The sequence below is a fragment of the Arvicanthis niloticus genome, chromosome 13, assembly GCF_011762505.2.
Source record: "Arvicanthis niloticus isolate mArvNil1 chromosome 13, mArvNil1.pat.X, whole genome shotgun sequence".
NCBI lineage: Eukaryota > Metazoa > Chordata > Mammalia > Rodentia > Muridae > Arvicanthis > Arvicanthis niloticus.
The window spans coordinates 65,386,220-65,458,308 of NC_047670.1; positions in this window are offsets into that span (position 1 = coordinate 65,386,220).

The window sequence follows — 72,089 nt, forward strand, 5'->3', positions numbered from 1 at the left end:
TTCACCTCCAAGACCCTCCTTTCTCTTTTCTGGGCTTTCTTATGTTCACTCCCTCTCCTTTGGTTACTTGCTTTGCCTCCTGACCTAAAGTTGACTTTACTTGACTCTTGGATTAAAGGTGCGTGCTTGGGCTGAGCCACACCATAACTACTTGTTTACAGTAAACAGAAAGTTCTTGGGTGAGGGGTGTGCGCTAGGGTTGAGCTACATTACAGGCTTTTTCCAGTTCACAGTCTTGGGGTTCACAGTATGATCAAATATCCTGCAAGACCTCACATTTTTTTTTTTTACTTCTACCCAGGACTGGCTCCCACTTCTCACGCTGTACCCCAAATACAACAGGTGGTTTTGCAGGTTCCCAAGGATTTGATGCTTTCCCTTGTCTTTACTCAGTGCTCTTGTTTCTACTTTATCAGTACTGGAGACCCCTATTCCTCTATAAAGTCCTATGTGAATTACCTCACCTTCCAAGCAGGGTCACAGTGTGTCCTTTGGGGGAGGCACCTCATGCTTGCTGTATGTGAGATATTCAGTACTGCATAGTAAATGATTGCTCACAGGACTGGGTTTCTTTGGTTCCATCCTCCAATACCTTGAGGCCTAGACTCACAGCACCGAGCCAGCCACAGGCTTGGCACAAGTTTACTGACAGACCGAATTAAATGGGTTCCGTTTGTGGACTTTATAAACTTTCTCTTCTGATGTTTTTAAATTTTTATTTGGGCAATTTGTATTTCTGCTATACTGAGAATTGAAAATAACATTCAGAGGAATTATCACTGTTCTTCATTTAGTTGCTGATTTCAAGGTCTTTATATAAAACTCTCACAGAGCTGCTGAACATCCAATTAAAATCTAAATGATCTTTTTCTAACGTCCAGCTGAGTGAGTTTTCAAATGATCGTTCTAGCATGGAAAAGAAAGTATCTAGTGACCCTGGGAAGATGCCCAGGAAAACCTGCAAATGCTGATGATCTCAGAGGAATCATTTGCTCATCTGAGCAAGTATTACCTCTTATGCATTATGCCAAGCATGTGATCCTAAATGTGCATACTATTTTGAACTTAATATACAAATTACAGAGCTTATTAAAAATAATGAGCTTGAGATTGCTGTGTGTTCTCAGGCTAGAAATATGGGTGTCATTATGCATTTATTCAGTCATCCTTTTTTTAAAAATGTGAAAAGAATTAAACTGTGAAAATATAGATTAAAGAAAGCTTTGAGGAGAGATAACAGAGAACTGCACTAACACATATACTAAAGCAATTAAGAGAGTGTGGATGAGCTGAAGGCATGGAGTGACACAGAGGTGGGACCAACGCTGTATGTCAATCAGATGGAGTTAAGCCGTTGGACCAAAATGATTAACTGATATGTAAGCCTGGAATTTATGTGTTACAATGGAGAACACCTAGTGACCTGCCACATAGCCCCAGGCCACAATCACATTCCTTCAAATGTGCTTTGATGTTAGAAGGAAACTTTAATTCTTAGTATTAGCCTTTCTACATGTAAAGTCAGACATGCTGATGACTAGCCAGGACAGAGTTTGGCTAAGACTTTTAAATTAATAAGAAGAAGTCAGTTGTAAACAAAGTCAGCAGAAGGGGGAAGAGACACTCAGCTATGAGACCTCAATGCTTTAATGGGGGGAGAGACATTTAACTGGGGAGGGAGAAGAGAGTACAGAAGGAGAGGCAGGAAAGAAGGACAAATAATACTCAGGATGTTTGAAAAGCCTCAAAGAATTACATTCTCTCTAATTAGGTAGGTAGATAGATACATACATAGTGATAGATAGATAGATAGATAGATAGATAGATAGATAGATAGATAGATGCATGCATACATACACAGTGATATATAGATACATATATACATACATAGAAGATAGATGCATGCATACATACATACATAGTGATACATAGATAAATACATACATACATGTACACATAAATATATAGCTACATAGATGATAGATATATAGGTAGATAGGTAGGTAAATAGATATGTGATAGATATGTGATCTATGTACTATGATATGTATATTATGTGATCTATGTCATATAAATGAAGTTATGCCACTTCAGCTGACAATCCACCAAGAATCATAGACTGTTTATCAGAAGCCTCAGTCCCAGTTTATGAGAAATCTTTCAGGTTGTTGGTCAGCTTTTCCAAGAGACTCCCAGAGTAGATTATAGGCTATTGTTGTTGCCCTTGTTGACCTCCCCGAGGTTAATCACTCTTGCTGAAGAGACCACATTCTCATACACAGAACTTGGGAAATCTGAGCTGGATCTGGCCTGAAAGCCCCTGAGGCCCAGATGATGCCTATGAACCACAACAGTAACCAGCACGGCAAGATAACCCCAAGTATGCAGAAGTGATGCTTGTACGTTGGCAGTAACCAACAGCTGTCTCATTGGACTTTACATCTGTTCAACAGGAAGGAAATCATTTCTGATACTAAGAACCTAGCCAACTACTCAGGCTTAGTGAGGTTATGGGTCTTAGAGCAGAACCTACTACTACCACTTTACTAGATCAGCGTTGTTGGGGTTCGGGAGTTGCCCCACAACTGAACCACATGAACACCCATCTCTGTCAGACAGGGATGGTTTATTGAACACACACCTAAAGACTTATAGTACATGGCTGTAGCTCATAATTCAGGACTGAGGCTACGACCCAGAACATCTTTCTCTGTCAGCTTATAAAAGCTGAAACTTCAAAAACTACAATGAGCTCATATGCAGGTGCTAGAAGTACTGCACGGTGGTCAAACTCGACTAAAGCCATTTTAGATACAACATTTCATATTGATCTTTGATTTAACGCATCCTACGTGCAGCTTACAGGCGTGGAATTTCTTAAGATTAACAAACCTCATAACATACAGAACATAACAGGGTATGTGGTCAGACAACCCTGCTCTGAGTAAAGTTATTTTTCTGTATCAGTGACTGGCAGGCATCTTACAGCAACAGTGTGAAATAGCTGGCAGGCATGGAACAAAATAGCTACAGCTATGCTAGGTGGGCAGGACTCAACAAGCATAACTCCTGGTTACATTCTAAATACTTATCTTTATACCTCCAGATAAGTGTAGCTGTCACTTATCACTAAAGAAACTCATTTGCGGCAGAAAAAGACCACTATTAGATATATCTACAATACAACTCCAGAACATAAGGCTCAGGGAACATCACAGAAAAGGCAGGAGATAGGCTGTAAAAACCATATGACCAGTAAGTCTGCTAGGAGACTGTGTCTAAAAATAACAAGCAAGCTACACCTATAACATCTGGAAAACATGGCTGCCTAAATAAGTCACAAACAATGACAAACACCCATAGACATACTAACCTAGAAGGGGGCAATATCATGGGCTCTATCCCAAGACCAAGAACTAAATCCAACTAATGACTGTCAATAGGGAGAAAATTATTCTTTCCCATGAATGAGACCCCTAATTAATTATCCAATACAAAATGGTCAATTCTGAAGTCACATACTCACACCCAACACTAACTGGAATGTGTGAATGAGCCAGTGCTGCAGAAACAGATCCAGAAACAAATCATTGCCACCTAGGATAAAAACCTGAAGCATCATGGCTGTGACAGAAGCCAACACCCATGCCTCAGAGAAGCTCAGAGGAGCATGAGAGACCCATGGAGGCTCCAAGGGAAGACAAAGTGGCTGCAGCAGAGGAGTCTGCAGAGGTTACAGTGTCTCTGGAAAAACTAGAGAAGGGCAGGTCCATGGGAAGATGCTTTCAAAAAGGGGACTCAAGAAACTGGAAGGAAAGATGGAAGAACAGAGCCAGGTGCACTGGGGACAGAGGTAAAACTACAGACAGCTATGCTGTGGCCCATGCTGTAGCCAAAAAGCATGTGGAAATCCGTGATCTGTGCTACCACCGACTATAAAATGCAAGGAAGCTTCATTTGCTGTCATATGAATGACTACAGACTCACAGTTGAGAATGGGAGATGTTGAAAGTTTCTGTGACAATCTCTCTCCCCCACATTACCAAGAGTATAGACAGGAACCTATTGAAGAGAACTCTTAACAGTTGGGATAAGGATACTAACATATCACTCTTCACTGTTGATGGCTTCTGGTGGGGGTGGGGTAGGGCAAGGAACCAGTTATCTCTAAGTTCAGGATAAGCTGCTGAGGTGCATAGTTAACATACCAAAGTGGACCTGGCCTGCAGGTCCTCCCAGAATCCCTCAGTCCCTACCTGCTACAGGGCACAGCTGGCATACTCCACCCCTCTGTGCTAAACTTTCCAACCTAGGAACTGGGCTTCCTCTCACCCAGCATCTCCTCACTATATAAATCCAGACATTTTGGTTCTCTCCTCTGTCTGTCTCACTGTCTCTGTCTCTGTCTCTGTCTCTCTCTCTCTCTCTCTCTCTCTCTCTCTCCATCTTTCCTCTCTCTGTGTGCATGTTTTTCTCTTTTTCTTCCCCTTCCCTCTGCCTCCTTCCGCATGACAACTTTACTGAGCCCCTCCTGTGTGGTGATGAACTTGCCCCGACAGCTGCACCCCCAATAAACCTGCTTTTATACTTTAATTTGGATTGAATTGGCTCATTTTGTTAGCATAGAATACTTAACAGTAATCATCTAACATAGCCTGTTTCTGTATGTAAGAGTTGATTCTTGTCAAGACAGACTTGGAGCATAATGCAAATTTTCGTTAGCTATGGTTCTTACTTTCCTTCCAACTCTTAATCTTACTTGCTTCGCATTTGCCTTCTGTCCTGACGGTGTCTATGTGAAGGGTTCTGTTAATTCTGTCTTCAGTTGCTGGTTCCCAAAGCCAAAAGAAACAGTATCCGGCACTGCCTTCCTAATCGGGTGAAGGAAAATTAAGCAGAAAAGAGGCACATGTGAATTTGACTTTGAGGGAACATACTAAGGGCTGGGAAAAGGGCAGGCTTGATGTCCAGACTGAGTCACTGGACACTGGGGACATGGATGACCACAAGACAGAATGAAAACAGTAAAAAAGAGAAATGGGGTGACAGGAAGACTGAGACAGATTCTATCACAATTTCTATGGCAAATGGTATCACTGAGAAATCATCGCAGCTAGAAACTGCGTGTGTCCCTGTGTGCACTGATGTTGTATTATTGTTGATGGTTAGATGGACAGCCACAATAGTGTAGGGCCAGTTTGCCGGTAGACAGTGGAAACTAGAAAAGTAGAATGAGCTCTGAGCTCTGGCTTCCTTACTGTACTGGCTGGTTTTGTGTGTCAACTTGACACAAGCTGGAGTTATCATAGAGAAAGGTGCCTCCCTTGAGGAAATGCCTCCATGAGATCCAGCTGTAAGGCATTTTCTCAATTAGTGAGCAAGCAGAGAGATCCCAGACCATTGTGGGTGGTGCCATCACTGGACTGGTAGTCCTGGGTTCTATAAGAAAGCAAGCTGAGCAAGCCAGGGGAAGCAATCCAGTAAGCAACATTCCTCCATGGCCTCTGCATCAGCTCCTCCCTTCAAGTCCCTGCCCTGTGTGAATTCCTGCCCTGACTTCCTTTGGTGATGAACAGCAATGTGAAGAGTAAGCTGAATAAACCCTTTCCTCCCCAACTTGCTTCTTGGTCATGATGTTTCGTGCAGGAATAGAAACTCTGACTAAGACACTAACATTCCAGCTTCAGAATGCTGTCCTCAACTCCCCTGTCTCACAACCTATTCACATAATGAATTGGTCACCAGGGTAACATGTGTCATTCTTTCAATAATGTAAACCTGCTCTGTAGAAAACTTATAGTATGGTGCTGCTGCCCGAGCTGCCCCACACTTGGGGAACAAAAATGTTGCAAACTGCACTACCCCATATTTGAGGGCCAAAATGTCTTGGACCATTACTGCCAAAAGCCTTGGGGACTAACTTGTTAGCCTACACTGCCCCAAGCAGCTCTGGTCTGTGGGTCAGGGTTCAGCAAGAGAGAGAGTGAGGATGGACGTGAAGAATGGAGAGCAGACAGAGTGTGATTAGATCCCGTTTATTCTTCAATCTCTCTTCCTAGTCCAAGTCCCAAGTCTTGAGTTCCTAGTCCCTAGTTCCTAGTCCCTAGTACCTCCAAGTTCCAAGTTCTTTCTTCCAAGTGCTAAGTGCCTAATGTGTAATGCCTAATTCTCTGTTCTTCCTCCAAGTGCCTAATAACTAATAAGTCTTCTTCCTCAATGCCTAATTCCTACTCCAAGTTGTACTGTAAGTTGTACTCTCTAACCTAATTCCTAGTTCCAAGTTGTACTGAACTCTTCTGTCTGCCTCTTGCCTTTTATATATCTCACTTCTAAGCCATGCCTCTCAGTCACGCCTTAAGTCATGCCCTTAGGCCTTGTCTCTAAATCTGATCTCTAAATCACAGCTTTAAGTCTCACACACCCAAGGGAAGATCCTGGGTATCTAAAACAAGATGTTATCAGAGTGTGCTCAGCTGTTGTAGGCTATTGTAATCAAATCTCTTATCAGGGTGTATGGCTCAAGATGGCTGCAAGGAAGATAGCCGCCTTCAGTCGGCTCCCCACAGTATGGCTTCATTGGAAGAGAGGACATTCAGAATAGCTGAGAGGGAGTCCCCCTTACAACTTTATATGAAACTTCCAAACAGAGTTTATCTATGTAAATAAAAACAAATCCATTTAGAGCACTTCAAGAATTCTACCATCCCTTCCTGTGGTAACTTACCTACATGTGGCAGAGATGTATAAAAAGACCGAACAGCCTGCTCCAGCATTTTGAGGGACAATGCTTACCCAGACCTACCAGCCAAATGAGTCCAGCTTTGCCAGAGCAACATCACAGTTCAGCTTCATCTCTGTCTAGATTTGATTTCTTCAGCTTCCTGCCACAGGATTTGACTACTCATTACCTTTGTGCACCCCTGATTTCACATTCTGCAATAGCTGAATAAGAGATCTGTGCAGTCAAGACAAGAGATCCACTCTGTTGCACCAGACATTTAGACATTTGAGCTCCTAACAAAATGTCACCCTATTACTGTTTTGAGGAGGATATGAGCTGAACATTTATGTTCACTTTCATTACACACACACACACACACACACACACACACACACACACACACACTATAGCATGATTGTGGAGCTCAAAAGACAACTTGTGAGAGTCAGGGACCAAAATTCAGGTTATCAGAATTGGTAGCAAGCACCTTTACACACTGAGCCATTTCACTGGTTTTGAATTCCACACATTTTAACAACTACATTATTCTTTTAATTTTAAGTTAAATTAAAGGCCTTTGACATGTACATTTGTTTTGACACTTCATCTCAAATTGGGCTTGGTACCTTAACAACTCTATACTTTTAAAGTTGCAAGTATTCAAGGAGACAATATGTAGCATTTAAGTACTGTTTATTAAATGCTGGTAAACTACCTTATAATTAATGTTGTTATGCTGATTAGTTAGCTTGTTATTACTGTTACCTATTGTCTACAGACTAGGCACCCCACTCCCTTACCGCTCATCCTACTTTCAGCATTCACAAAGAGATAGGAGAGAGCATTACTGCCCTCTGGTGGAAATACTGGGTGGTCCCAAGAACATTTCCAAAAGAATGACTCTTACAAGTCTTAACACAATTTCCTCTAAGTTTAGAAAATTCGTTTCATTTGTTGGCTGTGTAGCTGCTCATGGCATGACTTCATTTTGACTGCCTCTGTATTTTCTCAGTTCCTGTTATCTTCCTTCACACTGTATGCAAGCATGTAATTCTCTAAGAATAAGTAAAAATATATTTAAGTATCATGGCACATCCTTACTATGATTATAATACATTTAAAATTTTTATAATCTTAATTCCATTGTAATAATTATTTTAAAAGTATTTCTTCTGTCTGGAATCTGATACATTGTTATTGAAGCACTCCTGTGTAGGATGAGTATAGATAAGTACAACGTGAGCAAACTTATGAGAGTTGAGATGCAACACCACAGCTTCTTCCCTTAATGCTATGAGGCAACACAATTTCTGAGCATGGAATTTCCAGCTGCCTTAAGCTCTCATTGCATTGTTTCTGGCCTAGGTTGATGATACTGCACTTTCATTTTTGGACACTATCATGCCATTCATAGATCTCTTTTGTGGAGAGAGGCAACTTAGTAACAGAGACAAACAACAAACAAACAAACAAACAACAAAACCAAAAGACAGCAACAATAACAAAAACCACCAAAGGAGTTCTGACAAGCTGATAGAGCACTGACTACTTACTATTCAGTTACAAGCTCAAAGTTTTAAATTTCCTTTGCTTGTCTTCTAGTCACATATGAAAACTGAAAAAAAAAAAAAAAACAGTTCATGCTTTTTAACCTATGCGCAATGAAAAAGCTAAAGTCATAGCTTGCACAACGATTTGAAGGTGTGAGTCTATTCCAGTTGGTTTACAAACACCTGTTAGCTGATTTTTCTACAATGTGGATTTTAGTACAGATTATAAATAGTTTATCTTTGTTTTAAACTAAAAAGTGTATGTAAAATCCGAGGTGTCAAGGGAGTCATAAGATTGGATTTACCCCTCACAGGTCAAGTGGACTCCAGATAAGTATAGTGTTGGACCTAAAGATCTGAAACCAGGGGACGCACTCCCCCAGAAACACTCACAGGACGGGATTCACTGCAATAACATGAGGTTTATTGATGATAAGATGAAAGCCAGTATACTGGGGTTCCTCTGTATGCAGACAAGAGGAATCCTGAGCTGGAGCTGAAAGCAGCTTTTATACCATTTTTTACAGAGTTCACAAGGACAGTTACTTACTTCTTAAAAGATAACCATAAAGGCCAAACTCCAACAGCCATTCCCAGGCCTGGTTTCCGTTCCCAGGCTTGGTTTCTAAGTAACATGAATTTGTACCTTATCTTTTACAACAAAGAAGGTCAGATTAAGTGGCTTCTGTTTACTCTGGTGTACTGTGTTAAGAGCTCATCTCCTTGATAAACTGTTTATCTTGGGCCCTTCTTGGAATGTTTGTTTGAGTCTTTGGGATATGCTCTTCCCGGGATGTGCTTTGGGGGCAGCTAATATTTGATTCAAACTTAAGGATCTTTTAATTTTAAGTTCAAGCTGAGACCTGAAATTACATTCTTACAATAGCTGTACAGCTTAAGTTTCCCCAACTGCCTATGCTCCCTGGGAATAGGATTCTCTCTCTCTCTCTCTCTCTCTCTATATATATATATATATATATATATATATATATATATATATGAATATATATACATATATATTCATATATGAAAACTGAAAAAAAGTTCATGCTTTTTTATTGGATATTTTATTTACATTTCAGATGCCATCCCCTTTCCCCATTTCCCCTCCCTAGAAAACCCCTATCCCATACCCCCTTCTCCTTTTTGCTTTTTTACAATTTTTTAAATGTTAACCAATGGCTTTATAAATTTGGTAATGTTCAATATCAATCAGAAGTGTAACCTAATACCCAACCTAGATATATCAACTATCTTTGACTGGTGGAGACATGTGAACATCTGCCTCCATGTCTGCCCCCCCTCTCTCTTTCTCTCTCATCACCTAGCTCCTCCTCTTCTTCTACTCCTCCTCTCCTTACTCTTCCTCTCCTTACTCCTCCCACCTTAGCTCCTCCTACATATCACCCTTCCTGTTAAAATAAAACTTTTTTCTCAAAATACAGTTAGAGTATAACTATACCAATGTATGTCAGTAAGGTGCAAGATAGACCTAATACCCAGTCCATCATTTTGTTGACTAAGCAGAACCTCTGTCATCTCTCCTAAACAAAAGACTTACTTCTGAACCTGGCTTTTTTTTCTTGGCTTTAGAATGAATGTCAGCTGAAAACCATCCTCTCAAATCTTTTCTCTCAAAGTAAATAGCAAGGATTGGCTATGAGACTATAAGTTTTCAACCCCGTCAGAAATCCAGAATGACTGAGTTAACTGGAATTATGGGAAGCACAAAGCATAGCTTCTAAAACATAGACGATTTATAGAGACCACTGAACACCTGGATAGTCCCTATACTACAGAACATTGGAGCATCCGATCTTCAGCCTTCTGGCCCAGGATCATCTGACAGACCTAGTGATGCAGAATTATTAAGGGCTGAATACTCTGTCTTGGCAGATAAAACCAGTCAACTATTCTGCAAGTGTGTCCTTTTCTGGACAGTAATTTGTCTGTAGATGGAAAGAGGCAATTCTTGCCTAGTGGCTGTCTCACCACAATTGGAATAACTCCAAAGATGCTCAATTTCTTCTTAGAATCCAAGTTAGGAAGCTGTCAGGGGCAGACAGGTCTCTAATCAAAATGAACATTAATACAGAAACGTTTGTAATGTCAGTTCTATGGATTTCTGATGTTTTGAAAACCAACTATTTATGTAAGGCAATTTGGACTGTTGTCTGTTAACTCCTCTCAGCCATTTCTAAATAAAATATAAAAAACACCCTAACAATAAACTCAAAACCATGAATTTGCTATAGGCCCTTAACTCACAGGCTAATCATCTCAAATCAGTTAAAAAAGGTAAAGAAGGACTGGGTCTAAGCCTTGTATTCCTAAATGTGTTATATAGGTGCAATGCCTATGATAGTAACAATATTCATCTCACTTTTATATTAATAAGAAGCTCATACCAATGAAAACCTTAAATTTGAAATCAAAGTAAATTTTGTACCATTTAAGAAATTATAACTTCATCTTAATAACAATTATACATATTTCTACCAGTAGGTTATGGCTATGCAATAAGTCCTAGCTAATCCTCCCTGTTCCACCAAAACCACTACTTTTCCCTAGAAAGACAGCCCAATATTAACCACCTCAGTCCCCAAGCCCAGGGAATAGGGGCACCGACTCTTCATTAACTTCTTCAAGCTGATTATGGGTGTTGAGATATTAGAAGAGGGGTTGAGGGAAGAGTAAATTGATAAGCCTCTGATACTGTGTCTTCACTGCATTCAGCTGGAATTCCAGGACATCAGAGGTTCAAGCAGGTCTGCTCAGCTTGCCTGATGAGTAGATACACCAAGGCTATGTATTCTGCAATATACAATTCTCAAAACAAATTTTAGTATCAAGATAATTGTTTGTTTGAATTCTGGAATCTAGTCTTCTGGCGGTCTGCCTCTGTCATGTCTAATCCATATAATTCTGGACGTTTCTATGAGGGTGTGCTCCCACCATCCTCTCATTTTCGCCTCCCTGCTCTTGCATTTCCCCAACACTAGGGAATCCAAACTTTCAGGTACCAAGGCTGTCCACTTCCACTGATTCCTGGCAAGGCCACCCTCAACTACCTATACAGGTGGAACTATCAGTCCCTCCCTTTGTCTTCTTGAGCTGGAGAGTTTAGAATGGCAACTCCAGCTTGTTTCTTAGAACCATTTGCTTGAAAAATTGTTTTCTAGCCTTTTACTCTAAGGTAGAGTCTGTCTTTGCATTGAGGTGGGTTTCCTGTATGCAGCAAAATGCTGGCTCCCTTTTATGTATCCAGTCCATTAGCCTATGTCTTTTAATTGGGGAACTGAGTCCATTGATATTAAGAGATATTAAGGAACAGTGACTGTTGTCTCCTGATGTTTTTGTTACTAGAGGTAAAGTTATCTTTGTATGGCTATCTTCTTTTGGATTTGTTGGAAGAGGGTTACTTTCTTATTCATTCTAGGGTATAATTTCCCTCCTTGTATTGGAGCTTTCCTGCTATTATCCTTTGTAATAATGGGTTTGTGGAAATATATTGTGTAAATTTGGTTTTGTCATGGAATATCTTGGTTTCTCCATCTATGGTAATTGAGAGTTTTGCTGGGTATAGTAGCCTGGGCTGGCATTTGTGTTCTCTTAGGGTCTGTATGACATCTGTCCAGCATCATCTAGCTTTTATAGTATCTGATGAGAAGTCTGGTGTAATTCTGATAGGTCTGCCTCCATATGTTACTTGGCCTTTCTCCCTACTGCATTTAATATTTTTTCTTTGCTTTGTGCACTTGGTGTTTTGATTATTATGTGATGGGAGATATTTCTTTTCTGGTCTAGTCTATTTGGCGTTCTATAGGCTTCTTGTATGTTTATGGGCATCTCTTTCTTTAGATTAGGGAAGTTTTCTTCTATAATTTTGTTGAAGATATTTATTGGCCCTTTAAGTTGGGAATCTTCACTCTCATTAATATCTATTATCCTTAGGTTTGGTCTCCTCATTGTGTCCTGGATTTCCTGGATTTTTTGTGTTAAGAACTTTTTGAATTTTGCATTTTCTTTGACAGTTGTGTTGATATTTTCTATGTTATCTTCTGCACCTGAGATTCTCTCTTCTATCTCTTGTATTCTGTTGGTGATGCTTGTGTCTATGACTCCTGATTTCTTTCCTAGGTTTTCTATCTCCAGTGTAGTCTCCCTTTGTGATTTCTTGACTGTTTCTACTTCCATTTTTATGTCCTGGATGGTTTTGTTCAATTCCTTCACCTGTTTGGTTGTGTTCTCTTGTAATTCTTTAAGGGATTTTTGTGTTTCCTCTTTAAGGGCTTCTACCTGTTTACCTGTGTTCTCCTCAAATTCTTTGAGGATGTTATTTATGTCCTTCTTAAAGTCCTCTATCATCATCATTAGAAGTGATTTTAAATCTGAATCTTGCTTTCCTGGTATTATGGGGAATTCAGGACTTTTTAGTGTGGGAGAACTAGGTTCTAATGATGCCAAGTACCCTGGGTTACTGATGCTTATGTTCTTGTGCTTGCCTTTTTGCCATCTGTATCTCTTTAGTGCTACCTGCCCTGTCCCTGACTGGAGTCTATCTTTCCTATTATTTTGGTTGTATCAGAACTTTGTGGGGTGGGTGTAACTATTGGGGTAAGTGCTGGAGCCCAAAATCTGCTCAGTGCTCAAGCACAGACAGGATGCTGCCCAGGGCCCAGGTTAGAGCTCTGGGAGCCCCGTTTCCTCTGGGTTCTTAGAGATTGGGGGCAGAGCTGCTGCCCAAGATCTGCTCAGTGCTCTGGCCCAGACCAAAGGCCCAGAACCAAAGTGCTCTGGGCTGGGAGTAACTTCCTGGGTCCTTGTGGGTCCCAGTTACTCCTTGTTTGGGGCGGGCCTTGCTGTCTGCTTACCTAAGATACTGCCTGGGTTAGAGTTCCTGGGAGCCCCGCTTCCTCTGGGTTCTGTGTGATTGGAGGCAGAGCTGCCGTCTTGGATCTGCTCAGTTCCTGGGCCCAGACCCAAGTTCATGCTTTTTAACCTATGTTAAATATATATATATATATATATATATATATATATATATATATATATATATATCCTTCTCTCTCTGGTCTTGGAACTTCTCCCCTCCCACAACTATCAGGACAATAGGCCTAAAGGTTCCAAATGTAATATTTTCTTATAAGTTCTTGAACTTTAGCTTTTGTTCCTAGTCTATATATTTGTCCCAGCAGATTTCCAATCAACTAAAGCAAACTGCTCCAAGCACACCAACCTCAGGTAGTCTGCCATGAACTAGCAAGCCATGAGCTAGAAGTCAAACTAGGTGCTTCAGACAAAATGTCCTTCCGGCTTGAGCCCCAGCTTTGGACCAGCATTCCAGACTGCTCCAAAGCTACCCACACTTCACTGGCCTCAGACAGTCCAAGAAAACCTGAACAGCAAGCCAGATGTACCATGACCTCTCCACAGCCTTTGACCAGTATTTCAGCCTTCCTGGGCCTGCCAACAACAATCTATTTCAGTTGAGAAGCAGTTACAGAAGAAGCAACCTCTCCTCTTATCATTAACAAAAGCCTGGAGTGTTAGGTCCAAAGGAAACCAGTTTCCCTCTAAAGATACACAGCTATTTCTGGTGCTTAATAGCATAGCAAACCTCATGTTGACCTCTAGGCTCCTTCTGTATTAGAAACACCTGTTAATATCAGAATTAGAAAAAAAGGGTTATTCAAGATATGGGCTGGGATTTGATTGAATGACCTAATTAAAATATCAAAATTCTCCCCTACTTAAACGTGAATCAATGATTTGATTCATATAGTCTACAGCCAGTGGAAAATGTTATAGCAAAAGAAGCTCTATTTTATGCTATGCATTCATCTTGGTACCCACCAGGCATTTGTCCCTGACTCCAGTCCCTATAAGTTCCCTATAACCTAACTCAGTTACCCTACCCACCTACCCAAAAATGTACAACCATGACTATCTACTTATTATAGCATCACCAACTGCTTTTCTTGCTTCTATAAGTTGATTACACAGATACCCAAAGGTGGTTTCCAGTTGTCATAGCCACTAACAGAACAGTTTTTACTTGCTTGCATAGATATTGAAGATCTTTTTGTGGTTTTTTTTCCCCCTCTGTGGCTCTGAGATTGTTTATTCTGCTAGACCTTAATCAATAAATCTTTTAATTGGATTGAACCTGCAGTCTTTTCCCAATGGTTACAAACTCCATAACTCAACCTTCCGGTGCCTGCAGCTTCTTGGCTAAGGGTGGGGCTTCTTGAACTTCTCACTCACGAATTCTAGAGTGTTGACTGGTTGATCTTGGGCAGGGGCTAACAACCACAATTTCTGTGAGGTCATTTGTGAACCACCTTGTTTTGGCCAGAAGACAGTTTCCTGGCCCCCAACTTCTTCCCCCAACTTCTGCCATTCTTGCAGCATAACGTTCCTTGAGCCTTGGAGGTAAGAAGCATGATTTGTCTGACATAGATGTCTCATTTATAGCTGAGCACTCCAGAATTGCTCATTCTTTGTACTTTGGACAATTTTGAGTCTCTGTTTTAACCACTATCCATTCCAAAATTCTACTATCTCGTTCTCTGGTGAGGTTTGAAGGCTATACTGATCTGTAGTTATAGAGACAAGTACTTAGAAGAAAGTTTGAAACTGTCTGTTTAGCAAAATAATAGTAGGTTGTCTAAGAGGACAAATGACCTTCCCGCTTACTTGTTGGTAGTCAGGTTTCATCCTGTGAAATGGACCCTGATTCCAATCAGGAAGTGATGGGTTACTCCATAACATTCAGGATATTTTTACACCAATGGGCACAGTTAGCCAGGCCAGCTGTTACTATAGCTTGCAGGTTCACAGCTGGATACGACTGTTAATGACTTCTCTGCTGACAGCATGGAGAGCATCTTCTGACACTATAAAAACAAACCAGTAGGGGGAAAACTTTCAGTCAGTACCAGCCTGGCTTCTCCCTGTTCTGCATGACCCACGTTTGTAGTAACTTAAGCTACACAGTCTTGACCTGTCACCAAGAGCGATGACAATAGTCTCTATTGTTTTGAGAGAAACTATCAACAGAATGAAAAGGCAGATTACAGAATGGAAAATTTTTCTTTTTTAGCTACATATCTGACAGAGGATTAGTTTCTAGAATATAAAAGAAACAAAAACAAACAAACAACAACACAAAAGCAAAACCAAAACAAAAAGACCATAGATGCTGAGGGAAAAAAGTAATCCCAAATTTTTTAAATGGGCTATGGAACTGAGCAGTGAGTTCTCAAGAGAAGAAATAAAAATCACTAAGAAATATCTTTCAAAGTGTTCAACATCTGGAACTCTCGGGGAAATGATAATTAAAAACATTTCAAGATTTCATCTTACCCCACTCAGAATTCTAACAGTAAGACAACGAATAGCAACAAATGTTAGCTTGGGCTTGGGGTGGGGAGGAAGAGAACTCATAGTTACTGTTGGTGGGAATACAAACCGGTACATCGGTATGGTGGTCCCTTAAATGCCAGTACCAGACCAGCCATGTGACCTGACCATACTACTCTTAGGCATATGCCCATGGAACTTTGTATCCACTCCAGAAGCACTTCCTCACTTATGTTTACTGATGCTCAATTTACAACAGATAGAAAACAACCTAGATCTTCATAAACTGATGAGTGGATAATAATAATAGGTAATAATAATAATAATAATAATAATAATAAACTATTGTAGGTTACTACAATAGTTTAGGTAAAAATTTTTATGGCCCACAGAACAGAGTGGGGAATAACATTTTAATGGGAGGGTAGAGGGAAACATACAAGTAAAATATCTTCCCTCCCTTTAGAAAAAAAATGCCTTCCTTATCCCTATTTCTCAATTTAATTTATCTAAGAAACGAATGTTTTGCCCTTAAGGATTTTAATAGACCTTAAGTATTTTTAAAGGACATAAATACTCTCACCTTATTATAAAATACTATGGCTTGAAAAGCTACGAAAGATGTGCTTCCTTTTGTGGTATCTTCACATGTGTCCGGCATCTTCATGTTGACAACAGGATTATTGCTACAATATTCATACACAGTGTTAAAGAGCTAACAATGTCCTCACGCTCATCGGGGTCTGTGCAGCTGGACTCAACTCTGTCTTCTTTTAAATGTCAGTGTGACTTACTAACATAGAGCCTCCCTGAACCCAAATTGTCAGGCAGTCTACAAATTACCGGCAACCCACATCCCAGTATCCTTCCACCTCCAGCCCCCTTCTAATTGCCCTGAGTCATTCTTCCCAAGTAACTGAAGCTTGGCTTTCCTAGATGTATAAAGACCTGGATAGGTTTTTGGTTTGGTTTGGTTTGGTTTGGTTTGGTTTAGCTTTTAGAGGCTTTGAATCTCAGTTCAAAATTATTTCTTGAAGTGTTCCCTTAGAATCACTACTTTTAAAAGACAACATTCACAGCTCGGATTCAACTGAAGTACAAACTTCCCATGTTCCTCAGCTCCACATTTTATGACCAAAAATAAAGGATGTACAGTTTAAACTGAGCCTCACATAAATGGGTCATTAATTTTAGTATGTGTATGCATGCATTACGAAATACACTTAATCTAAAACAAATGAAAACATTTACTTACCTAAAATTGCAAAAACAAACAAACAAAACACCCCCTATTTTTGTCTGGCAGCCCTTTTAGCCCATCCTTTCCTAGAGCTTCATCCAGCCTCTCGTAAAATCACTCGGCAGAATCTCACATAATGCTTTGTTGTCTTTCCCCTGCCGGTGAAAAAGCAGACAGTCTGAGTAATGTCTACAATTATACTTATGCTATCTTAGTAGGCTTACACAGCAGGATTCATTCATGGAGAGGTGAAATCCACATGCCTCTTTTAAGATGGAGTCACTAAATAAAACACCTTTTGTGTTCTGGGAATGGTGGCCCATGCTTAACTCCATTGGGATGTGGCAATAACTTGACAGCTGCAAACTAAAGAGTACTTTGATCTGTATAGAGTTCCAGGCCAGCCAGGGCTATTAATGGTGAGTCCCTGTTAAGAGAAAGGAGGAGAGAGAAAATTTTGCAGTATTCAAAATTGAACGAGTGTCCTCTCGTGTTTCATAATAATGCAATAAAATAAATCCAATTTCTTTTCTTACTTTGGATCAAACTTTAAACATAGTTGTCGCTGGGAGGTGCAAACATAGTCATCTGCCATATTGCCCTTGGCTGAGAGAAGTCATTTATCTATGACAGGGAAATGAGCGTTGCCTCTGGCTTTGCTGACTCATAGCATGAAAGCATCGTCTATTCTCAATTCTTAAAAATGGCCAAAAAGTGACATGATTCGTTTATTGGGAAAATTTGAGTTTTGGAAGAGAACATTAATATGAATTTATAGGTATCGCTGAGTGGAAAATAACTCCCAAAGGACTCATATTTCATAGATAAATGTCAAGTATGCTCTCTGAAGCACGATCAATCAAATTAAGCAGCTAAGTATATATGCTGTAGCCTGGGCATATTGAATTTTAGAGCCTTTTACAAGCCAAAGCTCTATGCTGGTAGCATATGAATGAGCACCAGTGCTAATACAAAGTGCCAAGGCCATTTTAGTTCAGTTTGAAGTAATGTTATTGCTTTAAATGGGACACTTACAACATATCTCTTTTCATTCTATGTATGGTTCTTGCTGCCCAGCTGATGGGATATACCAAAAAAAATATGTATGGTCTCAGTGGGGATTCTTGCAAGTAATGTCGGCTGGTAATCACAGGGGTGTGATGAGTGTTGTAATTGAAAACTTCAGCAGAGACACTGTGGCATTGCTCATGAATTAGTTTAAGTGACTCTCAGGGGAGTCTGTGGCCCTAATCAGGAAGTCACACTGTGGGCTTCATCAACAGCATTCAGTCAGAAACCGGGATAGCTTATGTCTCACTGCCAGGATCAGCTTGGATCAATATGGAGACCAGGAAGTCAGCACAGGGAACGCTAGGCAAGCATCTGCTTGAAACGTGTGGGCTGTTAGATAATGCTGTTCAAATACAGTTCTCAATAATCAAGAGCAAATAAATGGATTGAGTATACTTAAATCCCCAGTAAACTGTGAGATTTTAGTAAGACTCTCACATAATTATTTTAACATTTATTTAATGTGTGTATGAGAGAGAGACAGAGACATCGACAGAGAAAGAGGGAACTGGGGTTGTCAGGTTTCATGGGAAGCACTTTACCCCTGTCAACCTGGCTCAAACGTCATGTTTGAGAAAGACTGTCAGACTGACCTAGTCTAATAGACCCAGGTCTGACTGTTTCGTTAAAAATTCTGGTTGTCTGACACTAATTAAAACTCTGACTTCTTCCTCTAGAACAGTGCCACATTTTTTCGAGTAAATATTTCATGCCAGGGCTTGGTAAAAGATAGTGAAAACCTGAGAGCTCTGAATTCATTGCATTTACAGAAGGAAGAGAAGGTGTGTGCTCTTTGGGGTGTGCCTGTTAGCAATTGCTTGATTACAGTCTGTGGGGCTGACAGCTACTGCCCTGATGATGATTGCCCTCTGTCTACTGGCTGGTAGCAAGGTGGCAAGTGGCTGCTTTCTGATTAGCAGCTGAAGAACTTAGGTCACGATATAGCAATGAGCACATCACACACAGGGGCTGGCCATTAGGTTTATTCTAGAACCCAAAAATAGCCTACTCTTAATATTAACTTCTCCAAGAAAATCTGGCTATCTGTCCTAGGACTATAACCAAAATGCTACCTACCACCCCTTTGATGAACGTTCCTAATGGCTTATAACAAATAAAACTGCCTAAACAAGATTAAACTTTAAAGTCAATGTGGGTTCAGTTTGCCCTGAGGTGATAGCAAGTGAGACAGCAGAACAAGACTGTGATAGGTCTCCGTGAAAGATCAGTCACTTTTTTGGTCTAGAATCTTCTGCTACATGTTCCATAGAGCTCAGGGCTTTTGTTTCATTTACTTGGTTTGTAAACCCTTTTTATTATTAAGTCTATCCATTCTGTATACTATATTTCTCTACTTGATGAAAGAACAGAAGAGAAAGCCTTCATTTGATGGCACAGTAAAGCTCTATTTAGTGCTGTGGTTTGAGCCTGGGTGTGTCCCTGGAGGTTTCCCCTCGATGTGATGCTGATGTTGAGGTTGTATAAAACCTTACCCTGAGGGCCACAGATGGGTACTATGCATGGCAAGAATGATTCACTAAGGTCCTCAATATGGAGCCTCTAACACTCTTTGAGGAATATATACCCAATTAAAATATTGTGTTATTTGAAAGTTGGGCAGTTAGAAATAAATATTTCTAGAAATCGTGGGGGGAGGGGATTTGGTAGGAAGAGAAGGTTGTTATTCTAAACAATCTTGGCAACAAGAGTTTTCATCATAGATTATATGATCTCTGCTTCTAAAAGCATTTACATCAGCTTTAGAAACAGAAACTAAAGTCAAGGTTAAGTTAGAGAAGGTCTTGGTACCCAAGAGGCCTCATCAGAAGACCTGTTGTTATTTCAAGGAATGAGATTTAAATATTCAAGGTCTTTACATGGCAATGAGCTTTTCCCAATATTCCCAGTGCCCAGACAACCCCTCACTCTAACATAAAGAACCTGTTTCCAGATGCTCTTGACCACAGTAGGTTTCCCTGTTTTGGAAATAAGCTTGCTCATTTCCGTTAGAATGTGTAATTGTTACTCTGCTAAGGCCAAAGTCTACCATTGTCTTTGTCCAGATAGCCTTCTGAGCTAGGCCCAAAATGAAGGACTCCTTTTATTAGCAGGACTTCTCCTTCTCTGACCTTAACCTCCACACACATCTACCAGCAGATTGTCACATAGCTATGGAATGTCACATAGCTTTAGGTAAGGTATAGGGTGAACTTCCTTTCTCCCGATAAGAACCATTTCAACTAGCATCTGAGATTCCTGGAATGACTCCCTATACTAATGAGGCACCTTGGTATCTTAAACCAATGACCTTTACCTATCCTGAACATCACTACCCTGCCCCCTCCCCCAAATTATATAATCTTTTAATCACCCCAAGTAAAGTTATCTGTCCCTCTGTAGCTGGTCCCAGTATCCTCATTACCATAGGTACTCACAGGGCTTCTGTACCCCGTCCATCATCTCTGCTCCATTTGCCTTCATGGACCAATATTGAGCAATGATCCTTGGGGCCAGGGAGAGTCACATGTAATATATCAAGTAAATGCTCTTCATGGTTGTGTGTACGTGCACAAGAGCACACTCACATAGAAGCCACTACAAATGTATGGCATTCCTCATGAATGAAAATTATAACAGTGGTATATTGAGAGATTTCTAGAACGAGTCCTTCAAGAAGGATGTGGTAATCTACTCAGGGCTTTTGGGGTCCTTACCTGGTCCACTCAGGAACTTGTCACAGGCTCTGCCTGTGCACAGCAGCCAACCCCAAGAACAGTGAGTTCTGTTTTGTGATGGTCTTTCTTACCATTCTGTTCTTTCCACTGCCTCTCCCCTTAGTCACACTCAGAACACACACGGGCAACTGCAGCATGACGTTCCATTAGGTCCTGGAAATGCCTCACCAAACCTTTGTTGTGCATTAGGATTATCAGAAACTGCTCGACTTTGGTCAACATTTTATTTGTCAGCTACAACAATCCACAATCCACTACCCAGTGAGTGATTCTTCAAAGAATGAACCCATGAGGGGAATATGTGAGAGCCTTGCCAGGATTCTTCCCCTTTACCTATTATGGTTATGTTGCAATATTCATTAGGGATTTTATAGTCTTTACAAAGTTATTGGTATTTTTATGTTATATTATTTTTATAAAAATAATACATGTTATTAAATATTCCAACCCAAAAATTAATTAATTAATTAATTAATTAAGAACATTTAACATAACAGGAAACTTTACTTCAGTAAAATCACCAATTTCCCAAACATTTCCTTATGGGAAATCCAAATTTATAAAATTTTACACACATACATATTTATACATATGTTCACTGCTCACACTGAGTATTTCTCTAAATTTTTCTCTGAAGATATATAAATGTATGAGATATTAAATATATGCTTTTACCTGGATATCGCTTCATAGAATATGAGTGTGTACATGCAGGGTGCTATTTTTACATCGAAGTGATTCTTCCTCTTTAAATTTGGTACCTACCGTCCCAACAGGATGAATTGATACATTTCCATGTCAGTAAATATGACATGCTAAACATCACATTTTATAGTGTGCTCTTACTATGAGGACTTACTTGTCAAATTTAACTGAAGGGACCAACCTCACTAAGAAATGAATACAGGATGACATGCACATGTCTTTTAATTGTTATTAAGATCAAATGAGGTAACCATTTTTTTTAAGTTTCTAGTGATTAGAATTGGCATGAAAAAACTGTGGACTTGTTAGTGTTTAAAGAAATTGATGGCATTGTAACAATCTTCCAGACTGATTGATTCATAGCAATTTTTTTATTTCTACAGATTTGAAATCCAAGGCATGGCTTAAGGTATGATTACATCACTAACAAGAAAATTAAACTGCAGGAAGCACAGTAAAACATATAAAAGGTATTTTCCATGTATCTGACATTTCGCTAAGAGTTTACCTAAAGTAAATCACTTACATTTTTAACAAAGGTAAGTTTCTATTATCAGATGGGAAAATTGAAGCAAAAAAAAAAAAAAAAAAAAGAGATTTCTAAGTGGCAAAATGAGAATTTTAAATCCAGACAGTCTTATTGAGATTGTCTCTGTGGTGGTGTACTATAATGCTAAATCCTGTATCCCAAGATCTAGTTGTCTCAAGATGAGTGAATTCCCACATAAGCCAGCTTTTAGACAAACCTTGCTCCTTAATTTAAAACTATTGGTTAAATAAAGATGCCTATAGCCTGCAGTTGGGCAGAAGAGAGGTAGGCTGGGTTTCAGTTCCTGGGCTTAATGTCTGAGACAGAGACCATGAGGAGGAAGAGGAGGAAGAAGGAAGAAGGTGTTTGGGGGTGTGTGGATCATGAGGGCCAGCCTGTTGGAGTAACCCAGGCAGAATTTACAAGTGATATCTCAGGATTATTAACAGAGAAGTACATAAAAAAGCTTTGAGGGTTGATATCTGCCCAGCTCTAGTGCTTTAAGGCTTATTATAAATGTAAAGGTTTTGTGTATTTTATTTGGGAACTAAATGATCTAAAATGGGGTGGAAATCGCCCAAATAATATTTACCACAACACACTCTGGTTCTAGACCATATGGTTACCCTCCTATTCGCTACTGCTTACCCATGGGGACAGGAAACAAGTGAAGCCACTAGGAATGTGTAACTAACACCCTGCCTCCAGGTGGTGGCCTCTGGGTGTTGATCACTCTCTCTGTCATCTTCCAGCTGCTCTGTTCTTCTCCAAACCTTCAGTCCTCACCAGTCCTGACCTCAAGGTATCTCTCCTTACCTTGTGTACTTAAGTTTGTCCCAGAACTTTCTAAAATCCCTTTATTGAACTCCCTAATGTCAAGCTTAATGCTATCATCTTTTTCTTGTTTATTTTTGTCTTATATAAGAGGCACAATTCTGTGGTGACTTATTAAATTTGAAGTATTATATGCATTACAAAAGTCGAGCAGATTTCTATGTGTGTGTGAAGCTGAAAATATATATATGTGTATATATATATACATGTATATGTATATATATATGTATAAATATAATATATATATATATATATATATATATATATATATATATATATATACCTTTGGATGATCCCTCTGGGACTAGTAAACATAATTGACAACATGAAGCACTAATTTTTTTAGTTGCTACATCTCCAACTCAGTTCACACCATGTGAACCATGACTCAGATACTAATATTTCATTATCATAAAAAGGAATAAAACAGACTCCTGCTTCTAAAATGTTGTGTTTTTAGTAAATGACCAAAAAAAAAATGTTTCTAAGGGCAATTTGGAGAACTGACTTAAAGCAGCTGGTTTTAAATACTCAAGTTCAGTAGCAGAGAACCTATCTGTTCCCAGGTTCACTAGTAGAGAGCCTATTTATTTATTCTCAGGTTCACTAGTGGAGAACCTATCTATTCAACAAACTTTTCACTCTTTTCCATAAGTATCCTTGCTGTTGGAGGAGCTATAAGCAGGATTTTCTTTGACAGAGAATGTTATATTTTAGCTCACGAATATCTGAGTAGGACTATGTAACTGACTAACCTTTGGCCAATGAAAAATCCAGAGATAATGTTTGCACATCTGGGCCAAGTCCTGAAGGCTTCCCACTTAACTTCGCTTTCTAATCACTGAATACTAAGACTAACAGAATCCTGAAAATATTTCCTAACACCTTAGATGTCTGGTTGACTGTAGAGCTTGGAGCCTATCTCTCTCCCACAGCTACCACTCATACTTTATGTGTGTGCAAGGGAAACATGGATGGTGTTAAGCCACTCACACCTCTGACTTGATCTGTTAACATCAGCTAGTCACACTTCCTGTTTAGAAAATAACAGCACTTATCTAAGAACAAACTACTACCATACTAAAACTCCAACTCAGTCACAGGGACAGCCATCCTCAGACCAAATCCTGCCACACTAAATAAAGACCAAATTCTGCCACGTTTATTAAAACAAAATTCCTTAGCAAGAAGGAACAAAAACAAAATCTGTTTAGTAAATAGCAATATTATTCTAGATTCTTTATGTTGTACATATTTAAATTATTACTTTTATTGAAAATTTTATACATCACAGTCCCGAAAAGTCCCCCTCTCTCCGCACATGAGGTAGGCATCTGTAGCCAAGAAATCTCCACTACATTCATTGGATACAGGACCATTTAGAGTGTAAATCTCCTGAAAGTCTAGGTTACAAGTCTGTTTGTGCTGTATGTACGCATAAGTGTTTCTAAAAGATTTGGCCAACATTCATATCTTAAGAATACTCAACATTCACAATTTAGGCTAATTAAATAGCTAATTAAATGTTCAACTTAACCAATACAAAATTCTGAAATTAATGTGCTAATTAGCAAACCTTAAAAAGCATTTGGTCAATTTAGCAACCATAATCTCCATACAATCTGATCTAGGCCTGAAATGTTTTCAGCCTGAGACTTACTTCTGACTAAGCTCCCTCTTTCTAGTTCTTTCTGAGCTGTGACTGGCTAGTTCAACTTGGCTTTTCTGGCGCAAACTCCTCTCCTAGCCAATTTATTCAATCTGGCTTCTCTCTTTTGGCCTCTCTTGAATGGCTCTGCTTGACCTCATACAAACTTTGGCAGTGGCTAACCTTCTGGCTCCTTCTTATTCTCTGGCTCATCTGTCTTCACCTGTGACTAGCTTGTTCTCTCTTCAAGTTATCTTCATAAAACTCTCCCAGTAAAATTGTCTCCTCATCTCTCTGTGCTGCTCTACTCTCCCTCTCAACTCCACTGTTCTGTTCTCCAAAAACTCTACTGTATTCCTATACTGTACTCTGTTCCTCCTGTACTGTCTGTCTCTCCCTTAAATAGCTTCCTTTTCCTCTCTCTTCTCCTGAGAGTTGGGCATATCCTATTCTGTCAAATCTTTCCCTGATTTGTCACTTTGTCATTTAATTATACATCACTTTCAAACATGGCTGCTTCCTTCTACAAATTAGCTTAATCTTCTTTGGGATTAAAGGAGAGTACTATGGGTGTGTCTATATTTCAGACAGACAGATTAAAGGTGTGTGTGCTAAGGGTCAAGCCACACCTAACTAGAAACAAGTTCAAATATCCTGTAACAAGACAGGGATAGGGGCGACTGATAAATGAGAAAGATGGCCAATTTCTAGCTTCTTCAGACTACTTTTGACTGGACAATGAAGCCTGGCAAGCCTTTACTCCCATCAGTATGGAGGAACCCACTTCCAACTGACAAGTTCAGGCTGGTCAGATGTGTTTAAGGCCTGCACATGTTGTTAAGGCCTGCTCCCCTAGCATTTTGTTCCATGCCTGCCAACCATTTCATACTACTGCTGACAGAAAATAGTTTGACTCAGAGTGGGTTTGAGTTGACCATATATCCTGTTATGAGGTTTGTTATTCTTAAGAAATTCCACAACCACAGGCTCAACTTAGGACCAATCAAGTTAAAGGTCAATTTGAACAATTCTGTCTAAACTGTCAAAAATAGCTTGAGTAAGAGCAAACCATCCTACAGCCCTTGCTACACCCGCAAATGAACTCATTGTGGTTTTTGCCTGTATAAACTTGCCCAGGGAAACATTCAGGTTGCAGTCTTAGCTCCCAAGTCTATGTTGTGCCCTTGATCAATCAGTTCTGTGGTGCACGTTCAATAAATTCTTTGTTCTTAACTGAGATGGGAGTTCAAGTTATTTGTGCTGTTATTCCTTGACCATAACAAACAAACTGATCAATCTGAAATGAGGGGAAAGGGAATAATCTGGACCACGCAAAACACTTAAAACCCCAGCCATATATATGTGTGTGTGTGTGTGTGTGTGTGTGTGTGTGTGTGTGTGTGTGTGTAGTATGTAGGTGGGTGGGTGGGTGTGTTTCTTAATTTTACAAAGTTTAATAAAACAGACTATTCCTATTTGACATATCTAAGAGTTTTCCTGCCTTTTAATTCTATAATCAGGAGAAGAAAAACATCAAGACGCCTATATGGTAACTATTTAGGAACCTGTCCAAGGTTTGTCTGAGGTTTGCTAACTCATTAAGGTCAGGATAAACAGAGCCAATCCAAGAAAAGATAGAAGAGTGGATGTGTCCAGTGAGATGATCCTGTTCCTCTCTCATCCTGGAATGGAAGCCACTTCCCAGACAGATTAGTGGGGTAAAGGTCCCAGGCTGGTAATTTTCTTTCTTTAACAAAGAAGTTCCCCTTAGATGCCTCTCTAATTCTAATGTTTATACATCATAGGATAATCTTATTTAAGTTCTTGGGGACTGAGATTGATGGCTTTTTAAGAGTTAATATTGGCAGCTGGCTCAAGGGAGACTTTATAAACATTGCTTCTGATGAGATTGAATTTCTCATTTTTATCTAATTATTCTTCCTTAACTATTAGCTTACTTCTTCAGTGTCTTATCTTCTTATCTTTCCTTTAATGTACAGATATTCCTTGGTGAAGTTAAACCACACAGTGACCAAAGACTTTTGACTAGAGAGTGAAACTGTCTAATTGGCTTAAGGACTAAGGCTCTGCACCAAGTTTTTTAGAGATATCTTATAGTTTCTGATTTTGCTTTTATGGGTTTCTGTGCGTGCAAATGTGTATGTCCCTGCACTAGGTGTTTCTTGTGCTTTTTCTTTGGCTCTGTTTTGTGTGTTTGTTATTTGTTTTGTCATATTCTGGTTTCCTTGTATTTCATCGTTAGTATTTTTTAGATGCCTATATGTTTTTCAGTGAGAGAGAGAAGGAAAGGGTATGGATTCAGGTAGGTGTAGAGGTGACAAAGATCTAAGCAGACATGTAGAAGGGGATTCCTTAATAAAAAATATATTGTATGAAAAAATATTTTCAAAACAAAATTTCTAAATTCAAAGTCTAATACTCTTAAACTAATACTTCTCAAACCTCTACTTAAATCAATGGAGTGTTCAAAAGAACCCCATTTTAGTACCAGTGAAAACTACCTACTTTAAAACATGTCTAAACAAGACGAAGCTTTGTCTAAATATCATGCAGTAGTTAAAAGTGCCCGACTAGTCACCTTCTGTGTGTTCAATGACCGTGTTTACAGGCTTATATTAATATAGAGATGTTAAAAGTCCAATATTTTGTTCCTTGCCCTCCAAGGTCAATCAGGTCACAGAGGACTGTGGGACATCCTCAAGATGTTTTTATCCCTACTAAGTTACTCATTCTCTTGTTCAGGAAGGACATGGATTCCACTTGTTCATGGAAGGACACTAGGATTCCACCTAGTTAACTCTAACTGGTGTACAGTCTATAAAGAAGAGGATCACCACAGAAAACAAAATTTCTTCTGGTTAAAGGAATGTCATGAGATTCACACTCTCCTTCCAACTGCAAGTAACCCCTGAGAACCAGATCCTCAACTGGCTTTGTCAATAACAAAGGTAATTATTATTTATTTATTTTTTTTTTTGCTATGTGCATGGTCTTAAATGCCCAACAGAAAAGTAAAATAAGTATTTAAATTATTGATATATTTTCTAACAGTTGAAGGAAGTGAACTCCTAACCCCTAGACATTAAGCCTAACCATATGAGATGCTACCTAGTTAGCTATTTCTCACTAATGATTTTCTTCTTGATAAGAAAAATGCTGCACAGATATAGGACATCACAACCTCAATTCAATTTAATGTTATAGTATTTACATGTATCCAAGCAAAACTACCAACCTAAAATGCTGAGGCCATATTGAAGTATGCTTTTATGAAATATGGAAATACTCTTTGTGTGTAAGATTGTGTCTCACAGGTGTAATGTGTCCTTCTGTACCCTAGCCATCAATGTCCCATGATTGGAGGAGACTGCCTGATACCTTGGTGTCAAACTCATGGGATTGGGGGAAATTATTCAGGACACCTGAGTATCCTGTGTCTATGGGACAACCTTACAAGACAAAGCCCAAAAGGATTGTATCCAGATTTCACTTGGCCTTGGCTCCCTCCAAGCATTATATTGGTACATGGATGGTATCATCTGTTGCTAGGAGGACTCTGCCAATGAGTAAGTTATGAACAGCTATTCCACAGTTATGCTTCAAGCAAACAAAACATGTCTACTTTGATGTAGAAAAGAACATTTCTCTGAACTTCTCCTTCTACAGGGCCCTGATGCAGGTTCCATCCAGTGGCACAATTACGTTTAACCATACAAATAAAACACACCAGTCATGATATCAAGAAATATTCTTTATTCCCTTTCACTCCCAAGCTTTTCCGCACAGCTTAAATAGAAGAAACACAGTGGCTGACTTTTGAACTTTAGCTGGCCAATGAAGAACTCCTTGAGTTCTTAAAGTAATACAATGGCATTGAAGAAGATAACATACTCTTCTGGTAGACAGTAGTGGCAAGGATGTCATCCACCTCATTAAGAACATGCAAAGTATGCAAGGACCCTTTGGGTGGCTTTTAGTTAGTTGTGATTTGTTTGTTCGCATGTTCTCTTTAGTAAGGGCAAAACTACCCTGCTGTATTATTAAGGTATTCACATACACAACCACACACTAAATAATCCACAATGAATGTCTTCAAGCTGCAGAGCTAGGCGTAGCAGTAGCTTCTCCGTGCATGCAGCTGGAAGCCTCAGAACAAGAGAAAGCAGTGACACAACCACAGTGGGTTATAAAAGCTTACAAACCCCTCAAGAGTCACTAGTATGAGTCCATGCTCAAGGGACAAAGAACCTGGAATCTGATGGTTGCACAATGACATCAGCATGGAAAAATAAAAGGCACTGGATCAAGAAGAGTACAACTTGAGTACTAGGCCTCTTGCCTGTGCACTTAGCTTCTTGCTTCTGGGTGTACATACTACTGGACAGTGATGCTCACATTCAGGGTGGGTCTTCCCTATCAACCTGCTGACCTGTGAGCCAGTCATCTGTGGAAACACCTTCACAGACATACCCTGATGAGGGTCATCGTCTAGATTTCCCTCAATGCAGTCAAGTTGCAATGAAGCTCAACCATCACAGAAAGAAAGGAGATGACTGTGAACATGTAATTCCCTAAAATGTACCTTCGTTATAATTTTGGTTCTAAGAGAAAATAAAGTAAGGAGATCAGCCCTTATCAGCATAGCCAGGGTAAGTGTCTAGCAAGTTCTAGATAGAACAGGAGCACACATGTGCAGGCGTGATTATCCCTCTCTTAAGATAGCATGCTGCCACTGCCCACATCCTCTAGCATTCCTGCATCTTCGATGGTGTGGAAAGAACCGTCAGCTCTTTTTCAACCTTTGCCTTTCACAGGTCCCAGGGAGCCAGGAGCATAGCCTCAGGCCTGCAAATTTAGTCATTTTTTTTTCTCAAAGATTTTTAGTCTACTCTCTCCATCAATGTCAGATGCAAGTGCTTGGACAAATAGGTCAATTCTCCTGTAGGCCTGCAGTCTCCCCGAGGCTATGCCTGGGGGAAATATACCCTTATTTTTAGTCTTCTTGCTCTCTTAGTACCTACTTGAAGTTTCCATATAAACTGTATAAAGTCCTGTATAAAACCAACTCTAATTTGGAGCTGTGAAAAGAAAGACCCCGACAAAGAATCTGCCCCTGTGTCCCTGGTGTCTTCTATTCTCACCAGAGTGGATGGAGTTCTTTGCCACTTATCCCTTTATGAATGTACTTTTCCTCCCGGATACATTTTTATTCTCACACTATTGCAGAGAAAACTTTTGAAAACTCAAAGCGAGGAGAAATTAATGAGACCCTTTGGGTTCAACTCCAGGAGAGGGGGTTTCCTTGTGCTCCAATCTCTGGCTCTTCCACAGCTCCATAACCTGAAGAAAACTGAGAATCTCACTCTCAGTCACACAACTTATAAATACTTTTGAGAAGCTAGATTTTTCAATCTTTAGAGTTAATTATTCCTGTCACTGCATTTATTGCCCTTTGGAATGATTGATCATCTTGGTATTTCTGATTACTCCAGCCTTCAGTTTATCCCTTGGACCTGTTAAAACATCTTACTGTTTACATAGGTTATAAGTTAAATGAGTTAATGTTATTAAAACTTTTGGCAAGCATTTGTTACACATCTATATAAGAATTGTAATTTTATGCTTTGAAACAGCATTTTAGTATTGCTACCTACCTTTTGGCATATAAATCAGTAGATTTGGTGTTTGAGTTTCTTTTCTTCTACTCCCAGACTCGGTGAATGACCAAAATCAGTGTGAGTATGCTGAACCTTAAAAATCTGCTCAGGGTGTTAATGTTAGTTCTGGTCCCCAACCTCTCTACTGACTTACATCTGTCTCAGCTCTCCACTTTCTTTTAAATCTAAATTTCATATCAAAACATTGTATTAAAAATAGACATCTAATTTATAAATTAAATCTAAACACACAACTATTGGAATGTCTGTGTGATATGCAAATCACCTTTGCCTACTAAGCTGTTTCCTGTCTTAGTTCTTTTGCCTGTTGCTATGATGAAACCCTCTGACAAAACTAAGTTCAGGGGAAAAGGTTTACTCTGGCTACAGTCCATCATGGTGGGGGAATCAACACGACAGGAGCTTGAAGCAACTGTCCACATTACATCCACAGGCAAGATTCAGAGTGATGATTGCATGCTCTTCCAGGGGCTCTTCAGGTCTCTCTCTCTAAACAGTCCAGGATTTCCAGCAGGAAACAGTACTGCCCACTGTAGGAGGAGCTTAGGTGGGAGGAGTAAGGAGAGGAAAAGGAAGAGGAGGAGCTAGAGAGAGCAGAGATGTAGGAGCAATGGAGAGCCATGCAGTTATGGAGAGCAGTCATGGGTAACAACTTATATTTAGGTTAGCTAATTGGGAAACAACTCTCTTTGTATGGGCACATTGTTATTGAGCATTACTAAACATATAAAGCCTTTGTTAATCTTTAAGCATTAGGGTCTCATTTTCTTACTGGGCCCGCATGGATGGTGGGATGGTCTGAGCAATGTCCAGCCTTACAGAGACAGTGTGGAAGATTGGCAGAGCCATCTCCCATGCTGTCGTCTCATGGGTGGCAGGGCTGGTGTTTCTGGCTGGTCGTTTCTAGCTGCAGCGCACACGTGGCCTCTGGTCACAGAACATGGCAGCTGAGCTAGGTAGAGCTGTCGCTGCTTAGATAGTCGGCATGACCGATGGCCGTTTTAAAATAATTACTACAACAACCCACAATGCTGTATTCTTCCTTTTTCTGACTAGTTTTATGTCAACTTGAGACAAGCTAGAGTCATTTAGAAAAAGGTACTCTTGATGAGAAAAATGCCTCCATCAGATTGGCCTGTAAGCAAGACTGCATTTCCTTAATTACTGATTGATTTGGGAGGGCTCAGCCCATTGTGGGTGGTGCCATTCCTGCCAAGTGGACCTGGGTGCTCTAAGAAAGCATGTTGGGAAAGCCAGGAAGCAGCAGTCATCCACGGCCTCTGCTCTAGTTCCTGCCTCCAGGCTCATGTCTTGAGTCCCTGCTCTGACTTCTCTGAATGATAGACTGACTACAGCCCATAAACTGAAATAAACTCTTTCTTCCCCAAACTGCTTTTGATCATGGTGTTTTATCACAGCAATAGAAACCCTAACCAAGCCACTTTTAATCTCAATTAATATACTCAGCACAATCCTTCCCAGACATCTCCAGAGAGCCATCACTTGCATGATTATGGATCCTGTCAAACTAACACCATATGTCATTCTTTCCTTTTGCCTCAGAAAAGTTTCTGAGCAAGGATCAGGGTGCATTCCCTGCTCTCTGAGATTTTTTCTTACTTGGATCCAACAAGCTAATATTACCCTCCTTCTCTTGAAAACCATCTCTCAGTTTCTTTGCCCGACTTTTACCACTCTCTACCTAAAATAGCTTTTATTTCTCTAAATCTCTCAGTGTTTTCTGTAAATGTTGACAATCACTAATGGTATCCACATGTGTATTAGGTTTCTATTGTTCCACACACACTTCAGCATAAAACAACACAATTTACTATTTCATCATTGCTACAGGTGAAACTCCAGGTTTGTTTGTGACTGGCTCCTCAGCACAGAATCTTACAGGGACACATCAAGGAATCAGGTGGCTATCTGGAAAAGGCCAACTTCCAAGCTCCCTCAAGTCACTTCTATGAACAACAGAATTCACACTGGATGACTTTCTTAACCCCAGCTGAGCAAACCTGTAGGCCATGCCTTCCAGCATCACAGAGTTCCACATAGTCCAATTGCATTAGTACACCCTACCATCATATTCGATTTCACTAAGGTTTTCAGTCAGGCCTTATCATAGGCCAGTGTTTTACTAAGTCTGTCTGAGGGAAGGTGACAGCAGGAGGGTGAGTGGGACAGTGATTTGGATGTTTGCTTGTTTTTAAGCAGTGTCTTCAAATACTCTCATTTAGCACATAGCTCACACTCTCTCTGGTTGTAAGAGAAGAACCTTCTTTATGAGAAGTGTGTGTGTGTGTGTGTGTGTGTGTGTGTGTGTGTGTGTGTGTGTGTACTTTGATTTCACAGTTGGCTACCATCCCCAGCTGTATCACCCCCTCACTCTTTCTGCTCTAGTCTATTTTACAAAGAGTTCAATTTGAGGAGGAAAGGGGGCTTCTCTTTGTACTTTCCCATTCCCACTTACCTGTCTTGTCTGTGCATGTCTGTGGGATACATATAGAGTTCAGAGATATTTTTATAAACCCCCACATTCCAGAGCTTGGCTGTTTCAAACAAAGCTGTTGATGTATTCCCTAAGGAGATACAAAGAATTATCTGACAACATACAATTTTCACACTCAGAATAGATGTTAGAAATCCCTTCTTAGAGGGTTATAATGGAATTAATTCACTTATTAGAACAAGGTTCGGATGCTTTTACTTAGCTTTTTAAACCACAGGTAAACTATGGGGTTTTTTGAAATGCATACAGCTACCAAGCCCCATCTTCAATCACCAGGCTTCTACTGTCTCACAGAGCTGTTTGAAGATCTAACCATCACCTATATCTATTACCTCCTCTGGTCTAAACCATCAATGCTAGCTGAAGCATACAGTGTATTTTAATTTATAGGGTTACACTCTATCTGTATTTTTAATGCTTTTAAAATATTTTATTTATTCTTTGATTATGTCCTATAATATATTTTGATTATATTCTTTTCCCCTTCCCCAACTCTGCCCAGAACCTCTCCCTCCTCAATACCCACCCAACTTCATCTTTCTCTCCCTCTCTCAATCTCTCTCACAAAAAAAAAAAATTACCACAATAACAAATAAACGGAGTTTAATTTGTATTGGCTGACTATACCTGGGCACGGGAACTCTTCTGGAGTGTGGTTGATATACCCAGTGTCACTGCAATGGGTTTTTTTTTTCCTCTCCCAGCATCTATCAGTTGTAAACAGCTTCTTGTTTAGATGGATTTTGTGCCTGGTTCACCTTCTGCATTCGTTCTGTTTGGCTTGATCTTGTGCATGTTGTCACAGTCTCTGTGAGTTTATATGCACATCTGCCCTGTTATGTCTGGAAAACACTTTTTCTTCAAGTTGTCCACTACCTCTGGATTTTAAAATCTTTCCAGATATTTAACTACATAACTCCTTGCAGATCCTAAGCATCCAGTGTTTTTCCTAGTCTGTGGCTCAAGCCCATACTTCTGCCTGGAATGTGTTTCTCCTGCCTTTCACTCTATTTTTAGAGATAGTCCAAGATTTGCCACTGTATTTTCGTTACAGCTGCTTAGTTTGGAATAGTTTGCTTTAAACACATAAACAACAAGATGTCCTAATTTGCTTTCTATTGCTGTGATAAACCCATGACCAAAGCAATCTGGGAATGAAAGGGTTTATTTTAGCTTACAGCTTTTAGTCCATTATGAAGGGAAGTCGGAGCAGGATCCTGGAGGCAGGAATTGAAACAGAGGTCATTGAGAATTGCTGCTTACTGGCTTACTTCTCTTGACTCACTCAAGTGTGTTTGTTCATTTGTTCGTTTGTTTCCTAAACAAACTAAAACCACCTGTCCATGGCTGGCACTGCCCACCACATGTTGAGCCTTCCCACATCCATCATTAACTAAGAAAAGTCCACACCGGTTTGCTCACAGGCCAATCTAATAGAGGCATTTTCTCCACTGATGTTCCCTCTTCCCACATGACTGTAGTTTGTTCCAAGTTGACAAAATAAAAACCTAATCACCACAAAAATAATGTTCTTTTAAGGAGCTACCTGCCTCTGTATTTGTCTACTCCGAGATAATGAGGTCCTTGAGAAGATAATAAATTGTCTGTGTTTTGTCTCACAATAGTGTAGAAGACTTTCTGCCTGGATAATCTTTTGGTAAACGCTTATTGAATTACTGCCTTAGTTTCTTAAAGAGTGCCACAGGGCGAAGATTGAATTCTATGAATTCTATTAAACGTCAGAAAAGAGTGAAATCAGATTGTTCAAATTAATAGTTTATCAAAGAGTAGCCATAGAGTCCATAACACTCATTTTATTCACAAAGATATTATGGTACTTGGCTAAGTAATTTGATGAAAAGGCTTATCTGACATTTTTCTGAACTGTTACCTCATTAAGCCAATCATTAAGGAAATTATGTTAATTTACATTGTTTCTCACAGTGCCCTTATTTATAATCCTACATAATAGATTTGTCTGCCCAGTAGAGTTTTTACCTTCTAGTAATTGCTGACTTTTCCCTTGGTAATACTGTCTCCTCCCTACCGCACCACCAAATTCTAGAAGGAATGGCCAAGAACATCATTCCTCACCACACTCTCACAGGTTGGGTTCATGCCACAGACCAGAGAAACCTTCTAGTCACATTACTTAACTTGTTAAATCACCAGGCCTCCAGTGGGGTTTGGCATCAACCAGCTGGAATGAAACGACCCTTCAGCATCATGCTGTTAGATGTGGGAGAAGCCTAAGGATGTGAAGCCTCCACATAGAAGAAGACAGTGCTGAGAGCCGCATTTCTGTTCTCACTACTGAGCTCCAGGTCATTGTCTTAGTTCCTTACTTTCAGTGAACAAGTTTAGTGTGCTTTATAAGAGAGAGAGAGAGAGACAGAGAGAGAGAGAGAGAGAGAGAGAGAGAGAGAGAGAGAGAGAGAGAGAGATTAGTCTCCTGTGATGGTTTGAATGAGAATGGCCCCATAGGCTCATATTTTTGAATGATTTGTCCCCAGTTAGTGGAAATCTTTGAAAAGGATGAGGAGGGCATGGCCTCACTGGGGGTATGTCACTAAAGATGGGCTTTGAGGTTAAAAAATGTCCATTCCAGCCCAGTGTTGCTCACTTCCTGAGACTTGTAAATCAGATCTCAGTTCTCAGCACTATTCCTACCTGCCTGCTGACATACTTCCTGTCATGATTATCATATACTCACTCTCTGAAACTGTGAACAAGCCCATAAACCACATGGTATCTCCTCACATCAAAAGAACAGTAACTAAAATAACTTCGTATGGTGAAGTAGATCCGTGCTCCACTTCTGTCAGAGCCAGTCACTCTCTGAAGGCTTTACAGAGGATGCTGCCACAGTAACTAACAGGCCTGAGTCCTCACCATGGAAGATATTCACTAAGTTTCATAGGTTGGGCAATACTGACCAAGATTCAAATAGGAACAGTGACTCCAAAGTCAGTAGACTCATTCCCAAACAATTAAAACACTTCACACATAAGCCAAAGTACAGTGGAGGATGATGATTTGTATCGCAAATCTTCATTTCACTTAATTGTGTATACTATGTGGGATTAGAGAATGTATTGTTCCAGAATTTATAAAATGGATTGTAAAGAAAAATGGCAAAAAGCTAGCATTTTGGGTCAAAACAAACTCATTTTGATTTACAAAGCTGTTTTTCCATTGTCAGGATAATGTTCTGACAAGCTATGCAAACATTTTTATGTAAATTTAACACTATGTAAATGGAATAAGACAGAAAACTACATCCCTCCATCAAATAAAATTTAAAAATATGATAAAATAGAAAAATAGCTCCATCAAAATTAGCAGAAATCCACGTCTGCCCATACCTTGACAATAATTCTCAGCTGTACATGGATGCACCTCACTAAAATTAGCTAGCACTTCAGACAGGATGGAGACAGCTATACAAGCTTGAAATCTAAGCCTGAAATAACTACATAAGTCTCTGACGTTCATTTTTTTAGCAGATTAGTGGACTTATTTCAAGAACATTACCAATGAACTTCTGCCTCTCATTTTTTTCCTATTATACTATGAAAAGGAGCATCAAGACACAGACGTGTTGAAGGTTAAATGCTAGACAACCAGGCTACAACTTGACCTATATTCTTCAACTATTATAATATGCAAATCATCTCAGAAAACCTGGTGACAATTACAAAGGATTACCACTGCACTCCATTTGGTTTTTCATCACAAAAAGCAGATGCTTTTTCTTTTCCTTTTCTGGGGGAGCTGGAACTTGAACTCAGTTCCTGGCATGTGCTGGACCAGAGCTTTACTGGGAAACTGCATCCACAGCCAGAAGAGAGCAAGTTATAATTAAAATTTAAAGACTTTTTAAAAAGAAAAACAAAGACATAAATAACACAACAAAAGTAAGTAGTATATGAAGTTAAATAAAACACTTGATAAGTTCTGTGTTGTTGATTATTCTGTCACCAACTGTTAACTGAAGAGCAGTGAGAAGAAAAGCATGACATCATATACATGTGAACATATCATATGTGCGAGCAAGTCATTGTTAGGAGATGCTTGGAATCAAACTCCCCCTATATGAGCACCACACTAAGCTGTGGTGCTCAGAGCCACCCATGGAGGTACAGATAGAACAAGCAATTCTTCTAATTCAGAACCACCCCCCCCCCAAATCAACTCACCCCACTGACAGTGATGTGAGAGCAAGTCTAACACAAAGAGAGTTTTGGGGGTGGTAATTACCAAAGGCATCTTGCAAGGGAGCAAAAATAAGAGACAAATGATGGTCTGGGCTGGTGGTTGCAAGTTTGATTAAACTTTTAAAAAAACATCAGGGAGATTTAGTAACTGCTGACGGTCAGGTTGCCCCTACCTCTAGCTGAACAGGCCATGCACAGTGGGGCACCATGCTCATAATTATGGAGTAAGGAAGCCGGGAGCAATTTAGCATGCCTGTCTTAGTGGGTCCTATTATTTACAGGATTAGTGATGGGACTTCTGTGCCTCTAAAGAGATGATGCTCACACACAGAGAGAGCTAGAAACTGCTGGTCTAAACCAGCTTTTCATTTCCCCCAAAGCTAATTATACTCTTTTGAGACTCATGTTGAGATTGTTATTGTTTTCAATATCTGCCTGCTGAACAGAAATCTTTCTTCTCCATCAATAGGCTTAGAAATGTTGGACAGAGTCTAATGATCTTCTCTCCCTCTGAGATGCTTTTGCTCCTGTTTTTGTTTGTTTGGTTGGTTGTTTTGTTGTTGTTTTGTTTTACCTTGCTCCATAATCTGCAACATTTGAAAAATCTATTTATTGTATGCAGCAATATAATTTTATGAAGCTAATAATGAAACCCAGGCATGAAATGACAACTTTCCTGCTCTTACAAAACTGTTCAAGCTGGGTTTGGGCACAAGCACAGGGCTAAGAAACTAACCTACAACGCCACAAGAATGTGAGGGAGTTTAGAGTCCACTGAAAAGAGAACCTGACAAATGAGAACACAGTCTAGATAACCCTGATCAGAGGGTAGAGGGTTGCCACCATTTTCAGGATGAACCAGAATAACAGGGGAAAGAAGCTTATGTCTGAGAAGCCGTTAGGAATCATAAATTGGACAAGGGGTGTGAGCTGATTGAAATAGAGGCAGGAACCCAACACAATCTATTTGTGAGAGCTCACAACCCATCAACCGAATTATTACCTCCGTGAGTATGAAATGGAACCATGTTGGAATGGGGTTCTTAATGAACTCTTATCAAACAACATATGTCAGCAATTTCTTATGGCCGTAGTGATAGAAACTGTAAATAACAATCAAGTAGCTATATTTTGACATGAATGTAGAAAGGAGATGCTGCTCATTTGTTGACAATATCCTAGTCAGTAACTGCAAGGTTCAAGGAATATCTTCACCATCAAAACACAAGCAGCACCAAGGCAATCCACAACACCCCAACATCAGCTTTCGTGAGCAGGTACTCTGTAACTGAAAGAGCTATATTTAAAGAACTGTCAATATTTTAGTCTACTGAAGAATAGAAAATGTTGCAACAACAGTACTAGGGGAATTGCCATGCATTGTGCTGTCATTGGAACTTAAAAGATGCAACAGTTGCAACATATCATGTCCCCTGCCAGTTACCACATTCAGTGCACGAAGAACTGAAATGTCGGCAAATAGTCGTTGGCAAAATGAAGTGCTGGCTCCAGTTGCTAGTGTGGCTTTCCTTAGTGCTATGAACTCAGATGTTGTCTGGTATGTGATGTTCCTTTGTTAGCCTACAGAACTTGTGAATGTGAACGGTCTTTTAAATATATGCCCACGGGTACTACAGCTGGGTTACGTGATGACTCTATTTTAGCTTTTTGGGAAACCTCAGCATTGATTTTCATTGTGGCTGCAATGGTTTATGTACCTACCAAGAGGGAGTAAAGACTCTGATTTCCTCATATTTTTGCCAGCATTTGCCATTTGTCTCCTGGATGCTGGCCATTTAACTGAGATCAAATGGATCTCCAAGTGGTTTTAGCTTTAATGTCTTAGATGGCTAAGGATGTTGAATACATTTCTGGACATTTATTAGCCATTCATATCTCTTCTTTTGATAAATGGTTTTAAAGCCCACTTTTAAACTGAGTCGTTTCATTGGCACTTAGTTTTTTGAGTTCTTGTGCATTTTAGGTATTAATTTGCTAGACATATATCTACCAAATATTTACCCCATTTGGTAGGCTGCCTCTTCAATCAAATCCTCTTTTGCTGTACAGAATCTTTTTAATGACATAAGGTCCCTTTTCTCAATTGTTTGTCTTAGTTCCTAAGTGATGAGAGTCCTAACTAGAAAGTCATCACCTACCTTTGTATCATCAAGTATACTCCATATTTTTTGCCTGTCACTTTCAAGAGTCTTGGTATTATGTTTAAGGTCCTTCATTCCCGCAGGGTTGATTTTTGCACAGGGTGAAAAAATGAAGATTCAGTGGCATTTTCTATATACTGTTATCCATAACAATATACAACTTCCTCCTTTTCTTTTTTAATTTTTTATTGGATATTTTATTTACATTTCAGATGTTATCCCCTCACCCCATTCCCCCCACTCCCAGGACCCCCCATCCCATCCCCCCTCCTCCTGCTTCTATGAGGATGTGCCCCCACCTACCCCCCCATACCCACCTCCCCACCCTTGAATTCCCCCACACTCAGCATCCAGCCTTCATGGGACCAAGGATCTCCTCTCCCACCTATGACCGACAAGGTCATTGTCCCCTACATATACAGCTGGAGCCATGAGTCCCTCCCTATGTGCTCCCAGGCTGGTGGTTCAGACCCTGGGAGGTGATGCTTGTCTCTATGACTCCTGATCTCTTTCCTAGGTTTTCTATCTCCAGGGTAGTCTCCCTTTGAGATTTCTTTATTGATTCTACTTTCGTTTGTAGATTCTAGATGGTTTTGTTTAATTCCTTCACCTTTTTGGTTGTGTTTTCTTGCAATTCTTTAAGGGATTTTTGTGTTTCCTCTTTAAGGGCTTCTACCTGTTTACCTGTGTTCTCCTGTACTTCTTTAAGGGAGTTATTTATGTCCTTCTTAAAGTCCTCTGTCATCATCGTGCGAAGTAATTTTAATTCTGAATCCTGCTTTTCCGTTGTGATGGGGTGTCCAGGGCTTGCTATGGTGGGAGAACTGGGTTCTGATGGTGCCAAGTAACTTTGGTTTCTGTTGCTTATGTTCTTGTGCTTGCCTTTCACCATCTGGTTAACTCTAGTGCTACCTGCACTCACTGTCTCTGACTGGAGCCTGTCTTTCCAGTTATCTTGCTTGTGTCAGAACTCCTCAGAGTCCAGATGTCTCTGTGATCCTGTGATCCTGTGATCCTGTGATCCTGTGATCCTGTGATCCTGTGATCCTGTGATCCTATGATCCTGTGATCCTGAGCTCCTGGGTGGAAGAACTCCTAAGACTCAGGCCACCTCTGGGATCCTGAAATTGAAGAGGAACTTTGGAACACTTGCCCAGACCAACACCATAGGAGATGCTAATTAACATTCCTTAGTCAGAGGACACTTGCATTCAGAGGAGGAAGGAAGAGGCTGATTAACATTTTTCAGACCACCTGGAAGGGAACCCACCTGCAGGTGGGGAAGGCCCAGAGCAGGTAGCCACATTCCTCAGAACCAACCCTTGCCACTTACAGACAAGGGAGGTCCTTGCCACCTCATTCCCCAAATACCAATCAGTTTAAAAGTCACACAGTTCTGCCAAGCATATTGGGTCTAGGCACTGTTTCTCTAGTCCACCCCTTAAACTATATAAAAACTGACCAAATGGGCTTCCTGGAGTTGCCACTCCACCTTTGGTGTAGGACAGCCCCAATGCATTGGATCATTAAAATTCCTCTTGCTTTTTGCAGCGATTTACGTCTCAGAGTGGTTCATTCAGGGGGTCTCCAGTAAGCTAAGGCTCCCCAAGAGTCTTACAAAATCCTGCTGCTCTGAATGGAGGGGCTCCTCTAGGATGGCTCAGGATATGGTGTCTTCACAGGAGCAGACCAGCTAGGTGCCTGTCCCAGCCAGAAGGACCAAGCGAGGGCAGAAAGGAACTTCCTCCTTTTCTATTTGCAGCCCCTTTGCTTTCTCTTTCTGTCTTATTGCTCTAGCTAAGATTTCTAGCATTGTGTTGAAGAGGAGCGGGAAAAAGTGAAACCTATCTGCTTACTGAAGTTAGTAGGAATGCACAGTAAGCAGTATTTTTTGTCCATGTACTTTTTTTTTCTTGGATATTTTATTTACATTTCAGATGCCATCCCCATTCCCCAATTCCCCTCCCTACAAAACCCCTATCCTATGCCCCCTTTTCCTTTTTGCTTTTATACATTTTTTTAAATGTTAATCAAAGGCTTTATAAGTTTGGTAATGCTCAATCAGAAGTGTAACCCAATACCCAGCCTAGATATATCAGCTATCTTTGACTGGTGAAGACACGTGAGCATCTGCCTCCATCCCCCCCCCCCCTTTCTCTCTCTCATTACTTGGCTTCTCCTCTCCTTCTTCTCCTCCTCTTCCTACTCCTTCACTTCCTCTCACGTTAGCTCCTCCTACATATCACCCTTCCTGTTAAAATAAAACTTTTCTTTCAAAAATAAAATTAGAGCATAATTATACCAATTTGTACCAGTGAGGTACAAGATAATCCTTATACCCAGTCCATCATTTTGTTGACTAACCAGAACCTCTGTCATCTCTCCTAACTAAAACACTTAGTTCTGAACCTGGCTTTTTTCTTGACTTTAGAATGAATGTCAGCTGAAAAACATCCACTCAAATCTTTTCTCTCAAAGTAAATAGCCAGGATTGGCTATGAGACTATATGTTTTCAACCCTGTCAGAAATCCAGAATGACTGACTGAGTTAACTGAAATTATGGGAAGCACAAAGCATAGCTTCTAAAACTTTGCCAATTTATAGATACCGCTGAACACCTGGACAGTCCCTATACTACAAAATGTTGGAGCATCCGTGTACTTTTTATTATGATGCTATATGTTTTATCCATCCTTAGCTTCTCTGGCTTTTATTACGAAGGAATGCCTGATGTTACCAAAGGCTTTTTCTGCATCTATTAAGATGACAATGTAATTTTGGTCTTTGAGTTCACTCATGTGATGAAGAACATCTGTTGGTTTGAGTATAGCAACCCATCCCTGTTGTTTGGAACGAAGATATCTTGGTCATGATAGATGATGGTTTCAATGTGATCTTGAAATCTACTTACTATCTTACTTAGTCTTACTCTATCTTACTAAGAATATTTTGTCTACACTCATCAGAGAAATAGGTTTACTGTTTTCTTTTGTATTATGTCATTATCTAGTTTAGGAATCAGTATAATACATATTTCATAAAAAGAATCAGAAGCACTCATTTCTATTTTATGAAGTAATTAGTATAGACTTTGTGTTGAATCTTCTTTGAAGGTCTAGAAGAATTCTGCAGTGAATAATTCTGGCCCTAGAAATTTTTATTTGGAACATCTGATGTTATTATTATTACTTCAATCTCAGTGCTTTCAATGAGATTGCTTTCAATTTCAATCTCAGGATTTTTTATTTGTTTTTTTTTTTTCTTAGATTACCTGTCACTCAATGAGAGTGGAGCACTAAAGTCACCAACTATTACTGTGCTAGAAACAATCTGGGAGTTTATGTCTAGTAGTGTTGTTTCTGAAATTGAGAACATGGGAACATTGGGTTTAAAGACTACAACTTAAGTATTTCATCCTTGTGATAGTTTCTATATGCTTCAGCACTATTAGGAGGTGTGGCCTTGTTGGAGTAAATTTGTCACTGTGGGGGTGGGCTTTAAGACCCTCATCCTAGCTGCCTGGAAGTCAGTATTCTGCTAGAAGCCTTCAGATGAAGATATAGAACTCTTAGCTCTTCCTGCACCATGAAGGCTACCATGCTTCCACCTTGATGATAATGGACTGAACCTCTGAATCTGTAAGCCAGCCCCAATTAAATGTTGTACTTTATAAGACTTGCCTTGGTCATGGTGCCTGTTCACAGCAGTAAAACCCTAACTATGACAATCCTTAATTCAATTTCTCAGGTCATATGTATCTAAAAAATTAACTCATTTCTTTTAGATTTTCCAATTAATTGGAATTTAAGTTTTTAAGGTTCATCATTATAATTTTCTGAATTTAATAAATAGCTTTGTCTCCATTTTCACCTCTAATTTTACTAATGGATGTCTTCTTTCTCTTTTAGTTAATTTAGCTATGAATTTTTCATCCATGCATAGTTTTTCAATAAATCAATTCTTCATTTTGTTAATTCTTTATATTGACTGTTCATTTCTATTTAATTTAATTTCTTCTGTGAGCTTTATTGTTTCTCTTGTTTACTGCTTTGTATTTAGTTTGTTCTTGTGTTTTTTTCAAGGGCTTAAGGTGCATCATTAAGTTGAATTCTCTTTTTAAAGTAGAGACTGAGCTATATATTTACCATTTAATGTTGCCCCTTTTTTTGTATCTCATAATTTTTGGTACACTCTGCTTTCATTTTTACCTAATTTTAAGAATTTTAAAATTTTCTTCTTGAGTTCTTCCATGATCCATTCCTAATTCAAGATGGTACTTGACTGCCATGACTTGTATATTTTCTGTACTTTTTCTGCGATATTGGCATGTAGCAATATTCCATTGTGGTCATATATAATAAAAGATGTTACTTCATTTTCCCTTATTTACTAAAGCTTACATCCTGTCCTAATATGGTATCATTTTAAAGACTATTTTTAGAGTACGTGCTAATAACTGCTGAGAATTACATGTGATATACAGTATATGTGTGGAGTGTTCAGTAAATATTTGGTTTTGAAATTGAGAATACCAGGGTTGGAAGACAGTATGTTTGGAATTGTAATGTTCTAGGTTGTTCTCTTTATGTTTATGAAAGAAAAACTATTTTATCATTTGATTAGGATTTTTAAAAAATCCTGTCAGATGCTAGAACAGCAACATTTTCTTGTTCTATTTCCACGGAATATTTTATCCATCATTTATCCTAAGAGACTATGTGTTTCTGATGGGGAATTGTGTTCCTTGGTGGCACTAAAAACAGAGATCTTTTGTTCTAATCTAATCTGCTACTCAGTGTCTTTTATTTGTCAATTAAGAACATTGTTATTTAGAGTTGCTATTGAAGAGTGTTGTCTTAGTTAGGGTTTTCATTGCTGTGAAGAAACACCATGACCAAGGCAACTCTTATAAGGATAGCATTTAATTTGGGCTGGCTTATAGGCTCAAAGGTCCATTATTATTATGGCAGGGAGCATGACAGTGTCCAGGCCAGCATGGAAATGGAGGAGCTGAGAGTTCTACATCTTGTTCCAAAGGCAGACAGACAGAAGAAGACTGACACCCAAGTGGCTAGGAAGAGGGTCTCAAAGCCCACCCCCACAGCAACACTTCCAACAAGGCTACATCTCCTAATAGTGCCACTCCCTGGGCCAAGCATATATAAACCACCACAAGTGTATACTAATTCCTATCACATATTTTACTTTATCAGTGTTTGGTGTTTTTCCAATATTTGTGGATTTGTTGTTGCAACATTGTCCTAACTTAATTTTTGTTGCTGCGATAAAATACCATGACCAAAAACAACTTGAGGGAGGAAAGAACTTATTTGACTTATACTTTTACATCACAGCACATCTTAAAGGAAGTCAGGACAGGATCTCCAGACAGCATCTGAAGGTAGGAACTGAAACAGAGGCCATGAAGAAATGCTGCATACTGGCTTGCTCCTATGACTTGCTCAGCTTGCTTTTTGAACAACATAGGACTATTTGTCTATACAGGGCACTACCCACACTGATGGGTTGGATATTCCCATATCATCATCAATCAAGAAAGTGTTCCATAGATACGCCCACAGGAAAATATGAAGGAGAGTGTCTCCCAGTTAAGATTCCCATTTCCCAGGTGACTCTAGCTTATGTTAAGTTGACAGAGATGAACCAGCACGGCCATTTTTTTTACTTCCTCCTGTACTCTCTTGGATGTTTTGCCCATTCTCTTCAAAGAGTTCCTCATAGCACCTTCTGCAATGCTGGTTTAGTGGTCATAAACTCCTTTAGCTTGCTTTTATCATAGGATGTCTTTCTTTCTCCTTCAATTATGACATAGTGTTGCTGGGTAAAATTGTGTGAGTTGGCAGCCATGGACTGTTAGAAGCTGTGAAACATCTTTCTTAGCCCTTACAACTCCCATTGGAGTTGCTATTGAAAAGTCAACTATATTTTCTTGGGCCTGCATTTAGTTGGGACTTGGTCCTTTTCTCTGGCAAACATAGTCTTAGTCCCACTATGTATCCCCAGGCTGGCTTGGCGTTTGTACTGAACAGACTGCCTGACACATATCTGCATGACTCTTCCTTTTGAGTGGTAGAATTAAAAGTGTGTACCACCCTACCCTGTCCTCAATACACTTTTTATGTTGTAGCATTTTAGTGACTTTATTATATGACATAAGAAATTACTTTGGGGGTCCTATCTACTCGGAGTTCTGTGAGCATTTTGAACGTGAATAATCATTACTTTCAGTACTTTGGTGAATTTTTCTTCTATGATTTTATGGAAAACTTTTTACTTACTTACTTACTTACTTTATGTCTTGACCATGAAACAGTTATCCTGCTTGTCTTTTTTCCTTTTCTTCATTTCTCTATGACAGTGATTCATGGATTTGGACTTTTCCTGACATCCAAAAGCTCACATGTTCTGCTGATACTTTTTCTTTAAAAAAAGTACTATAGCTGAGAGTAAGAACTCCAGCACATTGATCATATTTTCTGTGAAGATTGCCTATATGGATAAAATATTCCTTTGAATATAAATTTTCCTTTTCTGTTATTATAAAAATGTCATCAAACTGCTAACACATTGAAACATGGAATTTAGGGCAACCTAAATCCATGTTCCCAGGCCATGTTCACTCAGAGTTGGCTCCATAATGAACTCTTATTGCCTTTGAGGTGAGAGTTTGGGTTTTGTGTTGACATGTGTCATTATGAATCGTAGAAAGGGTAACTCCAGAACCTAGCAAACAAAAGGCTGTCCCTTGAATTGCCCCATCAGTGCCTTGAATTGTACAATCAAACTAATCCACCAAATAAGAACATATCTGATTGCCCTTGGATTGCAGTGGTCAGTGCCTTGGATTGTACTCCAGCAAACAGGAAAATATCTGACCACTTTCAGAAAGTAAAATCCAGTTAAAGATTCTTCTAAAGGATATAGACACAAGTCTCTATCCCTAACTCAGAAGCTGTCTTTAATTGGTAACTGCTCATAAAGAAAACATTAGTTTTCCTTAGTGGAGTTTCACTGTGATACAACTCACACTTAAGGGCAGCTCCACAGTTGGCAGTAGATGGCCAACACAAAATGAACTCAACAGCATTTTTGGAGAGTTTTATTGTCTTATAATACTTTATCTGGGTATTTCCCCCTACTAGTTATTTTGCACATGTATTATGGTTTCCAATTTCGTGTCTTTATGGGATTTCTGTGTATACAAATGTGTGTGCAAATGTATGTGTCCCTCTGTCTTCCTGTGCTTTTTCCTCTGGCTCCTTATTTTTTCTGTTTCTACTATTCAAGGGTTTTTTTGCTTTTATTTTATCTTATATTATTGTTATTGCTAATTATTGTTATAGATTCATGTTCACTTTCTAATGAAAAAGAGAATGTGGATATGGAGGGAGGTAAGGAGGAGGTGAGGAGGATCTGGGAGGAGTTCATGGAGGGGAAACAATAGTCAGAAAATATTTTAGGAAAAAAAATCTACTTTCAATGAAAAAAAAAAAAAAAGAACTTTCCCAGAGACAGGATTCACCCTAAAGAAAAAGAACAACCCAAGGTTGTTGGGCCCCATTTCAGCCCTCGTTTGGGCCTTGTGGACAAACCCGAGCCTGGCTCGAGTTTTGAGACCTATCTCAGTCACTTCTGTATTAGGATGACTCAGCAAGACCTGTTTGGCCCTGCTTCTGCCCCACTGTTGCTGATGTAGAGATTTGCCATTGGCTCTGTCAGTCAACCCATACCCTCCATCACCCTTCCCCACCCCCTACATCATCTCACTCCACAAAAACTCCTCTTCCCTATTCTCCGAGTTTGTGTAAGTGAGAGGCTGGTTCATTAAAGTTGAGTTCCTGCTTCAACAAGACTCCCAGCCCGGTGTGTTTCTTTTGGGCCTTGGACACTCAGAGAGACCTGGTGGGACCTGGTCCTCTCTCCTCTCACCTGGACCTGTCAGCAAGGAGCTGACACAAAGTGATCATTGGAACATCACAATCACTCTAGAGTTATTATCTATGAACTATGTCTCATTCACGTGATTATACAGTGAGGGTCATCAGCTGCCTGCGTGCACAGTAAGCATAGCCTTATGTCAGTCAAAAAAAGATGCACTCCATTATAGAATCTTCCCCTCTCTTGTGTAATTAAAAGCCAGGAGATCAGGAGATAACAAAGGGGCTTTTAACCACATATTTGTCGAGCCTTTCCCCAGATTATGGAGTAACTGTGGTTTTTACTTTCAATTTTAATAAGCCTACTCTTTGACTACAGCTTTTCTTTGTGTTTTCCTTTCCCCAGATTATGGAGTAACTGTGGTTTTTACTTTCAATTTTAATAAGCCTACTCTTTGACTACAGCTTTTCTTTGTGTTTTCCTGAATATTTGATAAACCTGTACATTGCAATTCAGAAGACCCTATGACACCCCCCTCAGGTAACAAGTTGTATCTACTTTCCAATATGAAGAGGAAAGGTAAAACTGGCTGTGAATTTTATTGTATTTCAGCTTTTGATATTTGTTGTTATTGTTTTGTTGTGAGGCCATATCTCACTCTGTGCAACTTCTTGTGTAATTTGAAAGAAGAACTGTAAAGCTACAGCATATAAGAGTATCAGAATGCTTAATCAAATTATGAATATTGGACTAGGTTATATAAGCAGTGTAAATGATGACCTCTAAAGATGATAGATGTTCAGTAATTATTTTGTCCATGGTAATATTTACAAACATTGATTTAAGAGATCAACTAATTGAAACAAAGAAGTTTTCCTCTTTCTTTCATGCCATCTCTGCCCAGCAAATCCCCAAATCTCCCTCTACTCAGAACTTTCTCAAGGCTTCTTTGCTCTTCACAATGCCCTAAAACAACTCTCCATCCAGCTCACCCCACAGAAATTCCTCAAGGCTTCCTCACTGCTGCAGTTGGCCCGGGATATCCTGTTTCCTAGATCTCTTCTCTTCTCTTCTCTTCTCTTCTCTTCTCTTCTCTCCTCTCCTCTCCTCTCCTCTCCTCTCCTCTCCTCTCCTCTCCTCTCCTCTCCTCTCCTCTCCTCCTCCTCCTCCTCCTCCTCCTCCCCTTCCCCTTCCCCTTCCCCTTCCCCTTCCCCTTCCCCTTCCCCTTCCCCTTCCCCTTCCCCGTCCCCTTCCCCTTCCCCTTCCCCTTCCCCTTCTCCTCTTCCTCCTCCTCCTCTTCTTCTCCTTCTCCTCCTCCCCTTCCCCTTCCCCTTCCCCTTCTCCTTCTCCTCCTTCTTCCTCTCTCTCTCTCTCTCTCTCTCTCTCTCTCTCTCTCTCTCTCTCTCTCTCTCTCTCTCTCTCTGTCTCCATCCCACACCAGAACTTTTAAGTGTACATGGTCCATTTTCTGTCTCCAATCTTTCTCTGATGAAAGGTACCTAGATTCTGAGAGAAATGTTTGCAGTATTTGTGGATCCCTAAACTGATGACAGTGTGTTATTGTCTGCTCTATTCTAGTCTGTTAGTGATGCTTCCTGCAGAGTGCTCAGACATGTGCAATAGTTTATACATGTCCCCGTGATGGCTAAAGAAGCTTAATATGGTATCAGGCATCCCTTGAGGGCCTTTGACATTTACCCTGGAATGCTTGTGACATCCTGGTGGCCTGTAGGTGAGATAAGAATAGGATAATTATGCTTTCTGCTTTTATAAACTGGCTTGTCTAAGTAGGGATGGAATAAAGTGGTCTTTTCATTGCTGTACAATAGGAAAGAGAAACATCTGAGAGGAGTAAAACAACTTTCTGGCCCAGCTTTGGATTCCATAGATAATTATAATATACACCTTTGATGTCCACCCCTATAAAGCCTTCCTTTAGCTCCCTTCAACAAGGCAGGTGGCAAGTTCAAGAAGGCAAGTTTGGCTCTAAGGCTGTCCCTTCTGGTACCCATAGTAATAAATTCATTTAATCTAAATTTGAATTGAGTCTATGTCTTTTTGTGAATTTAATGCCACAACACTAGATTATTCCATAAATAACTGTTTTGAATTATATGCCCTTCTCTAGTCAGCCCAATGACTCAGTTTATACATGCTGTTCTTCAACACACCACTTGGACTTATATGGATGATACTCTCTGGAAGCTAAGACCTCTCCCAGGAATGCTGACCTGACTACCTGTTCAAGATAATGAGGTGCCATCTGTACCTTCAGCACTGTTCAAATTGAAGAAATCAATAATTTTAATTTGCTGCACCATTTCATTGGGCCCTATCTCCTTTTCTGCTTTCCCCTTATATAAAATCATTCCTCTATGTCTTTTTATGTAAAAACCAAGAGTCAGAGAATATAAGAACCTGGCTGTTATGTTGAAGCCAGATCCCACAGCCTGAATCAGACCATGCCTCCCTGCAGACCTCTCTGGGACAGAGTTAAGAATCAGTCTGTGCTAGCACTCGACAGCTCTCAATTTATAATGCCTGGTCCTCAATGTTCCTTATCATGTGAGCTATGCTGAACTGTGTCACATGATGTAAAACTTCCCACCACCCTGGACGAGCCATATATAAAGTCAGACTTTTTTACTATACATTCATCAGAATAGAAAAAAAATGGAAACACTGAAAATATTAAATGCTGGTAGATGTCAACAAGAAGTCTCCCTTGTTGCTGGAAGGAAATCGGACTGGTACAGTTCCTTTTGGAAAGCGTGTGACAGATTCTTATTAAATTATGCATATTGTTACCATAGTGTTAAATCATTAATTACTTAGTATTTAGCCAAATTGCTTGAAATTTGATGTCATGCAAAGATTATTACATTAATATTTATGTAAATACACTCATAACTGACAAAACTTATAAGCAAACAAAAAATATCCTCAGTAGATGAGCATCAGTACATTACAACAGTGAAATGTACAATTCTAAATACCATAAAAACATGTCAAGGCACTTCATTAAATGAAAACAGTCTACAAAGTCTCTTCCATATATGTCCAACTATTGAGTGTTCTGGAAAAGGCAAAGCACTGTGGACAGTAAAAAGACAAATGGTTGCCATAGGTTACAGAAGAAGGAAGAATAAATAGGACCATAAAGATTCACAGTGTTGTGAAACTACTCAGCCTAATGCAACAATGGTGGACCCAGCATTGTCCAAATTCACAGCTTGGGATCTCAAAGATGAATTCTAATCTAAACCTTTGGGTTTTGGTAAAAATGAGATGCTAGTGTGGTTTCACCTTTGGCACAAGGTGATGAATGGTTGGAAATTATATATAATTTATTTCTGGTGCTCAAAAATTCCTGGTTAAATAAGTACTTAACTTGAAAATGTGTTTGAATCTTCTCTCCACTAGATAATTTCCTATGTCTGACAGTAACAAATAGCCATGGCAGGCAAAGAAACAGGCTGGGGGCCTGGATAAGAACATGGTTGAGGCAAAGTTTAGACAAAAAGGTGCCATTGCATAGTCTCAGAAGCCTTGGATCCTATGTCCTATGGAAGGTAATGGCAGCCACCTCTACCTGCCCGTGAGGTAGAGCTAAGAAGCTGAAGAGGGTGCACAATACCTACACATTGAATAAAATCCCGTTTATCTGCCCATTTAGTCTTCGATGTTTCAGCTATTTATTTCCATGTGAACGTTTGTTTCTATCTGCTTTATTCTTCATTATTATTATTCTATACCTTAACAAACATCTAAACTCCATATTTCTATGAAAACTCTTTGCACGCCAAACCTATGACAAACAAATGCCTTCTTACATGCAATGATAGACACCCAAGATTTCAGGGTTCTCCTTATTATTCACAGGCAAATCTGAAGTTTCTAACATGTGTCTCTCTGAATCTCCCATGCAATGATTCTGGCTAGGGTCAGTTGCTACTGAATTCTACACTCTTGTCATTTTTGTCTGTAAGGAAGATGCCACTATGTGGCAGTCATGTGACACTAGCTGAAAACCTCAAGGACAGTGCCGGACACTTGACTGGGCTTGCTGAGTGCAACTAGAAATAATAATAACAAAACAGTGAAACATATATAAGGTGTGCTGTCATTTGTCTTCAGTCTTTTTTTTTCCTCTTATGGCTATTTGTTAATGCCAGACACAGGAACATATCTTTTTCTCACTAGACTCAAGTGTGACCCCAAAGGTTCCCATTTTGTGAGCATGGAAAGTTCTGGAAGTGACTTCCCATGCACTAATTGATCTTTCTTCCTTCAACTGTACGCATTATCTGTGATCATTTCAACAAATCCTGTTTCTGCTAAAACTACTTCGAATTGGATTTACAAGGTCATGAATGAAAAGTGGGCACAGAACGGCCACTGCCTGTAAACCCTAGTTTCCAAACCAATTTTTGGTGCCAGTTACCCTAAAATCGGTAATTTGTTTTTTTATTCATCATGTTGATAGGTTAAATAAGATGACACTCAGCTCAGAATCAGCATCAAATAGAAAAGCAGACCATGCTTGTTTGGTCAGGCTCATGAGTGGCATTGCTTGAAACACTTTCTCCACGGAACTCAGTTGAAATGGACGACATATTCATGAACTAAAAATAACCCCAATGGATGCCATCCTCATATATTTTTCTCTTCTTTTGTTATTATTTTCTTTCCACTCATCTCTTCCCAGATGTGTGAAGAAAATAGCTGCAGTTTTCTAAATAGTAACAAAATACTGGCTTTGCTTTCTTATACAATCTTCTGTCTTTTTGAAAAGAAAATTGGCCAGGCGGTGGTGGCGCACGCCTTTAATCCCAGCACTTGGGAGGCAGAGGCAGGTGGATTTCTGAGTTCCAGGCCAGCCTGGTCTACAGAGTGAGTTCCAGGACAGCCAGGGCCAGGGCTACACAGAGTAACCCTGTCTCGAAAAACCAACAAAAAAAGAAAAAAAGAAAGAAAGAAAAGAAAAGAAAAGAAAAGAAAAGAAAAGAAAATTGATTTAATGATTGCTCCTGGCTAGGACGTTGTCTTGACCTGCTTTATGTTGCTATAACTGAATGTGTCAGACCAGCTAATTTATCAAATACAAAGGTTTATTTGGTCAGTGGTTCTTAAGACCAATGAATTAAGAATAAGTAGAAGGTAAGTCCCTCATTCTTGGGACTTCTGCAGAATCTTAAGGTTGCCTGCAGCATCCCGTACTTACAGACAGCCTCCTAGCTCAGGTTTCTCCTTTTTGCTTCAATGACTGGGAAAAGGCCCCACCACACAACTCTGGAGTTTGCAACCTCATAACACATCCCCACAGGGATTGACTTTCAATACACACTTTGGGCTGGGAACTATACACTATAGAAGATTTCTTCCCACAGAAGTGGGTAGTACATTAGAGCGTGGTGAGCAGAAAAGTAAAAAATGCTTGCCTGGGATTAGGAAGTAACCAGAAAGAGGCAGAAAAAGGAGGCCAGGAGGCAATGAGTAAAGGTTCTACTGAAGGGTTTGGATCATATTTTATATAATAAGTGTGGGCGGGAAGTGTAGACTGGACGAATTTCTCCTTGGTACGTTTCCCAGGTCACCATGTTCTCTTTCCTCACCGTGGTGAAATGCCATTAACCTGTGCCTTGAATGTACTGGGTTCTAAGTGACAGTAAATCCCTTGAAGATTGGGCTTTTTACATCACATTTGTATCTTTGGTTCAAGAAACCCAATCTTGGAAGCAATCTGAGTTCCAGTAAATTTTATTACAATTATGTAAACAGCTGGAGGCTCTTGAAATCCGACAGATAACGCCATTTCTGCAAGTGTTTCACGCTACTTAGAACTTAGCTTCAGCTCACCACAGTGTCACAAGCACATGCTGTTGTCATAGCAACTTGAGAGAAGGTCACGATGAATGAGAAACGAAGTTGGTGATAACTCAGAGACATAATTTAATAATGACTACAGGGATATATGCTGTGAAGACAATGACAAAAAAATCAAGAGACTTTGCTTATTTCTACGTATCCCCCTCCATGGGCTTCTTTATTCCTCAGTATTTTCAAGCTAAACACACCATGTCTGAGCAGAGATTTTTATTTTCTTCTATTTTATTATTACCTGCAACTTTGTCTTTAAATTTTCTTCCAAGGCTAGTATGTAAGAAATAAGAATCACATTCGTGTATTTTTATTTTCTTTAGTATTTTTCCAACTGTGGAGGCAATGCATAACGTTGTGTTCATATTTGTAGTCAGTAATCTAAATTTCTACTTTTAGTGAAGAATTTCACTGAAAATAAGTTTACATGTAGCACATGCATTGTAAGGCTTCAGTCAAACTGCCAACACCATTATAAGATCACCTGTGCCTACTTGTGAAAGTTTATCGAAATTAAGCCTATGGCTATTAATATTCCCCTTTAGAACAAAGGGGAAGAAAAGGTCACCAAAACCACTTCTGAGAGTGCAGGCACACCTAGCTATTTGTACACAATTCTACCTTAACTGACCAAAGGCCTTGGATCTAGGGGAGGGGTTAGGCTTGGAAGACCAGAGGAAAGAAACTCACCTATGAGACAACAAGGGAGCCATCTTCTATATTGAGAGGAGATGTTTCAAAGCAAGTACTTTGGAGTTACCTACACTCCTGTCACTAACCCTTCACCAGCTGCATTGCTGGTTTATTATTGATTTATTTATTCATTCATTTATTTTAAGGAGAGAAATCAGACCTACCCTTGGAAGTAATTTAACCAAGGGTAGAACCCAAGTTTGAATTCTCCCCTCCTCTCTCTGTGTCTTCTATCTGTCTTTGGTTTCTAGCCTATGTGTAATCTTCCTAAATGCTGTCTTGAGGTTCTGTCCCTAATAAAGGCCTTTGCCCTCTTTTATCGAACAGAGCAGAACGCATCATAAAAGGAAGAGATGGTGAACACTTTACAGAAATCTTGAACAAAGTTTTACAAGGGATTAATTCGTTGACTGTAACTGAGCACCCAGTTAATAAAACGGTACTGTAGACGTCACTGCAGATACACTACATCCATGCTGCTTTCAATGTTCATGGCAGATACTTATTTTTATAAAGTCACTTTTTGACCTGTTAGTGGTTTTCAGCTACATATTACACACATATGAAAACACATGCATTGCTCTTGGGTGAGGGGCATGGAAGATCACACAAGATCACAGCTATGTACTAGCTTGGGTTATAAAAGCTGAGTAGATATGAACACCAAGACCACCAAGTAATGTTGGTTGTTGCATCTAAAAGGCAAGTTAAATGGGGTGAGTACCCAGTAGGATATCCACCTTAAGTCTTAACTGCCCCTGGCTATATTATTAACTTAGCTATGAGGTCTCACAGAAGTTCTGGTCCTTTGGAATGTGAAAGGTATTTTCATCATTGTAAATGTAATTCTGGGCAGAGGGGCTGTTCACCCCCTTTGCTCCCAAGTAACGACAGGAAGTTTCTATGCATGTTCTAGCCCATTTTAGCTTCTGAACAAATGACATGGAGACCTAATAACTTTACTAATAAGCTACAGGCAGCATGCTAGGCAGATACTTATCTATTCTAGCCCTCTATGGCTGCCTACTTCCCAGCCATGTAGTCCTTTACCTGTAATCTAACTTTTGCCCTGGCTTCCTCTGTTCTATGTAGCAAGTCTCATCACAACCTCATGTCAAATCCATCACTGTCTTTCTCCTCCTCCTGGGTCCTTCTCTTTTTGGGTCCTTCTCCCTCTCTCTTCCTTTTCCTCTTCTTGCTTGGGACCCCTGACTGGGATCAGAATTCCAGTCCTATTCTCTTCTCCTGCTCAGCTCTAGGCTGAATCATCTCTTTATTAACCAGTCAGAGGTGATGGAAAAGAGTCTTTACACATCACCGAGACAGAGGATGCTCCAAATATGACAGTATCAATGTCCAGACTGCAACCAGATCTCTGGGCACAGAAATCAGCATCTGAACACATAGTGCACAAAACCATCCCCTACAACATAATTGAATCTTCAGACTCAATAAACTCATTGGTATCCTAGGGTGGATGTTAAATTGGTTTGTCCTTGCAGCCTTAGGAAGGAGCAATGATATCCACATCCCTCCAGGGAAGAAATTTTAGCAACCACATGTATTTTAAACACAAAACAAGCATATATTAACTTCTTAATGCTTCTTCATTATTTTTTCTGATTTTTTTTGTTAAATTTTTATTGATTCTTTGTGAATTCCGTATCATGTACTTCAATCCCATACATCTCCCTGTGCCCTTGTATTCACCCTCTGCCCTTGCAACCTCCCCATCCCGCAAAAAGAGAATAGAATAGAAAAGGTCTTGTCATACAAGCTGTAGTGTAGCCCTTTGTCCACATACCTTTACTTGCAAATGCTCATTACAATGAGTTATTAGTGTATCAAGGCCTCTGGCTTCTACTACACTATCTATACTGAATCCTCACAGAGATTTCTCTTGGATAGCCTGTTGTTGCCCTGTGTCATAGAAATCCTGGAGCTCTGTATCTACAGGACTAGCCTTTTTATTTGTTCCAACAGATCATAGATGGGGTAGATGTTGGGGTAGGGCTAGCTCTCCTACCCTCAAGCCCTCCAGCCAGTTCACCCAACCTGTGGGGTCAGCTCTACTGCATTGTCCAGGTAGGGCCCACTTTCCTGAGTGCTGCAGCCAGTGAGGGGAAAGATTCTCTAATTTCTTAATGCAGCGATCTAAACATTAACTATCATTCTAAGCATAGAAACTAAAACAAGATGTTTCTTTTGGAAGTTATATACTAAGATTGTTTAAGCTGGTTATTGTCAGCCACACTTGTAGGCTTTTGCTTTTGCTTTTTTCTTTCTTTTTTTTTTTTTAAGTTGAACCACTTTCTTTTCTTTCTTTTTTTTTTTTTTAAAGATTTATTTATTTTATGTATATGAGTACACTGTCACTGTCTTCAGACACACTAGAAGAAGGTATCAGATCCCATTACAGATGATTGTGAAGTCACCATGTGGTTGCTGGGAATTGAACTCAGAACGTCTGGAAGAGCAGTGAGTGCTCTTAACCGCTGAGCCATCTCTCCAGCCCTTTCTTTTCTTCCCAAATGACTTTTTGCAGTGACCCACTCCCATAAGAAAAACTTACTTTACTCTAAGGGCTTAATTAAATCAGTTGGAAGTTATTCAATTGCTTCAGGAGTTCTGTATATCTTAAATCAAGGTCCAATTTGCTATCAGTCCTAACAAAGACTACTCTGAGAGGAGGTTTACCTACAAGAAAGCACATATCAGTTATATTCTTAATCTTAGCCTTCCTTCCTTAAATACTAACATAATTCATATACACCTGCTGTGTCAATTTCTTCATGAATAACGAAGCAATACCTACTTTGCAGAATCATGAAAGGACCAGGAATAATGATGGAAATCCTCTTCTTGTTTATCTTCAAAACAAGGAATTTGGCAAATAGGAAAAGTATGTTCCATGATAGCTATTGAAAAGTTGAATTATTAATCATTAAGTATAAATCATCAATAAATTATATTTATTAATACATTGTTTATTGTTCATTAATGTTCCATTGCAATTATGGAATTGACTGAAATCTCTACTGATTTTCTAATGAAAGAACAGTAAGTGCACAGAGTTGTGTCCCAAACAAGCAAAACACTTGTTCCCAGGGCCCATAGATGCAGAGTCACAGCCCCTGGAGTTGCTGTGCCTTCTATGTGTGTCCTGAAATTCAAATTAAGACCAAATAATAGTTTTAAAAAATATAAAGTCAATTCAAACAGAAGGGAGAAATATTGTTTACAGGGATTCCTTTAAAGGATGTAGAGTTACAATACAGAAATACATTTCTAACTTCCAAGTTACCTCTGTAACAAGCATAGCTACTTCATGATTCTGTAGAGTTTGGGATGGCAAATTTGGAAGTTTGTTATCCAAGAAAAAAATAAAGTATAATATAATTTATAGCATAAACATGTTTGAAGATATATATATATATATATATATATATATATATATAGTCAACTAGAAAAATGTTCGACAGAAACAAACTAAATTATTATTAAAAAGTTATACCACAGAAGGCAACTAAAAATGAATTTTTAAGCCCGTTATACAGTGTAAGAAAAAAGAATCTATTTGACCTTGATTGGAAAGTTCAGTGGTGAAGGGATTATGGTTCTGTTTCTGTGCAGGTGCCTCAGCTGAGAGAGGGAGGCCACTAGAAAGGTAAAGGAATGGGAGACAATTAGAATAAAAATATTTTTATCTTTACTTAAAATTACCCACAATACCTATATGTATTGCATACATATTTTGGCTGGCAGTGCTCCCCGCAAGAACCATGGGTGAGCAAAAACCACGGTACTAGGCAAAAGAAAACTCCATTCAAATGGGTGCTCAGGGTAGACCAAATGACTCCTGAAACAACAGAGAGTATCAATGTAGCCCTTAGCTGCCTCTCAGGAGTGAAGAGTGGGCCCCAATTCCTGAAGACACTGCACACTTAAGACACAGGAGCCTGATGATTCAAGCTGAATCTGATTAAAAGGTACTTTCCTGTATCTATCCTCCATAGTCCTATAAAACCTGCTAAGGGAGCCTACTAGTCCTGCCTGACTGGCATAGCTAGGAACCACCACAATGGCCAGTATGGTAAGGTATCCATAAAGTACAGTAAGTGGCACTCACATGTTGGTGATAACCCAAGAACTGTCTGATTGGACTTAAATCCCACTCAACAGGAGAGAGAGAAAGAGAGGGAGGGAAGGAGAGAGAGAGAGAGAGAGAGAGAGAGAGAGAGAGAGAGAGAGAGAGAGAGAGAAATTATATATAGTACTGGAAACCTAGCCAGCTTCCCAGGGCTTGTGAGGTCATGGACCTTAGAAAAGAAATATCTATAAGCACTTTGTTAGAGGAGCATAATTCCTTACCTCATTCTGAAACTTACTTTTGTACCCACAGATACGTGTAGCTACCACCAGCCATCAAAGAAGCCTCTCTTTACAGCAAATGGAGACCATCACAGAAAGCTACAACTGAACATTATGCAGAGATCAATGACCAATGGGGAGCCCAGCCACAATGGATGGACCTACATGAGAGTTCCTGCATCTATGACTCAGGGAATATAGAGAAAGAGGGATTACCAGAATACTAGGAAGTGCCCCACCCCTACACAAGTGATGGTTCCTGAGAGAGGAAGAATTAGATTCTCCCAGGAGTGAACCCCCATACTTTTGTCTAGTGCAGAGTGATCAGCCCTGAAACTATATACATATAAAGGTATATTCAGTGTATTCTATTCATGTATGTGTGTATACATACACATATTTGTAACAATAATAAAAAAAAGAGGCTGTAAACTTGTGAGGGAAGGAAAGGGAACTTTGTAGGAAAGGGAGAGTGAAATATAATGTAATTCTAATTATGTAATATTTATATATTTTTAAAAGACTAAAAGAGATTCAAAGAGAGCTAAAATAGTCATTTTTCCCTACACCAATCAAACTTAATTTATTCAAAATATATCCATAGATTATTGACTCTAATAGTGGTATTCACAGGACTTTGCCACTTCTCCTTGCACATGTCCCTTTCTCAGTTCATTTCCAAGATCTCAATAACTATGCTTTTTTGAAAACTAAAGTCAACCTCTCCATCTGAGGAAAGAGATCTGCATAATGAGTTAATAGCACACAGCAATATTTCATCCTGAGCTGTATGCCTACAAATTCAACAAACATACCACTAGATTGACTTTACAAATCTGTCACCTGCTCCCTATTCCTTCAACAGTTACTACACCGCCCACCTAGTTACTTGCATCAGATGCCTGGGAGATAACATTGGCCACCTTATCCAGTAGCCATAGCCAAGACTTGTTAAATAGTCTACTTTCTTTCTATCTCTGAACTCAGCCTTTGCATCTTCATTGTCACCGTGACATTCCACTCTTTGACTTAAAATAGTTCATAACCCTGTCTGAATTATTTCTCCTATGACTTGCTGAACCTATAACCATTTCCCAAAAGCCTTTGTTGCTTCTGATTTCAGATCCAGTTCACACTTGGCTGCACAAAGAGTGACTAGAGAAAAGGCCAATGCATGGTGTCAAACAGCTGCAGCAAAAGATTATGAGTGTTCTTTCTACAGTGGATCTATAAAGGTTCAAAGAGATGGTTAAGCTTGTCTTGACTTGAGTATTATGTAATATATGCATGCATTGAAACATCAAAAAATACCCTGTAAGTATATATACTGTTTATGTAAATATTAAAATTGTTAAAATGTTGATTTCAACAATTTCTAAAATGTACAAGATCATGGCAACAGTAATCTAAAATATTTTGTGATAGTTGTATGCTTTTCTACTAAAAGGCAGTGAATTTAATACTTTAAGTGCATGAATCATATAGTATATAGATATCTCAGATAATGTATACCTTTCTCACATCTGGGTGGTATCATCTTGACAATGAAAATTAACCCTCACAAAACCTATGAGTTCCCCCACCGCACATTTAATTAGCTGCAAAACAGAAAGTAACTGACTCTTGTGCTGGCTAATCTTACTGAAAAGTTGACATAGCTGAAAAGAGGAACCCTCCGTGAAGGAAATACTTCTATTTGATTGGCCTATTTCTTGTCTGTGGGACATTTTTTGTGACTGCTATTTGATACAGGATAGACCTAGCCCACTGTGGGCAGTGCCATTCCTGGGTGGGTAGACATGGGTTATATAAGAAAGGTAGTTGAGCAAGCCAATAAGCTGTATCTTCTTTGGACTATGATTCAGTACCTATCTCCAGGCTCCTGCCTTGACCTGCCCTGAATTCTCTCTCTTATCCCCAAATTGCTTTCACTTGTTTTGTTTGTCACAGCAACCAGAAGCAAATGAGGTCTATACTGAACCAGGCAGACATTTGAAAGCTTTGTTAGAATGTCCAGTACAGGAGCTATTTCCATAGCATTTCAATTGCATTTGTCATGAGTAATTTAGGGAAGACTTGAAGTGTAGAGGGGAGTGTGTACGTGTAGATTGTATGAGAATTTTATGTGGGAAACCTGAGCATCTGTGGATGGTGATATCTGTGTGGGACTGAGAACATTACCGGTACCTACCAAAGAATGGCTGTAAGCAAAAATGATAGAAATATGATCTTGTCAAAATCAATATCAAAATATTTCAAACAGTTGCTATGATATCCCTGGATTCATTTTATACTCAAAACTAAAATCAAATTAAATTGCCTTTTTTTTTTTTTTTTCAAAGCCAGATCATAGAAGCAAAACAGGGCAGAATTGAAGAAATGTAGACCTGAAGGTTGGCTATCTGCTTATGTGATTCTCTGGCAGGCTTGGCTGGAGGGTTCACAAGGAATGCCTGCTGCAGTTGGGGGCAAGGTTAACAAGATGAAGGGGAGACAGGTTGAAGGAGAAGATCTGGGTGGTCAGCTGGAGATGGGGACAAAGAAGAGGGGGAGGTCACAGAAGGTGGTCCACTACAAAGCTAGGGAGGAGACTAGGGACTGGATTTGTAGAAGAGGAAAAAGGTAAAAATTCTCAGTTAGGCTACCTGCTTGCCCAGCAAGAGTGGCCTGTGGGTTCCCAGGAAATGTCTGCTGGAGTTGGGGATTGGGATAAAGTATAAAGTTGTCGACCGACCGTGGAAGGGTATCCTGGTTCTTGGGTTGTGGGTTCGGCCATGCACCCAGAACCCAGGCTCCTGACACAAGGTCTAATCTTCATTCAACCTGCACCTTTCAGTCAGGTAGGACACAGGTAGAGGGGTGAACAGGCCACAGGCCCTAGAGAGATTTACATACTAATGAGGTACCTGAAGGCCAGCAGGTAGAGTCAATTAAGCATTCCTCCCCAACCCCTCCCCCCTTTCCCTCCCTATTTAACTCAGGTCCTCCCTGGGATTTTGGGGGGTGCATCCAGATCCATCCACCATCCGTCATGCCAATAAACTGGTTTTGGAAATCCAAGGACTTCCTCGTGTGTTGGGGCCATGCTGTGAGGAGCCATGGAGAGGCTTTTAGTGAGCAGCCCGGCCTAACCTCCAACATGGAGGAACCCAGAGCGTTCCCAGCCAACTGTACACAGCGAGGTGTGGTGTGGCGTGAGGAACTCTCTGCGATTTCTCCAGCCACTTTTACCTACATAAAGTGGCAGAAGGGAAGGCTAGAGGAGAAGGTCTGTGTGTTGGAGATGAGAGCAGACAGGAAGGGAAGGCTGCTGCTGCAGGCGATCTGCTCCAGAGCTGAGAATAAGACTAGGAGACTGGATTTGAAGAAGCGGGGATCTGCAGTTAGCCTACCTGCTGCTTCCCTGGCCAGAGTGGCCAGTGAACTTTTTTTTTGTTGTATCATTGGTACACACTGCGGTTATACTCTAAAGTGACTCTGATTCAACAGTTGGCAGGAAAAAGCTTATTGAAAATCATTAAGTACAGTAAGACTTGTCTTCTGCTGCCATATACTTTTGTAAACTAGCTTACATAGTAACTCCTTTTAGGGGTTACATCACCTATATAATCATATCCAAATCAGGACGTATCTTTTAATCATACTTATTATTATTTAAAGTCATTATTTTTGTCATTTATGACATAATGAATAATAGAGAAAGGAGTTCTTCAAAGATTTTTCTTAGTCAAATACAAAGACATCCTAGATTTCTACTCTTTATCTTTATACAAGTTCACTTAAGCTTTGGCATTTTCTTGTGGTATGGGTGGGTACATGTATAATCATCTTTTATTGAGTAAATTTCGAATTTATCATTTATATTAGAGATTTCTAGTTCATTAAAATCCATGCCACAAATCCAGTACAATATCCCTGAGTAAGCTTTGGTTTGCATTTGACCCTTAGATATAAACTCAGATCTTTATGATTTGTTTATATTGATCTAAACACCATATACATTTATCATATACATCTAAACTCAAATACCTTTCCATAAAATTATTTCCATAATTTTATAAGTAATGAAAACTTCAGCATCATCCAAACTCACTTGCCACAAACCTCCTCTCTGCTCATATTATGATTATTTTTAATTTTTTGTAATACACACACATTTGGCTCTAATTCCGAGAGTGTGTCTCATTGTTAGTTGGTTAAATATAAAACTCTGACACCTCAGCAATACTTCTCAAACTATTAACCCACTGCTAAAATAATTTGTAGATTTTTTTGTTGGTTGTCTTTAATCAAAGGGTTGTAATTAAAGGCAATGGTGATTTTATTTTGAGGAGGTTAAATTTTACTGCCACAAACAATGACTAAATATCATAACTTTACTGTGTGAATCCCAGATTCCGCATTGTCCTTTCTGAGGTTGCAGCTGGTTCCTGACAGCAGAATCCTCTTCTCCAATATTTTCTTGTCTCCTGTTTTAATTCACTGTGCTCAGTTGTTTGACTTTACGTCCAAAGAGTCGGTGAATTTCAAGATAAGTGTAGAATTATCCGGACTGCCACAGGCTAAGGACATTTCTAAGAGGTATAAAAGTCAAGCGAAGACTGCTGCCTGTTTGAATTTCATGAAATGCTTATTTCCGCATATACAGAGGAGAACCTAAGGTATTCTGTGCATCTTCCAAAATTGTGTGGTGCAATTTATCTTGACAGAAATAAGTAAATGAGGAATAATAATACCTAAGTGTTAATTTTGCTACTATTAAATGCCTAAGAAAGCTAACACATGGGCACACAGCACCTGACACACTTCCTTCCATTAAGGGAATGTTGACACACTGGAGGGAGAATTTTATTCCTAGAGTGGATATAAACTACTCAGAGAAAGACTGTGTCTTATGTCTGTCCCTGCAGATCCACTAAGGCATGACGAAGGCTGGATCCCTTAGTGCTTCATTACTACAGGTGTCATATTTCCCATAAAAAGTCATACAATTTTTAATAATTCTATGATAAAAAACATGAACAATTTCTCATTAACTGTGCATTTTTGAAAACTAGAAATGTAATCACCAGTGTATAAAAATGAAGACACAAAGAATATTAGTCCAAAAAATTGTTATATAATTATGTGGCAAAGCCTAAAATCTATAAATTATGATACAAATTTTATGAAAAGAATTAAAACACTTAAATTGTGTTTTCTATTCAGTTTTTCCTAATAGTTGGGGTGTTACATCATTTGGTCATAATATTATTAACTATTTCATAAGACTTGGATACTTCCCAATGTGTGCTCTTACTATGAATGCCAATTCCATAGAATTGGTGGCCTTTCTACTTTGCATTGTGGAAAGACAGCAAACACAATATGAGCATGCTTTACTGAGCATGTCGTGTTGCCCCATAGGACCATGGTCCTTCCCATTCATCGTGACATGTTTTGGTCAGATGTTGTGACATTACTCAGTTAAACTGACTATGCATTATGTATCTACCATATCTACCCATAACTTATGAACTTGTTACTTTGTGTGCCCAAGTCAACCCAAATACCTGTTTACCTGTGAGGGGTTAAAAAAAAAATTTAAGTAGAATAGAATAAAGATAAATAACTCTATTCATATGTATCATAGTGGCCTATATTTTCCCATTTGAAACTTTGTATGTTGAAGTAGTAACATCCGATACACAGACTTACAGACTATGATGTTATTTAAATATAGCTTTGACAGATAATTAATTTAAAATAAAGCCACTAGGTTGGGCTCCAATCCACTGTCATGGGTGTCCTGATAAGAAAAATCTTGGACGGGCACATGGAGAGACAAAGCAAAACAAAGGACACATGGAGAGGAAGATGGGCATCTGAAAGCCATCGAGAAAGGCCACACAAGAAACCAGCATTGAAGCTCTTTTATCTTCAACTCTGCAGCCTGAAATCCCTGAGAAAACAACATTTCTGTTGTTTAAACCCTCAGAAACAAACCCACTCATAAGCACCTTTGTTCCTTCTGGAGGTGGATATTGTTGACCTATGTAGAAGTTAACATTTGGGTTTTCTGGGAAGCGATTTTCATACTTTAATATCATTAATCTTATTTTGAAAGTAATGTTATTCTTACCACTAAGTTATGAAAATCCTTAAAATTATACACCTTTGTTGAAAATACACAACCCCAAAGAAGTTATTCTGATTTAAAAACTCTACCTAGCAACACAATTTAGAGACAATTAGCAAGTTCTTGGAGAGCAAAGCCGTGGGTGGTTTGAAAGAGACTTTTCAATACTACAAAGGAATTAGGAAAGAAAGTCTTGCATTTTTATTATAAACTAAAGACAGGTTATTACTCGTAAAAAATTGAAATAATTATGAGAGACACCACATTTTATATTTTGTGCAAATAGCACAAAGCATAACTTTTTTTCCATGTGGTCAATCTTTCCAATACATAAAATCATTTATTTTTATACAACTGTCCCAAAATACAACTGGTATGTTTACTTCTCTATATAGAATTTTTTTAACCATTCAAACTATTTTTAGTGAGCATTTATAGTCTTCCTCTCCTTAAGCAAATCAAAACCCAATAAATGAAGCACAATGCAACATGCATGTTTTTAAAACATAGGTAATGACAGTTCCCGTGATCCTTAAAACAGCCTTAAATTCCTTGCAAAACATTTTTTAAAAAGATTTCTCCAAACATATAGTTAAACAGTTCTATATAAAGGTTATGTTTATATAGCCATGAGCTATAATTTTAATGCTTCCGAATCTGCTCTATTTAATTCCTATAATTCACCTAATAAGGCATCATACTCAGTATTTGAGGTCATACCTACAGAACTAGAGTGCTAATATACCTGCTAGAGGAAGCACTCTCTTTCTTCTTCCAACCCAGATGTCTCCTTATAAAGTCAAAAGTTTATTTTTTTTTTTCTGAGGTCTCCCAGGCAACAGCCTGGACTTGAGTCAAGCCAAACAAAGGGAGTGATGTTTTCATAATCATGTGAAACTAGATACAGTTTGTCAGGAGGACAGTGGAGCCTCATCTGTACCCTGACCTGTTCTTAGAACATCAGTGACAGGGCAGAGAACAGAATAATTCTACTTTAGAGAGCCTGGATTGCCTGTTGCGTGGAGTCTCAGCCAAAAAGTTACTTGATGCTGTAGAAAAGCCCACTAGACTAAAAACCTCCTCTGGAGTTGCAGACGTTCCCATGTCAGATATGAATAGAAAGCCAAGGAGTCACAAAACATGTGAGCATAATAAATGAGAGAGAGAGAGAGAGAGAGAGAGAGAGAGAGAGAGAGAGAGAGAGAGAGAGAGGAGACACAGAGAGACAGAGACACACAGAGGCAGAGAGAGGCATAGAAACAGACACAGACACAAAGATAGAAACAGAGACAGAGAGACAGACACAGAGACAGAGAGAGAATAGGACTGGAAGGAGATGACAATGAATGAAGAGAAAAAAATGTCAAAAGTAGAAATCCCATAATTACAATGCTGAGAAAGAAAAAGAAGACACCATGCCCATGACACTAGAACAAGGGTGAATTACTGATAAGAAAACACAAGCAAAGCAATGCTTTCTAAAAACGTGATAACTAATACATGCTATTTATCTCAATAGAAAATTTGAAACATGCATTGGAGATAATCAGTAAAAATTAAAAAAGAAAGCAAGTCAAACTAGAATCTCCACCAAGAGAAGCAGCATCTAAATTTTACTTCCAAAATAGAAATGCAAGTGTGAAAATTCAGCAGAACAAAATAAATAGAAGTTTTCTAGGGCTAAGGGATCCAAGATCTTGTAGTAAGGGGCCCACCTCATGCCTATTTTCTGATAGAAGGCCAGGATACAGTGCTGAGGTCAAGCTTTGCTCTACTTTAAGTTACTCCAGGGCATGTAAATTAGTTCTTCAGGTGTTTCCTTTCCCTAGGAGATGCCACTGGGCAAAAAGCTTTGGACTCCATTTTAGGGATGGAGGATGACTTTGGATTTGTGGGCAGTGGTACCTGTCCAGCACCATCCATGCACCAAACTAATAAGTGACATATTCCTGGGAGTAGAAGGTGTCATATGCTAAACTTATTACCGTGAACTGAGACTCTAAGGAGTACTAAGAGCATAACAAGGAAATCAGAGGAAATCAGAAAGCCAATAATGTACCAGACACAGCAGCCCAAGGGAAGGATCAAACTCCCTTACCTGAACCCCAGGGAGAGGCAGAGAATACAGTTCCAATGAGGATGGTCTCCACTGTCTTCTATCTCTCTCAGGATGATTATTTACAAGTCCATCCGTTTACCTGAGACCTTCCTGATTTTATCTTCCTTTATAGATGAATACATTTCTATTGCACACATGGTTCCTGTTTCTATTATCCATTCTTCCACTGATGGACATCTAAGCTGCTTCCATTTCCTGGCTATTGTGAGTAGCCAACACTGAGTATGAACAAGTAAGAGTCTGTAATAGAATAGAGTCCTTTGGAAATACGTTCAGCAGAGATATTGCTGGTTGGCACAGTAGATCTATTTATAGCATTTTGAAGAAGCCTGTGATCTCCACAGTGACTGCACTAGTTTGCACTCCCATGAATAAACATTCTACTTATACTGTATCTGCAACCAGTATTTTTCTGTCATTTTTTCTATCTTAGCCATTATGACTGAAGATGAAATCCTAAAGTAGTTCTAATTTGCATGTGTCTAATGGCTAAGGATGCTGAACATTAAAAAAAAATTACATTAGGCCATTTTTATTTTACCTTTGGGGAGCTCTCTTTTTGATTATTTGCCCCAATTTTTAATTGGGTTGTTTGGTGTTTAGTTTTTTTTTAATTTTTTGAATATTCTAGAAACTAATCCTTTGTCTGATGAATACCTGGTAAATATTTCTTCCCATTCTCCAGGCTTCCTCTTCAGTCAAATGATGGCATCTTTTGCTATCCAAACGTTTTTAAGTTTGATGAGGTCCCATTTGTCAATTGTTGGTCTTAAAGCCTGTGCTATCAGGTTCCTGTTCAAAATTCCTTTCCTGTGCTTATCAACTGAAGTTTATTCCATATTTCCTCTATTAGACTCTGGGTATCAGGTCTTTATGTTGAGATCCTTGATTCAACTGTAAGATCCCATATAACAAGAGAAAAATGGGTCATTTAGATTTCTAAGACAGGTCACCCATTGTCTTACCTTCCATAACTGCCCCCTCCCCAAGGAAACAAAGTGGAATGGGTCTTAGGTGTTTGTGTTAAACGTGGGGTTGAGAAAGGGAGGAAGGGTAAAGAAAAGAGCAGTCAAACTGTCCTTCATGCAAGGGACTCATTAATGTCATAGCAGAAATTACAGTGAGCTTCAAAAGGAAGACGCGTCAGTCCCACCAGGCAAAGTCAGATTTCTTCTCTTAAAGATTCCCAAGCAGAAGCAAGGTCCGGCATCACATGCAAGCAGCATTTGCTGATGAAATAACCTATGCTAGATGCCAGACATAGAGAAGGAGGCTCTGCATGTCTTAGGTTCTATAATGGGTTAGCTATTCTTTCCTTAGGGTATTGGGGCATAGTAAATGTGTGACTTGCAGGGCATTTCAGTGCTCAATCCTGCCTATGGCTCCCAGGACACAGAGGTATATGTTTGTGTGTTTGTGTTTGTCTGTATGCCCTCGCACATGTGTGGCTGTGTTTTTGTCTTGCTTGCAGCTTCTCTGCATACATGAGGACACATTAACGAATTTATAGAAAAAGATGAAGAACCTTAAGGGGTTAGTATACATTAAAAATGTTTCTTGCTCTATTAGGGCATCAGTAGGTTATGAGGCCCCCATATCATGGTGGATAGTCCTGTGGGACATGGCTAGTACCTCAATCCACACTAAAAGCAGACATTGTCAGCCTGGCCATGGCGGTGAACACCTTCAATGCCAGCACTTGGGAGGCAGAGGCAGGTGGATCTCAGAATTCAAGGCCAGTCTAGTCTACAAAATAAATCCCAGGACAGCCAGGAATATGCAGAGAAACATTGTCTCACCGCCCCACCCCCAAAATAAAAGAGAACCTTGCTACTTGTAAAACCAACATGGAGTTGGAATTATTGGATTATGGGATAAATTAAGTGTAGATGTTGACTGGGAGGTTAGTGAATGTAAATGTAAGAGCTAAGGACAAAAGATATTGTAAGAGAAAAGACTGCCCATAAGACTGAAGGATTGTTTTGTATCAGTTACATTAAGATATATATATATATATATATATATATATATATATATATATATATTCATATATCTCATGTAAAGAATATGTTCACAATTCTATTCAAGAAGAGGAATAACATTGTTACATGAAATCTCTGCCTGTGGTCCCCAAGCAACTGTGGAGAGGATATTGCTGGGCAGATAGTCAAAGCATTTGTGAAAAGCCTCATCAAGGAAAGGGAGAAGGCAAAGAGGAGAAAGAGGAATCCCACCACTGCTAATGAGATGTGTGGCTTGGGACATTTCTGTAGGCTAGAGAAGCCTTTTGGGGGTCCGTGGTTTATATTAGATTAGTTTTTTTTGGATTGCATTCCATTGATGAGCTGCTGGGAAAAGTCATAACTGAAATTGCCTATAAACCAGCTGTGGGATAAAGCAGAACAAACCGTACTGGAGAAATCAAAACACAGCACTGACAAAAGAAACAGCTCTTCCCTCAATGGATAACAAGAGACAGTTTATTCTGGAGCCAAATAAGAGTGACCATGACCTAAGAACACAAATTTAGGTTTTCCCCAAATACCATGTTTCAATGTGGTAACAATCTCATGCAGGTTTTATAGAAACATACCAAATAATATCCTAAATCACAACATTTTCCAAATTCATTGGTGGAATCATCAAAAAGGTAGTTTGTAACAAAAGCAAGGAAAACTCAGTCATGGTCCCTAGATGCCCCCTGATGAGATGCTTAACCTTTGAGTTGGTGGAAGCAGGTGGTCTGCTAAGTTAATACATTTCAAAAGTCTTCACTTGATAGTCCCTGTGATCCTATCTCAGACACATAGGTGGGGAAAGAATGGCTAATAAGATGCCCAAGATATATTTTAATCAAATCTAGGCCCCACAACATTTCAACATGTCCAAAATCTCTGAAGTTCTAATCAATCAGCCTTGCAGAAGGTTCAGTGGAAGATGAATCCTCTTCCCAGAAACTTCCATTCACAGTGTATATTTATACAGCTTTCAGTCTGAGAAGGAAACAGCAGGTACCAACATTGTCATCTGCACATCTTATTCCTGCTCATTGTGAAAACTGGCAGCAAGTGCTAAGTTCCAGGCTAGAATTTTTTCTTAAAGTGAGAGAAGATCAAGGGAGCTTTTACTAAGAGAGGGAAGGGTTTCCAGAGGTATATAAATTGGGGGGTGGGGGGGTGGAAACTCAGTACTTTATTATTCAGGCAGGACATTCTATTATTCAAAAGAACTCCTTATCATGTAAGAATTGAAAGAAGATCTGAATTTAAGGAATGTTGGACCCTTTGCCAATGCAAACTGGATTGCCAATGCAATCCAGACAAGGCTTTTTGTTGGATGTTTTTAGTAAATCTAGAAACACACACACACAAAGAAAAAACAAAACATTGTTGTGATCTTTGGGCTCCCTTTAGCAAGTATCTGTAATGAAAAATGTCTTTTCTCCTCTTGCTAAACTCATCTTTCTTAACCTTTCTTCCTCCTCACAAAATTTTTGAGGTAAATCATCCCAGCTGTATACCGAAGGAGAGAACCATGGCAACAAGACTTGGGACTTCCCTGTTCCTTGTCTTACTTCCACTGAGGAAGAGAGCAAGAACTCACTACAGATGTTTCCTTCCAAGAGGCTTTCAGCACTCACCCTATAACAATAAAGCAGGCTTTCTGGGCCACAGGGAAGAGCACATAAATAAAGATAATTACAGCAGAATGTGATACGTAATTACAAGACTCCTATACTTCCACCAGAATAGAACTTCTAATTATCTCCAATGTCTAGCTTCATAAAAATCATGAACAGTTTCCAAAGAAATTGCACAAAGTGGTAAAACCTTAGACTATTTGGAATAGAAAAACAAAAGATACAAAGAATTTTGGGGGACAGTATGTAAGGTTCCCACAAAGGGAGGACCTCACCCAAGCCGCAGGAATTCGCAGCCAACCAATAACTCATAAGATACCAAACTTGATGCAATCAGCAAGAGGTATATTTCGACCAGCATGCTGAGGTCAAGACCCATAGCCCATGCAGGGGCAGTGGGGTCTGACCCCAGGGCTTTGGAGGCAGAGAAAATTTAAAGCCAAAAACCACAAGGAAAAACTCACAACCCATGGGGGAAACCACAACCCAGGGGGAGTGAAGGAGGGTTATAGGAGAGTACCTGTGGAAAGTCACAGCCCATTATTCAGTTTGTGACAGGGTCCAAGGAACAGTCATGGGGAACATTTTGTATAGGTTATTCTCAAAGAGCCTATTCGTAATCAACCATCTATCTTGTGGTCAGCCAAGTTCCTGAAACACAGAGCTCACGTCCAAGCTGACCTGCACTTTTGGTTCTGCTCAGCCTGTTAGGAGTTTTTGAAAATTTTTAACCCTTTCAAGTATACCCTGCAGGATCTTCAAACTCTCCTGATCCTTATCGGGCCTTTTCTTTCACCATGTCTGCACCGCTCTACCTGACTTTCAAGTCATTGTGCATTAATTTACTTGATAAATACAACCAAAATTCTAATCAGTCTTTAAACAGATACTCAGAAGGTTCTTTTGCTCCAAAATATTGACTTTCCTCACTTAGGTCCCTCAGATGGATCTAAAAGGACAATGTCTACACTCATTTTGTGTCTGTTTTCTCGGCTTGCCTCCTTTGCTTACAACTGCAGAGAAGCATGCCAATCAGTCACTGTCTATCCTACCTTCTTCCAGTTCAAGGATGAAGCACCAAAGATAAGTCCTTGTCCTAAACCAGCAGTCACCGTGGATTTCAAGACACGTAAAACCTCAGAGGACAGGCATGGCCCACCCCAAATGAAAGGAATTATCCATGAACTTGACACTCCTTGCCTAAACTGATATAATCATTTCCTAGAAAAACAGACTAATCTCCACCAGGCACAGAAAACTATTAACAGGTTAACAGCTTACTCTTTCTATGACCAGAGCTGATGTGATGGTTTAATTATGGGAAAAATAAAGGTTAAAAACATCTTGAGCAGGATGACTTAATTATTCATACTTCTTACCCTCTGAGATTTTACTTAGTATAACAGTATTTCTGTTTTAAGTATGAATGTAACAATACAGACTAGGTGTGTGTGTGTGTGTGTGTGTGTGTATCTTTTTCTTTCTCTCTCTCTCTCTCTCTCTCTCTCTCTCTCTCTCTCTCTCTCTCTCTCTCTCTGTGTGTGTGTGTGTGTGCCACAGTGCACATACATACAGTAGGCAGAGAACAAATTTCAGAAGTTCCACCATAGGTTCAGGGTAACAAACACAGGCCATCAATCTCTAACACCAACAGTATTTACCCACTGAGCCATCTCCCCAGCCCTTGCCTTCTGTTTTAACCAAAACTCATGTAACTGCCCTGGGAAGTCAGTTAGCTGGTTGGTGACTAGAGACCTGAGAGCAGACATTAAAGCAGTACTATGAATCTAGGCCCCTATCCACAGTCACTTTACCTCACTCTAGTCAGCATGAAATGCGATCCACGTGAAGACAAACCTCTGGGTTTTTAAACAGTGCCTTTATCTCTCCCATCCTTTTTTTTTGTCTCTTCTGCAACCTTGAGAGTGAGGCAAACCAATTGATGTCTTGACTAAACTTGATGGTGGTTAAATTCTCTTTCCATCTCTAGAAGCTATGTGAGAGACCTCATACCGACTCTAGACATGGACTCTTCTTTTTTGAGCTTAGACCATAGAATTCCTTCCTGTTTCTTATTTTGATATTTGGGATCTACCTGCTGAGGCTATAGATACTGTCTCCTATATACATATTAAATTAACTAAAGTGTCTTTATTTTGTTTCAAGAAAAGACTATAACAGTTCTATGTGGAGTTGTGGATCCCACTGGGAACATGAGGGATGGGTTCAATTTACCATAGAGCTGAACTCACCTTGAGCAGAAAGTAACCATGTGACTTGCATGATATCTTTGGTAATGATATCATAAATGCTACATGGCTTCATTGCCATCTTGATTAATTTAACCACATAGCATAAACCAAAGTAGCAGCACCCA